Source organism: Pteropus medius, unplaced genomic scaffold, assembly GCF_902729225.1.
Source record: "Pteropus medius unplaced genomic scaffold, Ma_sr-lr_union100, whole genome shotgun sequence".
In the NCBI taxonomy this organism is placed as follows: domain Eukaryota; kingdom Metazoa; phylum Chordata; class Mammalia; order Chiroptera; family Pteropodidae; genus Pteropus; species Pteropus medius.
In genome coordinates, this window is record NW_024351730.1 from 19726370 (window position 1) to 19798458 (window position 72089).

Sequence of the window (72089 nt, forward strand, 5' to 3'; positions counted from 1 at the left end):
AGAAAGAAGCAGGCCACTCAATTCTGGAAATTAGCAGCATTTATTAAGGGAAAGTTACATACAAGACAAGGTGGCCACAAGACAAGGTGGATGTACTCCCTGTCACTTTACAGGTGCCAAAAAATTATATAGGGGAAAAAAAAAAAAAAGGGAATCGCCATAGGTACTAGTATTTAGTACTAGAATGTTACCAGGTATGGGAAATTACATGCTTTACCAGGTCAGAACAAAGGCTGGAGCCAGGGTCCAGGTGCTGATTTATGTCAGAATGAACATCAATTATGATCAGACAGTCTTTAAAGGTGGTTTGTGGGAAGCAACTTCTGTTCAGATCTGGGTCCAGCTCATGGGACAGACAGCAGTCACATCATGCAATAATCTCTCCTCTGCAGCAAGCTAGGCTTTATGTATCTGGAGGTCCAGATAAGCATCTTAATAAAAGATAACATAGTCCTATCTTGTGTTCTCCTCTCACCCACACATACTAGGTCAGGAAATTCTCTTAAGTCTAAATCAAGATCTTTAGAATAAGCAGAAAGAATACCTTATGTGGAGAAGGCCAAGAGACAAAGATTATGGGAGGGTCAATTTCTTTACTGGTTTGACCAACTATTTTAAATACAATTGCATTATACAATAAAGAGTTTTACTTTGAAATTAGACTAATATTTTTCATGTACAACTTTAAAAATAATTTCAAAGACACTGAAGACAGTAAAGTAATCCTCATATACTCCCTAATATTATTACTTTGCCATGTGTTTCAGGTCTTTTTTGTCTTTAAATAAAAACAGCATATCTGATGAAAGTTGAAGTCCTCTTTGTATTCTAAGTCTATTACTTCCTCCCTTCCCAGAAGTAAACACTGTTTCAAAGATAATTTCTCGTCTATAATGTAATTTGTATTTTTAGTACATGATTTCTGTATCTATAAAGTAATACATTTTATGTGTTTTTAGTATTTAAATAATAGCATCATACCATACATAACAGTCTGAAAATCTGAAAGCTCTTTTTTCACTTAACATTATGTATTCTAAACCATGTTGATACAGGTAGCTTTAGTTCATTTTTAATGCTGTAGTACATACTGCTTGTGAATATAACGCAAATTATCTATGCAATTAATGTTATCTTTCATGCCTGAGTATAAATGTGTCACACTCTATTTATTTATTTATTTGTCTTACTTTACTAAGTACAACACTGTCTTGTTTACTATAACTTTATAATAAGTCTTGAAATCAGATAGTGCTAGTACTCCAAAATTATTCTTGTTTTCCAAAATTGTTTTGACTATCCAAGGTCCTTTTCATTTCCCCACAAATTTAAATTCATTTCATCAATTTCTATAATAAAACTCATTGCGATTTTAATTGGAATTGCTTTGAATCTGTAGATCAGTTTAGGGAGAATTGACATTAATATTGAGTCCTCAAAGCACGATGAGTGTCTATTTAGGTCTTCTTTGATTTTTCTCAACATTGTTTTGTAGTTTTCAGTATTCTTAAGTATTTTGTTTTTAATGCTATATTGTAAATGTTTTTAAATGTTGTTGCTATATTTAGAAGTACAATTGGTCTACAGTCATGCTACCCTGAACAAGCCCTATCCTGTCTGGTCTCGGAAGCTAAGCAGGGTTGGGCCTGGTTAGTACTTGGATGGGAGACTACCTATGAAAACCAGGTGCTGTTGGTGTAACAAGGAAAAAAGTAACGGATTGTAAGCTGACAACGTCCTTATAATCTTTGAGGTCAACCAAGGGTTGCCTTGCCTAAAAACAAAACAAAGTACAATTGATTTTTACATATGACATTATATATTTATTATCTATTGCTGTGTAACAAAACACCCCCAAAGTTTAGTGACTCAAAAACAACTTTAAGTATTTATTACCTCTCACAGTTTCTGTGGGTCAGGAATTTCAGAATCACTTAGTGAGGCAGTTCTGGCTCATGAGATTGCAGTCAGATGTTGATTAGGGCTGCAGTCGTATGAAGGCTGATCACCTTGAACTTGTGTAGATTGGACATTTATGCTTTGTAGTGTAGATTTGTGAAAAGCCCAAGTTGTTTCTTAACCTTAACATGCAAGACTTTGGAATTTTGTTTTCCCTGTGGATTTTGCTGGTTTTAGTCTTTGTGTAGGTTGTGATTAGACTTTATTCTTATTCTTACGGTGTGGACTTTTCTGGTGCGTCAGCTGGACATTAGGGGCATTATGAGGTATTGATTAGGTCTCCCCTTAGAAGGGCTAGATTTCCAAAGTTCTCTATCACTGCTCTTTCTCTAGCTTTGTTTGTTCTGATATCAACCTAATAGTAGCTGAAATATGATAATCTTTTCTTTCATGGAACTTCTCTGTACATGGATGCCTCCGGGCACTTTTTATTGACACTTAAATTGTTTATCTCAATTCATAATTCATCACCTTCAGTTTAAAAAGAAATTTCCCCTTCAGAAGCTGTGTTGTATTTTTAAAATATTGTGATGATCCCTGAGGTTTAAAAATAATTTTTGGCTGTACTTTTTTCGTTTCCCCATCTTTACTCAGGACATTATCTGCATCCATAAATAAGCCAAAAATCTATTTAGAGTCATTTAGTACTATACTTTCTGGTTAATTTCACCAACAATAATTAGTAGAACAATCTATCTTTCCTGAACTACAGAAATAATAAAAATGATAGAAACTCCAGCTTATCGAACACTCAGCTAGTTTTTGCTAATTCTTCTAAACATTATAGCAACACTTTGAATTTAATTTCTAAATTTTCATTTATAAAGACACTAAAGATTAAAGGTTAATTTCTCTAAGGTCTCATGCTAGTGAGTGGTAGAGCCAGAATTTATACTGGCTGGCTCATTGTGACTGCAAATCTGTGCTCTTTATCATACTCAATCATTTACTTGAATAAAGCAATGTTCAACAAATCTAGAATTCAGTCCCTTATAACTTCAACTTTCCCTTTTTATTAACATAAAAAAGCACATTTTTAAATAGCTGTGCTCTTTTTTTTACATAACGTTATTTTAATAACAAAGATTAAATATAGGATTATATTTACATTAAAGCTTATTTTTAATTACTTCTTAGTACTGGTAGGATAAATATGGAATAAGAAAAATGTCATTTTGATATCTCCTCAATTTTCTTGGCTAGTTTCTCTCATTCTGCTTTTTTTTTTTTTTAATTTATTTTTATTGTGTTGGCATTGGTTAACGAAATCCAGTAAGTTTCAGGTGTACAATTCAACTAAAATCATTTTAAAAAGTCTTAAATATTTAAAAAAAAGCAGAGAGGAGAGTATGTCTATTTATATGTGTATCACCCAGTTTCAACTCATGGGCAAGGCTTATTTTATGTATAACCCTCACTCATATCCCACTGCCCTCTAATAGTATATATTGAAATCCCAGATTCTGTATCATTTCATCAACAAATATTTTAGTATCATGAAATTATAAACATTCTTTTTTTAAATATAACTAATTACAACTAAAAGAATTCAGAACAATTCTTTTAAAATCACCATTTACTCATTGTTCAAAGCTTGCTGATATTGATATGTGTATGAATATGTCTGTGTGTTTATGTATTCAAATTGGTGTCTAAATAAGAGACATAGTATTAATTTCTTAGGGCTTCTATAGCAAAGTACCAAAAACTGGGTGGCTTAAAATAATAGAAATTTATTATCTCACAGTTCTATCCAATGCAGTTTTACCTTTACAGAAGCTCAAAATATTTCATATTTGGCCAATGGCAGCCACTTTAGTAAGTAACTCTGAGTCATTTTGATAGAACTCTAGCATTCTCTGATCACTGCTTTCTGGTATGTTCTAGAACCATATTGTACATTTATATTCCCCACGATGACATTCTTTAAGACTCTGGACTAAGTTTTGCTTCACACTCTAAATAACCTTCCCAGAGCAACAGAATCCAACTACTTATTTTTTTTTTTTTCCTGAATTCACACACTTGGTATATATACTTCAATCAGTAATGTTGTCTAGGGGTAAGGTAATTGAGAGGGGTGGTGAAGGTCAAATCTCAATGCAAAGGGCATGCCCTGATTAAGGGCATTACACTGCAATAAAAACAAATAAACACTGCTAGTTCAAGGAAAATCTTAGGTCGGCAAGAACTAGTTTGCAAACTGCTATGTGACCTGACACTGGTCTGATTAATATTGAATGTTGTGAAAATATATTTCAGAGACTCTAGCTTTTATTGTCTTCCTCTGAGAAGTGCTGGTCACTTTGAACCTTTGTAGGCTTGGTTTTACATTTTACAGGTGTGGATCTGTGAAAAGCCCAAGATGTTTTCCATTCCCACTTTGTAGTGGGCTCAATCTCGGAATCCTGTCTTTCTGTAGATCTTGTACTGCTTTTGTTTTAGGCTGGGTCCCTCAAACATTATCTCAGGTACTCACCCTCTCACTCATTTTCTGGGCTCCAGCTCATTGATATTCTCCTTAGAACTTTCACCATACCAAGGCCTCTTTCCTTCAGAGCCTTTGTATATGCTATTCTCTGTCAGAATGACTCTTACCTTCACCTTTTAATAGGTATCAGTCTCAACCTCACCTCATCAGAGAGACTTCACTAGTTTTTAGACATAAGAAGCACTCCCAACCCCACAATAAAGAGCCTCCTATTTCTTTCATAGAATTTGTCATGATTTTAATTTGTTTACTTATGACTTATCTCCCTAACTAGAAGGTAAACTCAAACTCCTTGAAGAGCGAAACCGGATTACACACACCCACACCCACACCCACACACACACACACAAAACCTTTTTCAACCCCAGAGACTTTAACAATATTTGGGACTGAATAGAAATTTAATAAATACTGATTGACTGAATTATAAATGAGTAGAACATTATATAATACTTTTACTGATCAGTCTCTTCTTGTCTAACTATTGAGTATCAGCCTGAATTAAACTATGGGCAAATTTGTCACCGCCACACAGGATCTTTCTTATATGAAAACCACCTTGCCCACCACACACACCCTTTCTCCCATTCACCTAAGCTAATAGCCCTTTAGTTCTCAGCTAGACTTTCCCTTCTCCAGAAAGCTTTCCTTGACTCTATTCTGTAGCACTTCCCCAGTCTGAGTGACATGTTCCTAAGGTTTCTAATAACATCCTGAGCTTACTCTACATGAAGCAGTGAGTACTATTAAGTATGTGGGGGCTGGAGCCAAATTGTCTGGATTTGAGCCATGTTACTTACTACTACTTCTGACCTTGCACACTTAATTTCATATCTTGTGTTCCCTTTATGTAAAGTAAAGCTAGTAATATAATTTGGGTTTTTGGAAGATGAAATCAGATTGTATAGGTCAAGTGCTCAGAACAGTATCTGGCACACAGTAAATAACACACCATTTCTAGCTATTATTCTTACATAATTCCTGTTAATTTATCTCTTCCTTATACTATACCAAAAATTTCTTAAAAAAGGCAGAATCAGTGTCCTGTTTATCCTTGATGCCTAAGCAACTGAAACATAGCTGGGTTCTGTACCGAATTGTTGTTCTTTTTCCTGCAAACCCTCCAGTTGGCTCTAAACGAATCTCTATTCCTGCTTTTCAACTGCTTAAAATCTTTCCATGGCCTTCATTTTGGTTTGTTACAATGGCCGTCAAGGACAAAGACACTCTAGACTGTCTTTCTCTGAACACTCCATTTGTTTGTTTTTATGTAACAATGTTATCTTTTTTTCCCTTCAAATCATCTTTCCTTTGTAAACTCAGTTATGGAGCAGTGAAACAAAATTACATTTCCATTCCTTTGGTCAATGAATTTAAAGTTTCTTTGCAGTTTTTACCGTATTATGTGGTTAAGTAATTTTTGGTCACTTCTGTAGTTTCAATTTCTCAATAGTCTGTTTAATAAATGAGAGCCTCAATAAATGTTTAAATCAAATTTATTTTTACATGAAATACGCAGCTACATTAAAACACAATTCCTTTCCTCAATTAAAAACAAAACTAGCAGGCTTTTGTGACAAGTGAGTTCTTTGCATCCTGAGCTGCCTCTGAGTAACCCTGGGACACCAACTAAGAAAGCACTCCTGATACCCATAGCCAAGAAAGTGGTGGCAGCAAAAGGACCAGCCTAGACTTGTCCTAAATAAGTCTCCGATACCCAGAACTCAATCAGGACTCCCGCCACAGGAAGAATCTTTGCCCTGAGGCTGGATGGTCCGCCAACAGACGGTTCAGGGGAACCAAATAAACAGAGTAAGTACCGCGGACTGCGCATAAATAACTCGGACAAACCCCTAACTGGAAAGACTTATTCCAGAGACGTCCGCGCAGCAGGGGCGGGTCGACGTGCTGACGTTACGTCACGTTTCCCTTGCCCGTTTCGCTTCTCCGCCTCTCTCCGCACTGTGACGTTACCAGGGAGGAAAGAAGCGTAAACAGCGCAGGGCATTTCGGGAACGGGATTGTTTCACGCAGGAAGCAGGCTCCATTTTAGCGCCGCCCGCCGTTGCCATCTGTTTCCCTGTCCTGCCTATAGCCCCTCCCGTCCCCAAGTCCCAACGGGAAGGCTGGGCCTAGGCCTCCGGAGGCTGGAGTGCGAGGAGGGAAGGGAAAAAGGGAAGAAGCAGGGAGAAAAGGGCGAGTCGAGAAAGGTGAGTGGTAGAGGCCAAGGTGCGAAGCGCGCAGCCCAGCGGGCGGACGGACGGACGGACGTGCCCGTGCTGGTGCTGCCGCGGCTGGGGCTCCTGCTCGAGTTGCGTCGAAGCGGCGGCAGCGGCGGCGGCAGCAGCATCGGAAACAGGAGAGGAGCAATGGCGGCCGACAGCCGGGAGGAGAAAGGTTAGTGCGGAGAAAGGTGAGGGGCGGAGGCGGGGCTCGGGAGTGGATCGGTGAAACCGCGGTTCTTCGTTGCGGGGTGGGGGTTGGGGAGGTTAGCCAGCCCCGCGCGGAGCTGGTCCCTCCCGCCGAGAGTCATGGAAGAGACCAGGCCTGCCCTTTCGTTCTCGGTCTCCGAATGACCTAACACTTCATCACGCCTACATTTTTTGTTTCTTTTTGTTTTTGATCTTAATTCTCCTCTTCACTTTCCGTTTAGCTGTCCTGGGCGCGACTGAAAGAAGGCCTTCTCAGTTTCAGGTTCTTAGGTTTATTTCCTGGTAGGATTATGCGGATGCAATGCGTATTTCTAGACCCACCCTTTCTGTTAGGCGATATTTTGAAAACTTAATGTGCGATCAAAGCTCATAGTCTATTAAGTGAGCATATTTTAAAAATCGTATAGGTGGATTTTTATTTGCGAGAAATATCTTAAAGTAATTCCAGGCCGTTCCTGTTAAATATGCAGAGTGGCAAGAATTGCCCTTTGGGTTCCTAGAATACTTATTGCAGAAAACATGATGTTTGAAAAGGTAATTATATGATTTAGGCCTGAGAAAAAATATCCTGGCCACTATACAGGGAAGTACAGGAAGAACTGATGGTGTCAGAATGTAATGTAATGTCTTTTGAAATACCGACCTCCCAGGCCCTAGAGATGTTAATGTAGATCCTAGGTCCGTGCAGGTCTGGGGAGTGGTCTCGATTAGATCCTGCCTTAAATTCTTTTACGACCCCCTAAGATTAGCATGATAATTTGGGAAAAGTTATAGTTGATAATAATATGGCACAGCAGCTGCTCTGTATTTCACAGATCTACTCTTCTGTATTTCTAATTTGGGGTGGGAATTTGTTAAATGGGCTCTAGAGTCGTCGCATTAGGCTTGTGCCTGTAAAATTTTTCTTTATTCGAGAAAGAACCATCTTCATGCTTCAGTAAACTGCTCAAGGGTAGGGACAAGCTTGGGAAGGAGAGTGGGTGGAATATCTTTAACGTATTACTCCTATCATAAAGCAGCTCGATGATTAAGTTATAGTAGTTTAATTTTCCTTCCTTAAATGAATCCTAAAAAAATCGCCATCCCCACTTTTTTGAGAAATTCAGAAGGCATGAGAACATAGCATTGTATGGTGTTAGTGAATAAAGAAAATGGCTTTTAATTAGTAGTAAAATCAGTTATTAAACTAGATTATTTTGATAATTCAGTCAACATTTGATTGTGTCGGAGTGTAATTTGTGAGCTGCGTGTATGGGAATGCGTGGTGGTTGTAGTAGGTGAAATGAACCAAATACAAAATGAGTAAAACTCAGTACTCTCAAGAATTCATTGTCTGTTCAGATGAATGTAGTTTTAAGTCAGTGGTAGATACAGTAATGTACGTTGAGGGGGAAAAAAGTGGGTGAAGATTTGAATATTTTGTTTTGGAAATGGATTTATTGATGAAAATGCAGTCTAAATACATAAACTTTATAATTGGCAAGTAGTAATGCCTACTCTTAGCAATAGTTACAGTAAATTGTTTAGCTTTTGACAGGCCTCACCTTTGTGCAATTTTTTAAAACTTAATTTCCATAATAGAACTTTATTTTAAAACTTCTAAGTCCTTATCTTTATAGTTAAGATCAAAGATTATCTTTAGTTGACTGGGAAAGCTAGCAAATGCAAACCTACCGGAATTACTTGTTTAATTTTGGAATGGGAAGATTTCTAGAATGATCCAGGTTGCAAATACAGGGAAACCAATGCTCAGGGTGTCTCACTTGATCATTGTCACACAGCTAGACTAATAGCCAGAATTAGAATCAATACTTGACTCTTCTCATATTTGAACAAGCAAAAGTGGGAAGCTTATTGTCATCAGTTATCTTCTGTGAAACATTAGGAAATTATGATGATAAGTCCTATAGGAATCTTAGACATGTCACAAACCTTAGGTCCCTTCTAAATGATTTCGTAAATGGTGTAAGATTTTGATAAAATAAGTTTAAATGGCAGAAATTTGTTATTAATCACAGAACAGTTAAAACAGTTTTGGTCAAGAGACCTTCGATTATTGGGCTTTGTGCATTAGTTGTGTGATAAACAGTTTAAGTTTTATAAAGTTTCCATAGTACCCATACCTAGGAGCTGAAGCCTATATAACTAGTCAGATTGCCAGCTTCCTCTGATTCCTGTGGGATTAGTTGTCCCAAATGTAGATTTGGAAGATGTTGGAGTGTTGGTGCTGTTAACTAGTATTAAATGCCATTTTTCTATATGAAGAAATATACATTTATATTATAAACATCTTGTATGAATTTAATTTCCTAAGCTCTTATAAAGTTCTCTCCAAGGAATAGTTATAAAAGTCAAATGTGTCCAAAATGTGGATAATGAATAACCATTTTCATAATTAATGTGTTTTTTATATTACCAAACTGGAAGCTCCATGAGGGCCAGAAGTATATGTCTTGTTCACCAGGTTCCTGGTGTGTAGTAATTGTGTCTCAGTGCCTTGCATAAATGATAAGCAAGGTTGTAAATCATTAGCCCATGGTTGGAATTCATTAATAACTGACTAGTTATGTGACATTTGCTATCAATGTTCAGTGGTTTCGGAGTTCAAATTATATATATACGTGCACACGCAGGCAAGTACATATAAATATGTACTCACAGTTATGTATACACATATATATGTACATGTATACACATATATATGTACATACACATATGTATGTACAAACTGTGGTCCTCGCTATAGTTAAGTCTTTAGGATAAGGTTGACTTTCTAGGTCCACTTTAGTTAGGGCTTTATAAAGTATAGATTGTTTGATATTCCAACTTATTTATTTTACCTATAATAGAAATAGCATCAAAAATTAAAAATGCTCTCCTTCGATTTCAGTTATATGCTTTTTGGAATGCATGAGATTTGCATAGGGTGGGAAATCCTAGTCTTTACACTTCATTTTGAATAACAAAAAAGTAACTGAGACCGGTCCAATGTAAAATGTAAGCTGGCAAGGATCCAGGAAATCTTGTTCCATTGCCAAACTAAAACTACATTAAACAAATTAAAAAGTATAATGTATTCTGGTGCCCTGTGTTGGAAAACAAAATGCATAGTGTATTTAACAGCCTAGTTTTCATTATATACTAACTCTGGGACTTAGTCTGATGCTTGACCCTGAAATAAATAGTACTTTGTATCTTCTGACCCAGAAGCTTCTGGGGTTACAAAAAATCGTATCTCAGATAAAGGTTAATTTTCTACACTGAATTCCCTGGAGGTAATGCTTGTGGCCTTCCTGGGCCAGGACCTTCCAGATTAAGATTTAATTCTTGTTTAGTGGAAAGAGCACTACATTTGGATTCAGAGTTGCAAGATTTTAGTCAAGTCACTTTATTCTTTGGCTTTCATTTTGCAATTCTTGTGACATAACCTTCTAAAGGTTAAACTACTTCGAAAGCCAGTTAGGTTTTTAAGTTCCCATATTTATCTGAAACAGAAATCTCCCCAATCAAGCAAGAAAACAGAAGCTTTGTTACTACTTGTCACATCCTGTCAGTTTTTGAACAGGCTCTAAAAATGATTCTTTTCATTTCCTTGTTTTGCCTCTTATTCCCCTGAATCTGTACCTTTATTGCAAAATTCAGTTTGCTAATAGTTTGAGATAAACAGATCGTGCTAGCTTGCACAAGTGATCATAATGAAGTCCATATATATCATATATTGTGAATGCAAAACCTTCACAGATAACTGCACTTAGTGGCCTCAAGCTAGCAGCAGCCTGCTTTGTGGTGTTTTTAATTGAGGCCACATTTAGAAGTCAGATGGTTCCAAATAAAAATCTGAATTTGGGGATCCTTTTGAAAATTTGGAAGATTTGACTTCATGGTGCTTGCATTCTCTTCAGGCACTTAATCCACTGGAGTTGAGTAGGATTGTCTGCTTTAGCATTCCTACTCTCACAAAGTATATATACTAAAACTGGAGTTTTGTGTCCCTGTGCCTTAGTGTTTATTGAACTGAACCTTCAATTTATTTGCATTTCTTTAACATCAGTGTGATTCAGGAGTTGCAGGCTTATATGCATACTAGAGTCAGGTAAAATACTTGTTTAATGCAATAGGTGAATTAGGTTAAAAAAAATAAAAGAGCAAGCATGGTCCACGTTCAGGCAGTATTAGTAAATACACTGATTTGCCAGGCATAAACCCAGATTTTCACATGCAAAACCTTGGCTTGTATTTCCTTCTCTCTTTCTTAACAGAAGACTATTAGGACTGCTTCAGCTGGTAGTTTTCAGGTGAGAATCTGGGTCTCTAATGATTAAATAGTCCTTTAAAAAATTAATGTTTGGATTTTTACATTTAATCTTTAGTTTTCAAAAACAAAGCGTTTAAGAGCTAGATTCGTCTTAAAGGTTATCAGAGTATAACTTTTGGATGGATTTGAATTTTAGCCATAAATAGAAATACTAATGAAGCATTTTGTGTTTTGCTTGAGCTAATTCATTGTACTGACATGTGAAAAAATTCATTTTCATTTCCTTGTGGCATCTTAAACTCAGTTTTTGAGGTTTTTAAAAACGATTTTTTAAAAGATTGTATAGCTCTTTATGTGGAGTTACCAGAAAAATGTAATGCGAAGTGTTTTACCATAGAAATACTGTATTATTTTTATGGTATGTAAGTTGTATTTTCAGAGAACTCTTCTTAACCTGGCATTTGCTAACCTTTGTTCATTTAACCGTGAACATTCTTAGGTTGGGTTGCTGCTGACAAACTACTATGAAAAAATTGAATATATGCATATTTCTATACAGAATAATAATGTTAAATTTCAGGACAGTGACTTGAAACATTTATTAAGGTAATTTAAAGAAAGTTACCTTAGAGAACTGTGGCTGTTACTTTATCTCACAGTTAGTTCTTTCCAGAAAGGATATGCCAGTGATAATGGGTCTCTTAACAGCAGTGGCTTCTGAAAATGTTAAAATAATCTTATCTTTATGACTAATTCATTCTAATATAAAAAAATGAATTAAAATATATACGAAGTGTACTTTTTCTAGCCAATGAAAGAAGGGGTCAGAAGAAGCAGTTTAAGGTAGCTTTATAACCCGATACTATGAACTTTCATCTTTTAAAAACCAGATTTGGGGTTTTAAAAATACACCATATATTTATAATTAAAATCCTTAAGTTTAAACAAAACTAAATAGATGGTAGTTTTGAAATCATTTACCAAGTATTCAGTACTTCTTCCAGCAGTAGATGGAGTCTCTGTTATCCACTTTGGACCTTAGGTAAACATTTGTGATTGCCTCTGAATAAAATGTTGTGGTGATGTTGCTGAGTTTCCCCTGGCCCTTTCCCTCTTGAGATCTGTACATCTTTAGAGCCCTAAACCACCATGTAAGAGGTCTGCCTACTCTGAAGCTGTCATGATGAAGAGTGACCGCAGAAAGAAATGCCCTAGAAGTCACAGCTGTTTTGAGTCTTCCCAGCCTAGCTGCCTAGCAGACAGGTGAATGAGCAAGCCTTCAGATGATTCTGGCCCTAGCCACCATCTAGAAATGCAGCCATTTGAGAGAACCTAGTTGAACTCCAGAATCAAAGCAATAATAAATGATTGTATTATTTTAAAACACCAAGTTTTGGGGTAGCATGTTACATACAACACTTGATAATCAGAACATGTATATATTTGTCTTATTGAAAAAAGATTTTGCTTTGTGTTTTGGACCAGATTTTGTATATTATATACCCTAGTCATTAACAAATAGTTGTGGCAGGCAAGGTTTATTAGAATTTGATAGAGATAGGAGAAGGCTTATAGGTTGAAAACTCATTAGGGGATTCGAATAATTGCCCTTCTGCTCCCTTTCCCAAACACTGATATTTTATTCTAAATGTCTCTTATCAGAGGTGAAGAAACTGGAGCTCAGACTGGGATTTTCTCAAGGATACCTAGCTTTTAAATGATAAGCTGGATTTTTTTAAAATCCAAATCTCTTTTTCTGTGTACCATATTTCAGTAAATAAATGTTTTTGGTGATGGAGAAAAAGTAACTTAAAATGTCATTTATATTAAAGGTTGGTAAACTTTTTATAAAGGGTCAGATAGTAAATAATATCTTCGGCTTTATGTGGGCCATCTAAGGTTTTTGTCATTCTTTTTTTAAACACAACCTTAAAAATGCAGAAACCTTTTTTTTTCTTGTGGGTCAAAAACAGGCTGTGGGTTGAATTTATCCTGAAGGTCTTAGTTTGCCAATATTGTGATAAAACCATAGTTAGATTATTGATGTCATGTATCATGTATTATAATACAGATAAAACCGTGTAGACCATTAAGTGAGGGTGTTATGGTTGATTTTAAATTAAAGATATAGTAATGTTGGCAACACAGAGCCTTCTAGTGCACTTATTTGAAACTAATCTCACATATACTGCCTATTCATAATTTGCATTTTTGTTGTTTCCTTATACTTTGTTTAAAGGTGTTTTTACTGTTCTCCATCTAATTTAACCTCAGATTTAGAAAGCCGGAACTCTAGACTCACATCCATCTGTTTCTAGACAAGTAAATTTGGTCAACTTGTGAGATTCTGTTTATCTGTAAAGTAATGGATGAGAAAACATACCTTATACATGTCATACGATATGTACATATGTGTGAAACTGATAGTGTTAAAAAAAGTAAGCATTGGTTGGTCTTAAAAATTTGTAGATGTTTTCTAAAACTGCAACTAACTCTGAATTTGAATAATAATTATTTGTTAAAAGTTTTTTAAAAACAATAATGCTCTTTTTTAAAAATATAGGGAAACCATGATTTAGGCATGCCTGAAATTTAAATTGATTTAAACTGCACAATTTTTTCATTCTGTTTAGAATTTAGCACATATAAGATGTAATTTCATGTGAATGTTCAAGCTTTTGGGTAGATATTTCTAGTTAAGAACTAATTTCATGAAAAGATGTGTGTAGCACTGTAGTTACTTCCTATGTTGATGTGATAGTTTACAATTTTTCTTTTTCTGCAAATGTATTGTCAAGATCTGTTGAGATCCATTTTTGTACTGACTAGAGAGCTTTTACCTAAGAAGAAATAAGTATCTGCAAAACTTTTACTTTTTTCTATTGAATTATGTTTTTATTTTTTATTTATAATACAGAGTCTGAAATTGTTTGCTACCATTCAGATCTTGAGAGAATTTCCTCCTGAGTTAAAATCTAATCCAGAAGATGAGAGAAACCTTTTTGGTTGGCATACCTTGATTTTAAATAACAATTAAAAGACTAAGTAAACAAAAATAAAAAATCATATAGTATATATTCATTTTAGAAAAATGGTATAAAGTACAGATAAACATTGTTACCATCTAAGGAAATCAATTGCTATGCCATTCTAGATGGTAATTTTTTAGATGTTTTTAAATAGCAACTGTGTCTGACTCCAAATACAAGAAAGGTGTTACTTTTTCTGTATCCTCCCTAATGCCTACATTAACGGTTTTATCTCTTCAGTCATTGATTTCTCACCTTTTGGGGAAATTTGAATCCCATCTAACCTGTTAATAACCCTTGTTATACTTTGAATGGGCTTTGCTTTTTATCTCATCAGTTTGATGACTTTATACTTCTCTTTGCTACACCTTAAATTTGGAAAGACATTTTTGATACTGGAATACTTAGTTTTGAAAATGTTTACCGTTAGCTTTAGCATATTAATAAAAAATCAGTTCAAAGCACTAAACATTTACCTGTATGTTTAAGATTTATTTTGTCCTGTTGGACAGGGTGAAGGTGAGCATGGGATGACAAAACAGTTCTAAGTTTTCATGATCATTGAAGTATGTCAATTATAGTCAATAGTTTCCTTGTATGAACAAGTTACAATTTTATAGTCCATACTAGCAGTCTCAAAAGTTTTGATTGTGTAGCACACCAATAATTTTTTTCTTTTAAATTTATCTTGACATTATTTCAGGCAAACAATAGCTATAAGAATAGTACAAAGAATTTACTTTTCAACTGCATTCCACAGATGTTAACATTTTACTACATTTGTCTTTCACATTCATATTCGCTCTTTCCCTCTCTCATGTGCTCTCAGTAAAGATATGTGGATAGATGCATGTAGACACACTTTTATCCTGAACCATTTGTCATTTGAAGGTGTGATTCTTCTTTGCCCCTAAATACTTAAGTATGTATATCCTAAAAATTAGGATATACATACTTAAGTATGTATATCCTAACTATACATACTTTAGTATGTATATCCTTACTTAACTATATAGTACATACTATCAAAATCAGGAAATTAACACTGATACTATTATATATTGACCAGTTAGATTTCACTAGTTTTCCTAGTTATGTTTCAGATCAAGTGCTTATTCAGTTATTCATGTCACTTTAGCCTCCTTTAATCTGGTGTTCTCCTTAGTGTCCAGATTTCATGACATTTATATTTTTGGATGCCCCTTAATTTGGGTTTGTTTGGTATTTCCCCAGGTATAGATTCAGATTTTGCATTTTTCATAGGAATATCACAGAATAGTTCTATTCTGATGTCGATTTGAACTTCTGTTGATGATGTTAACTTTGATTACTTGATTACACTGGAGTCTGCCACTTTTTGTCTTGATGATCAGTATCTCACAGAGAGTACACAATCCTTGATAAATAGAAGTTCTTACATTTTGTCTCTGTACCCCAGTATATCCTTTTATATCTTATGGGGTATAAGATATATCCTGGCTTTATAGAGCAGAGCTCTATATCATGCCCTTTACATTGTGTGGTTTTATAGGAATTATCGTTATGTCTTGATTCTGAAATAAAAGCTGCTTGAGGGTTATGTTCTTATACTTTTGCAGCCTCAACATAATAAGTACCCAAAAATAAATGCTTAATTACAATGATTTTTCCCTGTTTTTAATTTTCTTTCAGATGGAGAACTTAATGTATTAGATGATATTTTGACAGAAGTACCAGAACAGGATGATGAACTGTATAATCCAGAGAGTGAACAAGATAAAAATGAGAAAAAGGGTATGTAAGATTTCTATTATTTTTGTTAAAATAACAGTATAGAGATTTAATTTCTTAAGAAAGTGACTTTGCCTTTGCGTTTGTTTCTTGAGGCAGTTGATACCAAAAGCACGATCATAAACTTTAGTACCTAATTCCATATGAATAAGAGTAATCTGTTACTTTTCAAATGTGTGAAACAACTCAGATAGATGAATTTATTCCAGGGTTTGAAACCTATGTTTTCTTTATGATTAACTTTGGAGTAAAAATATTTTAGAAGCTATTTTAAATAAACGAGGCTTTTTTCCTCTGATATATAGCGTCTGTTAGTTTTTGATGAAATAAATGCAATACCCAAATACCTTTTTTATATCCATTTTTAAATTATATTTTTCAGGATCAAAAAGGAAAAGTGACCGAATGGAATCTACTGACACCAAGCGACAAAAGCCTTCTGTTCATTCCAGACAGTTGATTTCTAAGCCATTGAGTTCATCAGTTAGCAATAACAAAAGAATAGTTAGTACAAAAGGAAAGTCAGTCACAGAGTATAAAAATGAGGAATATCAAAGATCTGAAAGAAACAAGCGTTTAGAAGCTGATCGGAAGATTCGTTTGTCAAGCAGTACCTCTAGAGAACCTTATAAGAGTCACCCTGACAAAACTTGTCTCCGGAAGAGGGATCCTGAAAGGAGGGCCAAATCCCCTACACCAGAAGGTTCTGAGGTAGTAAATATCATTGCAGATATAAAACAGAAAGCAATTCTTTTTGAGGCTTTAGAACTGTTTATTCACTGTTATATTACTGCTGATTCCCTTTTTCTTTAAACATCAGAGAATTGGGCTTGACGTGGATAGACATGCAAGCAGATCCAGCCAATCTTCTAAGGAAGAAGTGAATTCTGAAGAATATGGCTCTGACCATGAGACTGGCAGCAGTGGTTCTTCTGATGAGCAAGGCAACAATACCGAGAATGAGGAGGAAGGAGTGGAAGATGTGGAGGAAGATGAAGAGGTAGAAGATGATGCAGAGGAAGATGAAGAGGTGGATGAAGATGGAGACGAGGAGGAGGAGGAGGAGGAAGAAGAGGAGGAGGAGGAAGAGGAAGAAGAAGAGGAAGAAGACGAGGAAGAATATGAACAAGATGAGAGAGATCAGAAGGAAGAAGGCAATGATTATGACACTCGAAGTGAGGCTAGCGACTCTGATTCCGAATCCGTTTCCTTCACAGATGGGTCTGTTAGATCTGGTTCAGGCACAGATGGATCAAATTTTTACTTTTATCTCTAAAGACATCTTTAAAAAAAAAAAAAAAATTAGTGGTTTTATTCTTAAACATGTTTAAATTATAAAATTTTTGAGATGGGGCGGATATGATAAGATTGTCTTGTGATTTTTTTTTATAGTTAATTTTATGCTTTTGAGTGTTTTAAGTACATTTGAATAAGATTTACATACTTGTGCAAAGGCATTTAACACCTACAAATTGATTGTATTATAAATGAACACAAGTCCAGTTGTTTATAAGGAAATGTATTTCAGGTCTTAATGTTATAAATTCTTAGATTTTCATATTAGTTAACAACAGTTTAAACACTGATGTAGTTGAAGTGTATATGGAATCCGTCCACTAGATCTTACAATATTTACATGTTAAATGCATCTAGATTTCCATCATGTGGCAGTAGAAATCAAAACAGCTATTTCTTTTTTTTGGTAGCACAAATTGGTTTCAATTCTCTGTGTATTGACTGACTGGGGCAGGGTCTCCAAAGGGCTGGGTTTAAAGGTACAAGATGGAAAATAAGAACATATGAAAATCTTGTGGAAAGATTAGGTAAGAGCCATCTTGGGGCATTCCTTCATTACTATGTGTCCTACCACTTTATCCCTATCTGATCCGGGAGATGTAATTGTAGGAATCATAGGTAGTTGCAGTTCCGAGCCTGAAGGGGGTCCCTTTAGGAAGGCAAATTCAGGGAGTACAACAAAGAGAGGTCACAGTATGTGAAGATCTTTGATCACTGTATGATGATGATTTTCTCATGGCTATCTTATGTAAAGATGGAGCCAGATCTGCTACATAAGCAAATGTACTAAATACTGGAATGCAAGAAAAATCCTATTCTTTTGGCATATAAGATAGTTACATATTCATTATTATAGAATTTTTATCATTTTAGTAGTACATTGTTAGTAAATCATATTCTTGACATAGCACAGATGGTAGAGTAAATGGCCAGCTATTTTTTAGTGATTGGCAACTGAAGTGTTTTCAATCTTTTGTTCATTAGAGTTGTAAATTTGAGAGAGAGTTTAGACAGGTTTTTGAAGGGGGTTGAAAGTTAAAGAGTTAAACTGATTAGGTAAGTAATTGGGTTTAATATAAAAACTTGTGGAATCTTTAATTCTATCCTATCGTACTTTTTGAAAACTGAATTATGTCAATTATAATTTATAATGATAGAGAACAAAAATTGTATTGGTAATATGAATGGATGTTCACTGTATATAACACTCATGGGGTTAGGAACATTTCATGATAGGAATCTCATTTTGGAATCCATGTTAGAAACTGTTTCTTAGACTTGAATATTTGTTTAAGTCAAACAAGGAAGACTTATTTAAATGGGTAGGGCCTAAAATAATTTTCAATTTTAATAAGCTTCTAAATGATACTGATACTGTATTAAGCTATTTAATAATACTTTTATATTTTTGTAGATAAGACATTTCAAATTGAATGCTAGCCAATGGTTTTGTTAAACCTTGATATCAAAACTTGTTAGAAGAGAAAGATACATTGTTTTAAAAGATACCTGGAACTCTTTATTTTCCTCATTAAAGGAAAATTTGAGGATATTCCTTAGAAGATCCCTTATGTGGAACGTGTTTTAGAGACTGTTTAGTATGCAGGAAATTATTTTTATCATAGTGTAGTTTATAATAACGTACAAAAAAAAATGAGGCGGATTTGGGGCTCTGATTAGGAGATGTCAATTTTTAAATACAAGGGATTACAGTTTAGTTTTGTATCATGAATTTTTTTGATTTCAGTTTATTTTACATTACTTTTTCTCAGAATTTTCAGTAACTTCCTTACAAAAGTCACACACCTTGCCGGTTGTTAAAGGTGGTTGTTAGATCACTTCCATTGTTCTTTTGACCTGAGAATATTAGCTGGGAAAGAGGATCAAAAACTTAAGAGCAGTGGAATTATTTATACCAAAAAAAAAAAAATCATGAAAAATCCTTGGAGATATCTCATTGTAATGCTGGATTTAACATTACATAAAAACAGTTGGGCATGATCTTCCTTCTGCTCAGATTATTTTTTCTGTATTAGTGAAAGATCTTTTCAATATTTTGAAACAAAGTTTTTTTTATTATTATTAAATTTATTGGGAGTAATGCCTACTGGGCACGTGTTAATAGATTCTTGAACTTCCAGACATAAACATAGTATTATAATGATGGCATAATGAGGCTGAAATTATGGGCAATACTTTCTGCGCATGTGTTTGTAGCTGGTTTAGCCAGCAGCTTTTATGGCCTTGGTGTTCTAGGATTTGGGGTAATTTATAACCCTAAAAGCGGGGAGATGTTTCTGGGAGGTGCTTTAGGAAGGCCTTCCAGGAAAGTTTCTGTGGTTATAGAGCTGGGTCTTCGCTCCTGTCCCTGATGCCTGATTACCTAACAGTAAGATTGGTTAGTAACATAACATTTTCAGGTGTGCACCTTTATAATACAACATCTGTGTACTCACCATTTTATCACATATATTTGGCTCCATAAAGTATTCTTTTTAAATAGCCAAAAAAGATATATTATCCTTAATGATCAATTTTTAAAGCTTGGACTTCTAAATATTCAGAGGAAAAAGCAAAAGAAACATGTTAGAATTTTTGAAAGAAATAATGGAAAACAATTTTAACAAGGTTTTTTTTTTTAATCTCTTTCATGTAGGTGTCATATTCATTGAGTTAGTGAATCTGGTTCCTACTTGTGTGCCAAGCACTGTAGGAGTGTGTAGTCAGTGAATGAAAAAGACATGCTGAGAGATTTGGAATTTGATAAAACTTCCTGTTTTTCTATTTGGGTGAGGCTCTCAGTCGTACTAAAAGGCTTCATCAGTCTATTCACTTGAGGTCTTAATAGTTTGCCTTGAGGGAAAGGATGTTAAAACTTGAAAGTTATGTATCATTATTCAGAGCAAGCCACCCTGGAAATAAATGTTTTTCTCTAAAGCTGTTTATTTGAAATACTGTTATGCCCCATGGTTGCTGGCTTTAAATGGGCTTGGCATTGTAATTGTGCCATTATAGACTTCTTTGCTCTTCCCTTTCACCCCTAAATTAGGAAAATTAGCATCTTTTACAGGCTTACATCTATTTGGAGAAGCAGTTCTTAGTAAATTACAAAGGGAAAGATGCATAAACTAAAAGAAAAGGAATTTACAATATCCTTGAAGTTTTCTGTCTTTTAAGAATTGTAGTAAAATATCTTTTATCTTTTCTATTTGCTCAATAAGAACAGAGCTCAGAGTTTGTACTTTCAAGTTACAGGACTTGCATTTGAAACTAGGTTCTACCACCCAGAAACCGTGGGGCCTAGGCCCAGTTGTCTTTACCACCCCTCTAAATTGAGATTTCCTTTTCTATAAATCAGAATCATGGCATGTGTACCTCATGAGCTTATTATGAGGATTAAAAATAATTTATTTAAAGCATTTCAAATGGTTAATTCTATAGAGTCATAACGGATTATATGCAAGATCATTAATTATATTTCAGCTTCCTGTTTCTTTTTAATTAAAATATGTATATGAATTTTATCCCTTTATATTTCTCCTTACCTCTTAGCTGAAAAGTAAAGGAGCTTAGAATGGTATAGTTAAAATGCCAATAAAAAGGCAGGAGAGCCTGATTCCATTTTAGGTTCTCATTTACATGCTAATAAATTCCAAATTAACTTTGAAATGGTCTTTATATTACAGGTAATCGCAAACCTTTTCTGTCTACTGAAGATTCTCATCCATTTTATAGAAATAAATGGGCTGTTGTTAAGATTTAGGAATAAAGTTGAAATTGAATTTGAAAATAAGAATTGTAATCCAGGAAGGAGATGGTCAAGAAGAGTGAAATTGAAGACAGAAATGCAAGAATTGGCCACGAGGAGGGAATCATTTAATTTACTTGTGGGGTTCCCCCCCACACAAAAGTTGAAAAGCTTTGGACCTGGAATTCTTTAGACACCTAGGATAATGAGTTGGAATTGTGATGAAGAATGATAGCGTACTTTTAAAAGGATTTAGATGCATGTAGAAGGGAATACAGTAAATTTTATTGAAAGAAAAGTTGTGTTCGCTTTGTAGATTTTATTTCCCCTGTTGGAAAACTTTATTCAAGATCACTTTTATGTATAGGATAGATAGTTGTCAATTATAGCCATGTGGTTTTATTTGATTGAAATTGGTGGGAGAAGTAACAAAGTGTCCTAAGTTTTTGAAGTGTTCTTACCATATTCTGAGGAAATGAATCAGGAGAGAGAATAGCAATGACTAATACTTAGAGAGTGCAAAAAAAATACATATATATTCTTGTTATCTATATCTATATTGTAATGTTTTTAAAAATCTTGTTTGAATTGTTTTTAGATGAGAAAAAGAAGGAAAGGAAGAGAGCTAGAGGCATCTCTCCAATTGTTTTTGATAGAAGTGGAAGCTCTGCATCAGAGTCATATGCAGGTATTCTCATTTTACCTTTATTTGTGATCATATCTGACTGACTGTAATGTGATCTGTAGAAAGTGTGGAGGCTGTAGTTTAGTGTGAACTTGTTAATGTCTATTAATATTGATTTTTGGCATGTTCAGTGTAATAATTGTAGAGGAAATTAAGCTTTTTCTTATTTTAATCCTGTTCTGTTACTGCTTAAGTGGAATTTCACTTTTTTTTTTTTCTTGGAAGATGATGATTCAGTGACTAGTTTTCTGAGTGAGAAACTGTTCAAATATACATATTAAAAAAAATTCAAACAACCCAAAAAGCAAAACACTCGTACACATTGAGAAGTATTTTTTTTGTGTGTGTGGGTGCGCCAGGAAGAATAATTTGTCTTGAATGAAAACTTTATGTGACAAGACTGTAGAAATTTTGTCTTATCTCTATTAAAGCTCAATCTGAACAAATGTACTTTGGCTAAATACAGGTTCAGAAAAGAAGCATGAGAAATTATCATCTTCCGTTCGTGCTGTCCGAAAAGGTATCATTTAAATTTGAAATTGTTTTCATTGCATGCTGCATAAAGTCATTATTTTGCCTTATTGGTTCTCCATTAATAGTTGATTTTAATGTAGTAATGTTCTGATATATTACATTACGGAAAAAATAATGTGATCTTAACAGTAAAGCTCCATGTTCACTTCTTGTTGCATATCTTTTAGAAGAGACATCTCAGGATATGTTACAGTGTTTGGACTCAGTGGGTGGTGTGTGTGTGTGTGTGTGTGTATATATATATATATATATACACACATATATATATTTTATTAGCATAATGGCGAATTATTAACCTTTAGAAAAATAATCTGATGAAAGCTATAAAATTTGTAGCCATTTTCATACTTAAGTATAGATCTGATATATCGGAACATCACTGGATTAGATTTACCTTCTTGCATAATGCTGGTTCCTTTCTTAGCTTTGCTTTATTATGTGTTGTGGCTTAGCTTTCCAGGTTGAATGGATGATTATGAATTTTAAGAGTTTAGCTGGGTTGCGGAGGGCTAATTTCAGTTAGTACAAGTTACAGTCCTTTGAATGATAATGGCCTCTCATTCATCAATTTGGATTTCTTTTTTTCAGATCAAACGAGTAAACTCAAATATGTCCTACAGGATGCAAGATTTTTTCTCATAAAGAGTAACAACCATGAGAATGTGTCCCTTGCCAAAGCTAAGGTATTATCTATCATCAGTTCCATTAAAACTATCCTAATCTTGACAGTTTTAATGCTATCTTCAATAGCATTAAGATTCTGTGATTTTTCATAAAAGCTTTAAAGATCTAGAGCTCTGTTGCCACTTAGGGTCTGCTTTGTGGTTGGTTAGGCAACCTAATAATAAGTTTTCTTTTAAATCTTTTAAAGACAATTTTAGAAGTCAGATTTTTGATATTAAAGAATATATATATATAAATTTGTACTGTAAAAGATGTTTCTCTTGATTTTTGTTTCTTTTTCAATTGCTAATTTATTATACTAATACTTTTTAAAAGTTTCTTTAGCCAGTTTTTGCTTTATATTGATGCTTGTTTTACACCTTGAGATCTTGAAATTATTCCTATGTGGAGAGTTTCTTTTATTAGAAATAAGATTACTGGGATTTAGAAGAAAAGAAAGAATTAGCTTAAAGGTGCACCCCAGGCTTTATAAAAACAATAGGCTCAGTTGCTATAGGATGTTGTAAGATACTAATTTTCTTAGGTTTTTGCTACAAAAATACATCTGTTCATTATACCAACTATTATATTTTTCTGTTCTTATTTTAAAATGAGTAATTACAGTTTCTCTTGATTTTCAGAAAGTTAAAAATTAAAGTTAAACATTTTTCTAACCATATTTCTGTCAATTTGGATATTTTATATTTGTAACTTAAGTTGAGGATTACCCTTTAAACTTTACACAGATGGAAAGAATCAAACACCAAATAGCTATCTAGTGGAAGTTTCTGTTCTTCAGCTGGTATGGAGTTAGGCATAAGTACTAAAGTACTTAGTATGAATGAGATCTAATTTGTATGAGCAGAGTAAACTGAATTAGAGCTTCTGCCTTACTTTACTATTCTCATAATCTTTCATAAACAAAAAATTGCTTAAAATCCTTCAGAACTTAATGAGCATGTTCTGGCTCTGTGTGAAGAACACAGACCTCTTCAGACAAACTGTTGGTACATAAAAATTTGAACTTAAGTAGAAAAAGTGAGAAATGCTAGAAACTTGGCAGAAATTCTTCACTTGTATATTTGCTAATAAAATAATTTTAAAATATTTTGTTAGGCACAGTTTTTCAAGAAGAAAAATGTACATGTTACAATTCACCTTTAAACAACATGTTTTTAGCACTGTAATTGTCTACGATGTTAAAGTAATTGTAGCTGATTGTTTTTATTATGTGGTATTCTAACGCATAAGGTTTGAGCCCCCGTGTATTTACTCTAGTTGTTTTAATGATTTTTTGTTAAGGTTGATAATGTCTCCATATTTTTCCTGAGATTTTAATAAATTATTATGTTATTTTGATAGCTGATAAATAAGACCTCTCTTCATTATAGCTTACTTGAATATAAAGTAGAACAGTATCTGTAGCATTGGTCTTTTGTAAATAAAATTGGAAACATGAAAAATTTGCACTAATTTCCATCTCTGATCTTTACATCATTTGTATAGGGTGTATGGTCCACACTACCAGTAAATGAGAAGAAATTAAATTTTGCATTCAGATCTGCAAGGAGTGTTATCTTAATATTTTCTGTCAGAGAGAGTGGAAAATTTCAAGGTAAGAATAAAAATAATTGGGATATAGAAAAATATTGATTATACTGTTTTAGCATCTGTATATAATGTTGTGATTTTATTCCCTTAGGATTTGCAAGACTTTCTTCAGAGTCACATCATGGAGGATCCCCGATACATTGGGTACTTCCAGCAGGAATGAGTGCTAAAATGCTGGGAGGTGTCTTTAAAATTGACTGGATTTGCAGGTAAATTATAAGTGTAGATAATTAAAGTTCCTTTTGTTTTCAATTGATGGGCTACCAGTTGGGAATAATGTTAAAATTCCACAGCAGTTTAGTTTTAATTTATTATTCTCTCTTTTTAAGAGTCTCATTCCTAAGATGATTTGGATCCATAAAATTTAACAATGTAAAAGTAACATCAGTGTGCTTGGCTTGTCTTGTTCACTACCTTTATACAGGATGCAAAAGGCAAAAGTTTATTCAGGAATTTTATGTATTTTTTTCTCTGTATTAGTAATATAGCAATAAATTTGTCATGGATTGTTTGGAATGTTTATCTGCATATACCTGTAATTTTAGTGATTTAACATATCAGTTATTAGTGACTTAGTGGAATGGGAAATTATTCACTCTTCGACTTTGCTAACATTTTGGAGATGGGTAACTTAGTTGTGAACAAGTAGTGTTTTTTAAGGAAGTTAGCAAACCATGTTTAGTTGGCAGTATGTTCTTTTGAAACGAGTAATTAAGATTTAAATATGTTTATTAGAAAAATAGACATTTTGAACACGGAGTTATCACCGTTATTATGTTCTTACTGAATGATTGTACATGATTGAAAAATGGTTAAAGAAGTCAATTTAGGTTATACAAACAAAATTTTCGACACTACATAAAATAGTCTCTTGTGGAGAACCGTAAAATGAAGCAGAAGGCAGAAATCTTTTATGGGATAAAGAATAAGGAAGAAACAGATCGGAAATACCTGGTTGGCTGTGTCTATACTGTCAACCTCGTTTGGGGTGAGAAAGCCTAGACTTGGTTTAGGGTTTGGGGATTGTCTGGACATAGGGTGTTAACTGTCTTCCCGGTCCAGCAGAGCATACACAGGGACACAAAAGTTATGAGTTTCAGTTTGCTGATTGGCACTGGGCAGGAGCCACTCCATCTTGAGTCTAGAATGTTAAAAAGCTGATTATTTAAGTGAACTTTATATGGCATGTACAAATCTATTACCTATAAAATTAATTTTAAATGTTTCCTGAAAGGGATCCTACTAATATTTTGTAAATTACAAGTGGACTTAGGTGTTGAACTTTGATGGAGATGGTGGGATTGGGTAAGAATAAGAAGGACAAATGCTATTCATATTCAGGAAGGCAGACTAGCACAAGGAAGGACATGGAAACAAATTGTGGGGAGGATATGTGGGTGAGATAGGGAGCCACCTTTTTTATGAAGCAGGTAATAAAGAGAAGTCCAGAAGGCAAAGATAAGTAGTAATGTAGGCCAACCTAAGAGGTTAAACCTTTACCATGCTACACTGAGGAAAAAGATATATAGACAATGATATAGTGGAACTAGTGTATTGGGTTGATTGTTAATAAGTAGCAAAAGGCTCTATGCATAAAAATGTATCATTACTCATTACTGTCTGTAGGGAAAAATTAGAAGCAGTCCATTCTCCCATGTAAGAAATTGGTTAAGTAAATTATGGTGTGTTACTTAAATATAATATGCAAAAGTAATTGTCCATGCTGGAATGTGATGTTAGGCTACTCCACTATACCCAGAGTTTTTAAATATAAATTCATAATTCTTTAGAAATCAAAATTGTAATTAAGTTATAACCTAATTATAATCAATAAAATTTACATTCTGGCAGTTTATAGGGAAAACAAGATACCAGTTCTTTGTTAGCAATAATAGACATCATCATCATCATCATCATTACTATTTAGATGGGTAACTGTAAAGGCCAAAGGACAGGTATGTTAGTCTGTGGTTTTATGACTAGAAACATTGATGTCACTGGAAAATATTTGGAGATGGTGCTTTCTTAGGAATAGGAGAAAAAATAATTATCCAGTTTTATATTGGTTACAGCAAATTTTGTTTTGAATGTTACTTGCTCTCTTGACCTTCATTTTCAAATTATTGATAAGGAAATTTCTTAATTTTAGAAAATGGGCTTAATTTATTTATAGGTTATTGTTTTCATATTTTTTCGTTATTTTATTGGCTATTTTATGAACTTATTTGAAATATATTTAGCAAAAGAAATACAAACCCATATAGTTCATCATACTAATATTTTGTGCCATTCATGAAGTGTGAAGTCAGATCAATACTAACTAAACCAAGAATCTCAGCCTTTTAGTAATACCTAGTGGGCACTTCCATCACTCACTGCCTTTTTCCCCTATGCATTCATGTCCCACCCACCACAGAGTGTATTGCCTTGTTACTTTAACGTTAGATATACTTTTTTCTCTGTAAATGTCATCATTTTTTTCTGAGGTTTAAAAAAGTTACATAAAATTTGAGCATTCAATATTCATGTTTAAGAAAATCCATATACAGTAAAATAAATGGTTATGTAGCTTGTCCACTGGACCACCTTGCTTACTTGTGCTTTTCCTTTTCCATTTTGCTTTTGTTCCAAGCCTGTCTCAGTGCTTCAAATGTAACACTGTTATACCTCTCTACATATGGCTTTTCCCAAGTCACTTATCTTTCAGGCTTATTCCATATGCCACTTCTTCCAGGAAGCATTTTCCGACTTTCTTCTCCAAAAGTGATAATGACTATCCACATTAAAAGCAAAATAAAACTTCTGTATTCTATTTATGGTACCCACTCTTTTACAAAATAATTGTGTATGTTTATTCTTTATGGATAGCTGTGGAAAAGAGGAGGAATGCAAGCAGCTCTTATTCATCCGCATGCCTTTTGGCTGAGCAGTTTCATTTGTATTGTAGATAAAATAGTTTTTTAATTAAAGCATTTAATTTGTCATAACTCATTTTATGCACAGATAAAACCTTATTGAATGTTGTTAATTTTTTATTACTCTTTGATAACTAACAAGTATTTATTACATGTCATGTTCACGTTTATTACTGTGCTAGATTGATAAAGAACTGCAAAAATACAGGATATCTATTTTAAGTTGATGGGACCATTTTGCCCTGTGGCTCAGAGAGAAGTTAGGGTTTATTTAAAATACATAGAATACAGCACTGTAGTGTAAGTAGAGGGCATAATTAATACATACAAATATATGGATTTATAAACAAACATTTGTATTGTTAAGCCATTTCATGGATGGTGGGTAATAACGTCTTATTGAAAGGAGGACATTTGAATCCAGGAAAGCAGCCCTGATCCAAGGATAGGGAAGAGACATTTGTTTTCATTTGGTGTTAAATGGTTAAGGTTCAGCTTTTTGTTGATCAGTTAATAAAAAAATAGTTGTTGTTGTTTTTTTTAACACAATCATGAAATCTAAATATTTTATATGTCATTTCATTTGCAAACCATTTAAAACTAATACGAAGTTGATGGTGATATCTTTGTTTATAAGATGAAGAAACTCAGGTTCAGAGAAGTTAAGAGAGAGCTGGAATTCAAACTCCAAATTGTTCTAGTGTCCAAGCTCATGTTCTTAAGCACTATATTATTTAGTTTATTTTTATTTATTTTTTATTATACAGTATATTGTGGAGGTTGTAAAAGAAGCATATCTCTGAAGGGGTTCCCTTTTTGGGGAATCAGCTCTCTCAATCTAACTGATTCGTTCAATTTTATTCACATTTAAATCATTAACTTAGGAATTCACTACTGAAGGTAGTATAATAAAACATCTTTAAAGGATCTTGCAAAAGAATATAATTGATACTGCTTTGTATTTAGGCGTGAATTACCCTTTACTAAGTCGGCTCATCTCACCAATCCTTGGAATGAACATAAACCAGTAAAGATTGGACGTGATGGACAGGTTTGTTGTTTTGATTGATTCTTTAAAAACATTTAATCAACCCTTTTTGAGATCTGTATTGAAGGACATTTTAAACCATTTCTGAAAGAATTTGTGTGCAGGATTCAGGGAGAGTGTTCTTATTTGAAGTTCGCGATTACTGCGATTATGACTGATTAATAAGACCTTTGTTAGTGTTGAAAGTTTTATATGGTACTTTCATTAATACAATCAAAGTTTTTGAAGAGAATTGACCTGACTTTAACTGACTTTTCATTATATTATTACTAATTAACAGATTCCAAACTTTGTATACATTTTAAAGGTACTGTTTAGCATCTTTGCTTATATTTTCTGAGTATAAGTAAGTTTTATGAGATCAGTATTTGTACTGAGATTTTCAAGTCTCTAAATGAAATTAGAAGTGTGCAGTGATTTAAAATAAACCCAAACCTTTGACTCTCAGATTCTTTGCATAATTTTGGACGAGAAATAATACTTTCATTGCTCATAAGTGAAAATTGGAAAATAAAACTTAATTTAAAAAACCCATAGGTTAGTATGCCTTTGTTATTAATCTAATGTATTTCAGTGCATTTAGCAGTTTATAATTATTAAAGTTGTTGGCACACACTAACACGTTTTTCCTCCACTGTGTTGAGATGGATGGATTACTTTGTCCTGATACTTTTGTATTTTGCACAAAGAAAGTTTTGCAGAGGGTGATTGTCACAGAGTTTTAGGCGACTGAATTTGTATATTTAACTTCGGAGATTGTACACTTTTAGTTTTACCCTTACTAAATACATGAAACACTATCGAAAGGTTTATACTTTTCAAGGAAGTTTATTGGAATTTCGTATGATCATCAACTTTGGGAAGGAAGCCTCCAAGACAGTCTGGTTTTGTTCTTCTACATCAGGAAAATACAACAAGTCTATTTAAAGTTTCTTCTGTTTTCATCTTGTAAATTACTACTTTCCTATTCTAGGAAATTGAACTTGAATGTGGAACCCAGCTTTGTCTTCTATTTCCCCCTGATGAAAGTATTGACTTGTATCAGGTCATTCATAAAATGCGTCACAAGAGAAGAATGCATTCTCAGCCCCGATCAAGAGGACGTCCATCCCGTCGAGAACCAGTCCGGGATGTGGGAAGGTTAGAAACGTTCTTTGGACTGATAATAGGCACATGTATCAGAATAACATGATGGAGGAATGTGATTCGTCAAAAGTTTTTCCTGCGGTAAAGAAGAAAGAGAAAATCCTCAAATCAAGCTGCATGGACTGGTTTGTGGCTTCATTGAGGATTTCACATGGTCACCTTGGTCTCAGTCATTTTTCAAGAGGAAAATGGGGATCTTTCCTTACGCAGAAAAAATTATTTGCTAAAGAGTAATAACCAGTTTAGATTAGTTAATATTCCGATAATACAATGTATAAAATTGAAATGAGGTAGGAGGCCTTTGTGCTAAGAACCAGGCTAGAAAAGAGGAAGAGGAGGAAGTCTTTATTCGCAAAAAAATGTTAATATTTTGTAAAAAGCCTTTTCTTTCAGGTATGTCTCTGGATAAGCCTTATCAGATATGGGACTTTTATAAAGGATCACTAATATTTTTTCAGAAGATGACGCCTCATTTAGAGGATAAAATGTTTTAAGTTATTTTGATATTCAAGAGGAGCATTACTGGGACTGTTTCAAATTTTATCACCGTGATGTGTTAACCCCATTGCCAAATATTCTCTAACATGTACCCAGTGAATTCACACATCTTGCTGAGCTTCTGAAAACATAGGTCCTTTCCAAAGGGGATCAAGTGGCCCTGGGAGACCCGGCAACAAACCAAAAAGAAGGGCTGTTGCTGTGTCTGTTTACAACTTTTCCAGATGCTGGCAGTACCTGTGGACTTAAAGTGTGTTTTAGAGGATCGCCATGGTTATTGATCACTACTTTATGAACTAAACAGCATTTTCCAGGAAAAGGGGGTTTAACTTGTTACAGAATTGGAGAAGTCTTTGCAAAGGACTGATTTAAGCCCTTCTACCCAACACCTTTCCCTGTATAGATTTGCATACAGCTAAATCTAAAATATTCTGCTAAAGACTGTTGGATATATGGTTGATGGGATGAAACCTTTGGTTAAGTTTCCTTTTGGTGGAAACATCTGTGGTAGGTACAGATAATCCAACAAGAGTCCCCATTTCTTTGAGCTTAAAAAGGACACTGTCGAGTAGGTAGGAGGAAACCTGGCAGAGCCCCCTTATTTTTGGCTTAAAAGGACTGAGCACCAAGATGTCTTTTGGAGTTTTAAGCTAAGAGGTTTCCAGTGCAATACAGTACATACAAGTGAAGTTTTACCTCAGTTTTGCAATGGACTGCAAACTATACTTATTACACCACTACACCTTCTCTCAAGCCTGCCAGGGCCTCCATATATGTATGTGGCTTACAGCTTAAAGTCAGTAGTTGGACTACTGTATGAACTGTTACTATCATGTTTTATACCGGTCGTAAATGCACTCCCCAAACTACAAGAAAGCGGTATGTTTATTTTTTTAAACCAGCTTTTAATTTTCTTAGTCTTATTTATTGTAGATGCAACTGTTTTTGTTCTGTTGTGGGTGGGGCATGGGGTTATTGCATTTAACAGTTTGAGTGAGTTTGTGTTGCAAAAGTTAATGAAAGCAGTTGGTATTCAGAGAAATAGCTGGAAAACTAGTGTTGCCAGGTTATTTGACAGAGTTTTTTGATAGAGTTTTTATTTGACATTAAGGGTAAAAGATATATTTTACCCTTGGATTAAAAAAAAAAACAAAACACCTTGGATTTAAAAAAAAAAATTGTGTAGCTCTTTATTAAATGCTAAGTGAAATGAAGTGTGCTTAATGATGTATTTATTACTTAACCATCAAGGTTAAGATTTATGGAAGACAGTAGTAAAGAACAACACTGCAGAGGAAAATTTCACCTTCTAAGGAATATACATTGAACTCATTTTATAAACTCTGTTAAAACTCTGCCCAATTGCTAGTTTTATTTTAAGGCATTGTCTCTGGAAGAAATTCTTTAATTCTTAAATGTCATTAACTACAGAAATTCATTTTTCATAATATTGAGATTTTCAAAAGCTTCTTGTAAAGTCACTTTTAATAAGTATCAAATTTTCTGTATGATGTGAAAAGTATAATTTTGTGCAAAGCAGAAGAAAAATATTTAAGAAATTTTTAATTTTGTTTAGATTTATCCTAAAAAGACATTAATAAGTTGAAATATGTAGATTTTAGAATTACCTATTCTGTAATGATGATAGAGCTTTTTTTTCTTTTTCACCTGAATGGAGACTTTATTCGGGAAAGTATACTTATTAATTGTTAAACTGGATATCTATATTAGTTTCTGGATGGCTAATTCACTTTTGTTTAGAGTACTAAAATGTGATTTACATATTTTGAGCAGATTACTCTTTCCAAGTGTCTCATCATAGCATTAGAATTGCAGATTTTACTTCGAGCAGCAATACATTTAAAGATTGATTTATAGTAATTTGAGGAATTAAAATTTAGAAATTTTAAGATTTTCTCACCGCAAATTTGGATGTTACTTTAAATAATGGGCTGTTCTTTGTACTCATTTGTCAGAAACTCTTACTTTGATGTTTGTTCTCCCAGCAGTTTTTGGTTTAATTTCTAATGTGTCTAATTTGTGTAGGCGTCGACCAGAAGATTATGATATTCATAACAGCAGAAAGAAACCAAGGATTGACTATGCCCCTGAGTTTCACCAGAGACCAGGTTAATATTTTATAATCCTGCAGATATTTGACTTAAAATTATTAAAACAACAACAACAACAACACAAAAACGTCTCTTGTAACATACAGTTTTAAAAGTGAGAAAACTTTAGGACACGGATAATAAACTTTAGGAAATTATTAATAGAACTCATCTAGTAATTTTTCCTCTTTTATTAAAATCATCTATTCTAATGTGACTCATCATAAATCTCTTAATTACCTGAAATTGCTAATTTATAATTATAAATTATTAGTAAATAAAATAATTTATAATTATAAATATTATAAATTGTTGCACAAATAGTGCACATGTTTTAAGGTTAGATGTAGTTAGGGAAAGCGATTTTATATGCCTTATGCTTTTTATTCCCTGTGATACTTAGTATTTCATGTGGAATATACCTTTAATTGGAAAACTGAAATTACGGTATATTTTTCTAAATAAAATTTTGACTTTGTATTTAAAGATGAATGAGAAATATTTGTTTATAATCTAAAGTAGCTTTTCAGTTAATTTTTCCCTTAACAGAATTAAAAAAAGCAAACTGTATTTAAGAGAATATATTTTTTTACACTAGTCAATGATACACTTATAAAAATTAGGCAGTTTGGAAATTGGTGTTAGTGTTACAGCACTGTTATGTAAGAAGTGGTTTGATAAGCCTCATTCTTCTTCAAAATGGGATATTCCAGAGTTTTACCCCAGTAACATGGCTATTCAAATGTTTTTAATTTTTAATTTGCTAAGTCCTTACTAAGAGAAAGTGGGAAATAATATTTTTATCACCATGATTTTCATTTAAAATGTATACATATTTAGTTTTGCAACTTTGTTTTTCTTCCTAAGTTTGCATTTTTTTAAAACTATTTTTGGTTGACCTAGCAAGACTATGTATACCCAAGGTGGAAGGTAAACATTTGTTTTAAGGAAGTCCTGTCTCAGTGTCCTCAACTTCCTTAACTTCCTTTTGGTGCAGAATGAAGACATTTACTGTGTAGTGAAAATTGGGGTGTGGATTTAGAAGATCCATATGAAAACTTCTCTAGCAGTTTATAATTCTGTGATATCAGTAAATTATTTAATTACTTTCTAGATTATATAATCTGAGAAGAAAATCTGAAAATGGAATAATACAATAATAGCATCACTTAATAGCATCACTGTATTTCATGGGAAGAATTGAAATGAGTGGTAAGGAAGGTTTAATTTTAATGCCATAATAAAAAAAAATAAATTTGATTTATTAAAATCCTTGATGTTTGAACAGGGTATTTAAAGGACCCACGATACCAGGAAGTAGACAGGTAAGTTGGGTTCGCTCTTGCTTAGTTTTGAATTACATTCTTGGAACTGGTTTATGAATTACCTGAATTTAGTTTCACAAATCTTATTCCCAACAGACGATTTTCAGGAGTTCGCCGAGATGTGTTTTTAAATGGGGTAAGCATTTCATTTTATATATTTAATGTACATAAAATTAGGATCTGATTAATTTTGTAATTCTTGGTTTCATTTCTATTATTGACATTATCATCTTTTATTTTAGTCCTACAATGATTATGTGAGGGAATTTCATAACATGGGACCACCACCACCTTGGCAAGGAATGGTTTGTATTCTGTTTTTGCAAGTTATTTAACTTCATTACCAATTCCATATATTTTGAGTGCTTACTTGGAATATGGATTGTTATGCTTGCCCAGTAAGAGACTTAAAAAATATATCTTTGGTGATAAATGATTGTATGCTGTTTTTAAAACTAAAGACTAATGAGAAATTTGATTTGTGTTAATAATACAGCTTTAATTGATAAATGTGTTGCTTTAATTGATAAATGTGTTATGGTTTATTATCACAATGGTTAGTGATACAAACTCTGTCTTGGTTCATATGCCTTACCTTCTCAGGTCTGACCTTTGGCAAGTTTCATAATACATTTTTTTTCTTAATTTTCCTTATCTATAAAACTCAGTGGGCATTCGTTCATTCTTTGGCTCATCAATTGATATTTAGTACTTACTTTCTACAAGGCACTTGCTGTGGGTATACATTGATAACAAAATGGTCATTATGCTTGTTTTAAGTTGGCTTAATGACAATAGTGTCAGTCTCATAGTATTGTCGGGAAGCCTAATTTCCAAAATAACGTGTTTAAAGTTTAGCATAGTGTCTGATCCTAATACTCAGCAAATTTCTATATAAAATAAGGCTAATTAAATACTGTTCCTAATTTTTTATTTTTTTCTCTAGGAAAACTGGATATTTTCAGAGTATATTTTAAGATATTGAGGATAGCTGAAGCATTAATTCCCAAGAAATAAAAAATTTGGAAGTTTAAGTTGTTATTATTTTTTTAAATTTTAAATACTGCCTGTAATGTACCCTATTCATCTGGCTTTTGTTTTACTTAAGATACTGTATACAGGTAGATGGATTATAAGATTTTTTCCTTGAGGTTATGTGAAATTAAAAAGATAAAAATATTTAATATCTTGGCACTAACAAAGCAAGTAACCTTTGATTTTCCCTTAATCATTTTATGTCATTTATAAGTTCATTAGCTCCTGGAGGTTGTTTTTTTTTTTTTTTTTAAGAATATATTTTTACATAGTTGTTAAAATGACTTGATTCCAGAGCCAGAATGTGTAATGTTGTGTTCCATCTCTGCCCCTTTATAGCAATGTGATCTTAAGCAAGTTACTTAACCAGTTAGTGCCTCAGTTTCCCCTTTTGTAAAGTAGGAATAATAGTTCTTATTTCATAGGGTTGCTGTGAGAATTAAATGAGATATGTAAGGTGCTTAGGACAATGCTGGCTAATAGTATGTAAGTGTTTGCTACTTTTGTTAGTATTTAAATGATATGATAAAGTATAGACATGTTAAATCTTAAAAGATGTGTAATTAAAGAGGTTATTAACGGACATTTTCAACAAGGAAATAGAGTATTATGAAGAACTTTTATGCCATCAAAAAAATAGATGGCTAGAGTATAGAGTAAATTATTTGTTTGGGATGGGTGATTTGGGTAGGGGAATTTTAAGAATGATTTGTTTATAAAGATTTTTGGGAGATGCTTATGGAAGTTGTTTTCTTTTTTTAGGCTCCTTATCCTGGAATGGAACAACCTCCACACCATCCTTATTATCAGCACCATGCTCCACCTCCTCAAGCTCATCCCCCTTACTCGGGACATCATCCCGTACCACATGAAGCAAGATACAGAGATAAACGAGTAGTAAGTTCAGGAGAAGGCAAAAAAAAAAGTGTGAGGGAACTACTTAGAATTTCTGTAGGTAATTTTAGCATGGGGGCTACCAGATTATGTTGAGTGGTAAACTGTTTTGTATTCTTACTGCAGGCAGTTTTGGAATAATTCACAATTTGTTTTTATTAAAAATGGCTAATCTTTTTGGATTATTTAAATAAACTATATCTCTTTCACTGATCAAACGCAAGCTGCTTACGTATAGGCAACTCCTATGTATAACTCTTAGGTAATGTCCAAGGGGTATAGTAAACTAGGATACTTTCTTTCCATACTATAGATTTTAATTATAGCGGTGTAATTAATAATGTGATTAGGTATTTCTAAGCTTTTTTAAATTAGACTTTGATAACTTTTATTTTTCAATTACAATTGACATACATTGTTAGTTTCAGGTATACGACATAGTGATTAGACATCCATATTCTGAGCTTTTTGTATAGTCTGACTTCTTTTCATAGAATAGATGATACATATTTAGTCATTTGTTTTTACTAAACTTTGTGAAGACTAGTAACCAAGTGAAGTGTTTACCTCCACTAGCTCTGATTCTTACGATAGTGCTAGCAAATGACAAGTGTTAAGAAATGCAGCAGAAGAGTTATTGTACTTTACTCTTGATTCTAATAATTTGTATTAATTTGATTCTAATAATTTGATATGATCGATATGAAAGCTTTTTTGATCCGTTCCAAACAGGTTGAATGAAAGACCATCTCTATTTTGTGGTCTGGGTTTTCATTATACTAGTCAGGCTGAGTTTGTTTATTAAATGGTATTAATTTTTTCCCCTTATTTTTAAAAGTGAAATTGTCTCCTGGCACTTGTTTGCATAATTCTTTTGTATATAAATTTGATAGCCTTAGAATGGTAGTTTGATTGTTAAAGTAGAGCATGCATATTTGAGAGGGTCAGTCTGCCCAGTAGTTTCCTAGCCTATATTTGAGATATTTTTATCTGTTATTCATTTCCTTATCATCATAAAGATTAATCTTTCAAAATCAAATGATACTAAGACCTTTAATATTCAGTAAAACAGTTTGAGAATCCTATCTGACTAACGCTTATGTAATAATTCACATATCACTATATATGAGAGGTAGTATGAAATTATGTTTTTGAATATTATATTCTGTGTATTTACACTGACTTTGGGAAAGAGACCAAGTTCAGTAAGTAAAGATGAGTTGAGAACTAAGAGTCAAGATTAGAATTAGTCACAGCGATAACTTGTACCTCACTTAGACAGTTGTTTATCTTATCCTTCCTTGTCTTCCTCAGTCTTTTGTGTATTATTAGCTCTGTGTGGAATAGATGTCACAGTCTTAACCTGAAGTACATATTTTCTTAAAATTCTATCAAAATCCATAAATTGTCATTAACAGTGCTTTTGTTTGAAAGGAAAGCTTAATTTCACCTTAAGAGGGCAGAGTTGGTTCAGGTTAATTTGTAAAATCAGAGGAGAAAATCAATAGGGTTTACCTGTTGCATGAAAACATTGATGATATTTAGCAGAATCGGCAGCATGTATGTATTATGTGGTTGATGGTCATTACTAGGTGATTACTCTGGCTTAAATCTTACTAAAGGGATTGGATGGAAGTCATTAAAGTTAGGAAAGTGCATGAAGTGACTTTTAATATGAACAGATATGAACAATCCTGTTATGGGTATCTTAAAATATCAAAATCCTATTTTTTAAATAATGTTAAATACATTCTGTGAATGCATTAGTGCATTACTCTAGATTCTTCCTGCCAAACAATAATTACAATATAAGAACTCATAAATTCCATTCAATTTTTGACATACCTAACCAATATCTTACCTTTTCTAGCACGATTATGATATGAGGGTGGATGATTTCCTTCGTCGCACACAAGCTGTTGTCAGTGGTCGGAGAAGTAGACCTCGTGAAAGAGATCGGGAACGAGAGCGAGACCGCCCTAGGGATAACAGAAGAGACAGAGAGCGGGATAGAGGACGTGATAGAGAAAGAGAAAGAGAGCGATTATGTGATCGGGACAGAGACCGAGGGGAGAGAGGTCGATATAGAAGATAATGGCGCTTTGGAAGCACTGATTGTTTAAAGATAAAAAAAATCTTGTATTTTTTTTTGTGTGTGTGTTTACAAGTAGTAAATTTATTTTCAGCTGTCTACTTAAAGTTCATTGTGTAGAAGGATTTATTATGACCCTCTTTGTTCCAAGCATGCTATATAATAAGACTGGAAAAAACTCAAATCCTCCAAAAATGCACAGTTGACAGTTTGAGTTGACACTTTTATTGGGGCAGAATGGAACAGTTCAAGAATGTAGATATTGATTCATTCTCCGTCAATGTTCATCTACTTATAGTGTGTTTATCCTAGAGTTACTTTTTTTTTTGTTTGCTTTCTTTTGGATCTTGATTGATGACTGCCATGGTATTTTGCTTTGCTGTGTTTCTAAATGTAGTTGCACACGGTTCAGTAAAAATAATGCTGCTATCAAGTATGCAAATATTGAAGTATGATGGTTTGACTGTATGGCAGTGTTGTAGCAGCCTCTTGGTTTCTCCTTTTCCCTCTTTTTTTTTTTTAATCTTTTAAAGTGACTTTTTTTCTTCATTCTTCAATGATGAGAGCAATATTAAGAAGGCATTGCTATCTAATTTTTAATCTTTTTCAATAAAAAATTCCTATGTTCAGTAGCATGGTTTTGATGCTATTGTTAGCCTTCCCTTCCAAACTATACATTGGCTTACGTGTGTAGCAGCGGAAAATAATTCCCATATTCTACATTGCTACTGTTTTGTATAAAATAAATTGGTAAAGATTGACACTTATCTGTTGTATTTTTTTGTCCAGATGCAAGTTTTTCTTAATCATTAGTAGACATAAAAGAATGCTTTGTGTTTAGGAATTATAAGAACCCCATTTGCCTGCTTTTGCATATTTTAGCAGAAATGATTGACCTAGGCCAATTATATTAAAAGTTTACTTCTATTTCTGATGTAAGAACTAATGGTACATGACAGAATTTTGTTGATATTTTGGTTAAACATTTATCTGATAACATTTTTAGATCTACTTTTGTCGCAGGATTGTTTAAAGGTTTTCTGTCATTTTCATCTTGATAAGTGAACTAATTTATGGATGTTTTTTCTATTTTACTTTTAAAATGTCATCCTCTTACATTTACATATTAAGTTAATCATCAATATGCCGTAATAGTAACAAGGTACATAAAATAGAAAGAGAGCCACCCAAGAAAACAGTTTATGATTTTTTTTTTTTTTTTTTTTTTTGCATTTGTCTCTTGAGTTATACCTGAAATTTTGGCCCTTCTTACGCTGAATATTTAAACATTTGGGATATTTGAATATTTGATGATTTTTTTTGTTTGTTTTCATAGTGTCGTATTTATAATTGCACTCTATACCAAATCACAATCACAGTTTTATATTTAATATTTGTTCGTCTAAACAGGGGAGTGCAGGAACTTCACTCTTAAAGGATATTTAAAACTATAAGTTTTCTGCTTTTATATTCTCAGCTGGCATTTAGAATATTTCCCTTTGCATTTATAATTGTTAGTTTTATATACCTATTTCAAAGAATAGCCTAAGAATTTATTCTAAATCTTGTAGTGATATAGAAAGGAAAGGACATTTAACTCGGTGTTAGGAAACTTGGTTCTCTTTTCAGCATTGCCTTTAATTAAACCTGTTGATAACATAAGTTGTCATATCGCTGACATTTTGTTTGTATTCATCAGTAAGTTATACCAGTTAATGTTTAATTTTTTTAAGTCCTTAAACTCTGAAGAATTTCTAAGATGTAGGGGAATCACCAAAAATGTTACGTGAGATAATCAATTATACAAAACTGGTAAGTAATATTAAAGTCATTTTCCTGAAATAATAGTAATAAGAAATTATAAATTGTTTTGAGCACTTAGTATATAAAGGCACTTTGTGCTTCCAGGTACTGACTTATTTCATCCTCACATAACATCTCCCTATTTTTTATAGATGGGAGATAGGCCCAGTGAAGCTAATAACGTGCCTAAGATTACAAGGTAGTAATTGATGGAGCCAAGATTCTACCCATATTTTTGTACAGTTTGGTATTTCTGAAGAAGCCACCTCATCTCTTGGGAAAAAAATAGAATAGAAATTAATGTTTAAAATGATGGTGCTAGGTTCTACTAACAATATTAAACATTTCCTTCAAGCTTCTTTACTAGGAAGAATTTTCCTAAAGTGTCCAATCACTTAGGTATTAACCTATGCTTTGTATTTTGGGTAAGAAGCTTAGTATTCAGTTAATCTAGAAAGCTTTAGTTCTAAGATCAGACGTTCTGTATACTTACATTAGCTCATTTTATCACAATAACTGTTTTCTCCCCTCCCGATTTGTTTTTGGGTGATAAATCTGAAGAAGCATTATGTAAAAGATCGCATGATAATTTTTTTTTCATGCAGAGTAATCAATAGATACATAACATGGAAATTTTTGATAAGCTATTTGAAAGACATTTATGACAGCCTTCCTTTCTGAGAGGCATAACTTCTTCCATGTATTCTACAGTTAATTCTAAAAATATGTACATCAACATGTTGAAGTCAAAAACAAATTCAGTTATTCAGAGTTTAGAAATTCAATCAGGGATTTTATTAGAGTGAAAAGTTCAAGAGTGAAATTGAATTCAGGTATGTCACTAATGGTTTGGCATTGGTTATGGCTTTATTTTCAGGCATAGTCTAAGTGTTATAAAAATGGCTAACTTCCTTCTCCAGGCTTCTGTTAATCCATATAATTCTCAGTTTCAGAAGGAGAGAAATCATTTTTCCACCAGGTTTCCATATCAGTTCCACAAAAGGGCTCTGACTAGCCATGCTAGTTGCATGGATCCATCTCTGATCTCATCTGTCCAGGGAAATAGGGTTCTCACCAGCTTTGGAGAACGAGGCATAGTATCTTAGGATCAGCTCATCAAGATTTCACCAAGGGGGACATTTCCCAAATGAGAATGACAAAGTAACATTTCTGTTAAGTTTTAAATGCATGATCTGATGAAGAGCTGAATGTTTGCCTTTTCACTCAATGTTTTGTCATCATAGACGTAGCTTCCTTCTGCTCTGGTATATCTTTTCTCATTCTGCTATAAAATGCCTTGGTCACTCTTCTGAAGAACATAGATCATGCTTTGTCATACCAGTTAAGATCCTAAAGCATGTTGGATGTATAGAATGATAAGAAGAAAATGGGAATTTTTGCCAGCATTTCACTGACTATAATAGAGTTTCCTGACCTCAGGGTTAGGGTCACTGACAGATCATCTTATCCTGATTTTTAAAAATTTGATTCTGATTGAAAACATTCCTAATGCAGTTTGATCCGCATATTAAAGGAACATGTGATGCTATTTGCCCAAACTTTTAGACATTAAGTTCCTCATAGTAGGAATAGAAATCTCAAGAGTTTAAACAATTCATAGCATTTCTCTCCTATGTAATATGGGTCGTCTAATTTTTACCTTGTTTCTAAATCTTAGACTTTGTGTTTCCCTCTTAATTTCTCTGTCTTAAACTTGTCTGGCATCTGAAGGATTATTTAATCATGCTAATAATATTCAGGGTGTAATAGGTCTTGGCTTCCACTGAAGTCACTCAAAGAAACTTTTAAATAATGTGGCCAGAAGAAAAGAGAGGTTACCATTAGCCTCACAATTTCCAAAGGACATGATTTCTGGGATGTGAGCTCAGATTTCGGCTATTAACTATTGAGTCAATGGCAAATAACTGGCTTATAAAATGCAAAACTGCCAACTTTTCATTTATAGTGGTATTCAGTAGTAGATGAGAATATTGGTACAAAATTGACAAGTGAGTTTTATGGGAACATCTTAGATTTCTTTTACTATGGAAATAATTCGCTCCCACCCCCCCCCCAACTGCTGAGAGTTTTTAACTGAAATTTATGGAGATGGAATATTATTGGGATTAATTTTAAGCTCAACACTTTTGAGTGTGTTTTCAAAACTAAATGCACATAGAGTATTTTGGGTATACAAACTCCCTTTTTTGGATTTTGGATAAAAATAAATCCCTCGGTGTCATTTCTTATTTCAAAATTACAAACCCATGTTCTGTTTTGTAGAAAGACATGCAAGAATTGGGGTTCTCATACTTTATAAGCAGACAACTTAAACACATCTGTACTATACTGTAGCATCTGTTTGTCATCACTGCCATGAGGTCACACAATTTGAGATAATTTGAGAACAGACTCTTGTCTCCTCATTGTAGCCTTAAAATAGTGTTAGATATTTCCTGTGTAGCCTTCATTTACTCATTTATCCATCCTAAGAATTCTTTAGTTTTTGCTCAATTTTCCCACCCAGCCTGAACCTATGTGATACAGGAATTTTGGCCCCATGCTTAGAGAGTAGACTTGATTGACCTGGGTTATCCCATTGCCTTAGGAATTCCTAAATCAGCATGGCATTCCTTTTGCCAGGACTTACTACTAGGCAGTTTACCATACCTAGGCCAATGAGATGCCATGGGAGTTTTTCTGAGGATTTCTGGCCAAGAGGTATATTCTTAGGGCGAAGGTCAACGGAAGAGAGAATTTTTCACTTTGGGGGACAATTATGTGAATGGGAAGCCCAGAGCTGTTATTACTATTTTGCCAACTTCAGGGCACTCGTTTAAAGATAAATCCAATCAACAAGAAAAGAAAGCCAGATATTGCGTAAGAGAATAGGATAGAGCTTTTTATATTGGAACTTTTACTGACACAAAGACCCTGTAAGTACAGTTGAAGATTTACAGAAAGGGGAAAATCATTGGGAAGAGATGATCTGAATAAAAGGATGAGGGTGCAGGGTCAGTAGGGACAAATTGATCTTAATTAAACAGTATACTTCTGCTTACCAAGAAGTCACACAGACAGCTGAACTCAGACCGAAGTGCTGATGTGGAAAAGTGCTTAGAGCCTGGTGAAGTTGCATAGTAATTTGATTAAGGAGGAAAGAGAAATGGGGAGAACTTTTATGATGTCACATTTAATCTTCACATCATCTCTCCCTGGTAAGTGCTTCGGACTTTATTTATTGCTAGCATGCAGTAAAGTCAGCCTTTGAGGCAAATTATTTAAACTTTAACCCACGGTCTTCTGAGAGGAGGAAGGAAAAGCTTATTTCTCCTCTGCTTGAGAATGTTTTCTGGTGCAATATGGCAAAATAGTAGTTCAGATGGGATGTTGATTAAGAACAAAGGAAAAAATATCAAATTTTTATTGAGGCATAATTGACATAATTAGTTTCAGGTGTACTACATAATTCAATATTTTATATATTGTGAAATCACTAAGTAGTTAATATTCATCACTATACATAATTACAATTTTTTTTCTTATGGAATGATGTAGGATTTCCTCAGCAACTTTCATATATGCAGTACAGTATTAACTATAGTCATCATGCTGTACATTACATCTCTGACACTTTATAACTGGAAGTTTTGTACCTTTTGACCCCCTTAACCCATTATGCCAACCCTCCAACTCTACCCCTGGTAACCACCAATCTGTTCTCTGTATTTATGAGCGTTTTTAGTTTTTAGGTATGAGTGAGATCATGTAGTATTTGACTTACATCACTTAGCATATTGCCCTCAAGTTCCATTCATGTTGTTGGAAATGGCAAGATTTCATTTTGTTTTAGGGCCTAATAATACTCCATCATGGATAAATACACCACATTTTCTTTATCTAGTCACTTAGGGTGTTTCCATATCTTGGCTATTATAAATAAAGCTTCAGTGAATACAGGGGTGCATACATATCTTTTTGAACCAGTGTTTTCATTTTCTTAAGATAAATACCCAGAAGTAGAATTGCTGGATCATATGGTAGTTTTATTTTTAATTTTTTGAGGAAACTCCATCCTGTTTTCCATAGTGGCAACACCAATATACATTCCCATTGACAGTGCATAAGTGTTCCCTTTTTTCACATCCTCGCCACTTGTTATTTCTTGTCTTTTTGATAATAGCCATTCTAAAAGGTGTTAGGTTATATCACGTGGTTTTGATATTTCCCTGATGAATAGTGATGTTGAGCACTTTTTCATGAACCTGTTGGCTTCTTTGAAAAAATGTCTATTGAGAAGCAACTGTCATTGGTTTTCATAGCCAGATGTTTTGGGGACTTATCTCTTACATGCAGATGTTAAAAGGTGGGGTACCTGATTTGGGGAATGAATCCTTTACTCCTCGGGGAGAAGCTCTAGGTTTGTGAATTTACTCCCGATTTGGGAGAAATTGGGTCTCAGCCTATCCTACCTGCTTTGATGTGGCCTCTTTCTCATTTGCCCAGTGTGAAGGAGTTGCTCAACTAGTTTTTAGGTTTTTTTCTCAGAAGAAATAGTTTCTTAGGTAGCTATAGATTCCATGTGTCTATGGAAGGAGGTGAGTTCAGAATCTTCCTGTGTCACCATCTTGAACCACCTTCTTTAAAAACATTTAATCCACTTTTTTTGGAGCTTCCATTAAAAGTAGAGAGAAAATATAAACTAATACAGATTTTGAAAGTATGTTCCATATAGCATGTTAATAATTTTGCATTAGTAAAATTCAATAAAAATGTATTAAAACATTTCCAATGGTGCACTTTGAGAGTTATATAGATATAAAAGGTAACCTTTACCTTCAAAGAGATTAAATCTTATGTGGAGATAAAAAGCATTAAAGGAGAATGTGAGTATGAATTCAGATGATGGAGCAGGATTGGGGAAACGGATGAGATTTAGAGATGTTAAGAGATAAAAGGAGTGTTGGAACATGAGAGAGGAGTATAACTGAAAGTGAAGTCAAAAACTATGTTAGAGTCAGATTGGAATTATTTGCTGAGGTTTCTTTATGTAAAGTGATACTTTGGAAAATTATAAAAGTACTATATCTATTGAAGTTATTACAGTAATAAGTGCCCTGTTGAAAAAATATTAAAGCAAAAAGTACATAAATGTGATAGTCACACTTTCCAGTCTAATTTCCATGGGTAGCATAATAGTTTGATGTTTATTCCAGGATTTTTCTGTTTACATAATTATACATCGTTTTAAAATTATTTTAGAAAATAATATGTACATATTTATGCAGATAGCTTTCTTCTACTTAATGTATCATGAACATACCTCTGAGTTAATGCATATTGACTTCCTTTTTTCTTTTTAATGGCTTCATCTTTTCTAATGTGTGTATGGATTTACCAAAATGTCTTCATTCACTTATTCTTGGACAATTAGCAAACTCCTAAATGTTACTATTGCAACTGTACTATAATGAATATTCTCATACATATATTTTAACACATACTATTTTTTGTAAGAGAGGGAGGAATTGAAATGATACAGTTTGGTCATTTTACATTTTGGTAATATCAAATCATTCTCCACATATTTCTACAATTTACTTAAAACAGTCTATGAGACTTGCTTGTTTACTATATATTCTTATCAGCACTGAAAACTAAAGGGCCCATAAATTCCTGTCAGTCTGACAGGAGAAAAACAGTATTTCATTTTTGTATTAATTTGCATTTTCTTAATTATAAAATTGAGCATCTTTTCATAAATTAACTATTTCTTTTCCTGGCAATTGCCTTTTCCTATTCTCCACTCATCTATGAGTTTACCTTTTTATTATACTTTATACATATGAAAATTAATGGTCTGTGATGTGTTGCCAATGTTTTTTACTAAAAGTTTGTCTTTTTACTTTTATTATGTATCTTCCTTTATGTAAAAGTTTAAATCTTTTATACAGGTAAACATGTAAATAATTTTTATAGATTCTTGATTTTATGCCATTGTCATTCCAACTTTATGAAAAGTATTTTTTGATACATTTTTTAAAATTTTCATTTTTCTTACATTTAACTCTGTAATCAGATCTGAAATTTGTTTTTGTGAGAATATGGTATGGGAACGTCATTGTATAGTTGTCCCAACACCATTCATAATTGAGTAATCATGTCTGAATGATTTCAAAGCCTCTCTTAATCACACACTGAATTTCTATACACTTGGGTCTGTTTTGGACTTGACTCTGTTCATTGATCTATATAGCTATGTCTGCACAAGGGCCACACTGTTTTAATAAATCTGGTCCACTCTAGTGTATATTCTTCACTTTCAGTCTCTTATTTTTGTGCATTTAATTTTCCACAATAACAGTATGTATAACTTTTTGTACCTTTTAAAGACATTCAGGATTTTGAGATAAATGCATTGGGCTCAGAATTATTTGGAGAGAATAATTTAAATGTTGAGGTTACTAATCTCAATACATAGTAGTTCTTTTCATTTTTCATGTTTATGTTCTTAAATAAACCTTCATATTTTTTGTCCAATATGTATTACACATTTCTGGTTAGGATTATTTTTATTTTATGGTTTCTGTTGCTATTATGATACATTCTACAATATATTTATGATTCCCTGATACTTAGGAAATCTATTGATTTTTAATATTGATCTTATATTTAGCGATCTAACAGAACTTATAATAACCTATGATAGATAATGTTTCAGTTGTGTTCGATTTTTCTCAGCAGACACTGTATTATCCACAAATGATGACAAATTCTCCTCCCATGGTCCAGATTTTATTATTTTTACATATTTTTCTTATTGAGTTGGTCAGGACTTCCAGTATAATACAAAATAGTTAAGATTCACAACTAAACATTTTTGTTCAGTTCTTGACTTTTGTGATAATACTTGATTGGAGAAAGAAAGCAAAAATCTAAGAATTCATACATGTGGTTGAACAGATCAAATAGTATATATGGTCTTATATTGAAAAAATTATCTTCTTACCATGAGTCTTATTTAACCGTTTCAGTTTTTGTTTCTTTTGATAGTTACATCATCTCTAAATAATATGCTTGTGTAGCTGTTTCTAGATATATCAAGTTTAGATTATGTATATTTAATTCTTTTACCTGACCCTCATAAAACTTTTTGCTTTCTTCTAAGTCAGCCACATTTTTAATCTCAGTCCTCCACTGAGGAACCGCAACTACTATCTTTTTCTTTAGAAAAAGCTTCACTCGTGTCTTAGTTCTGTCCTCTCCACCTCTCCACCTCCACTAACCTCTTGCCCTCACCTAACAACTCTAAAATATGCTGCTTTTACATGATCAAGGTTGATCACATTTATATTGTTTTGTAACTATAGTGAAAGCTTCTGTAATTTTAGATTGATTCTTAGCAGTCAATAAATATCATTTTCTTTACTTTGCATGAAGAAAAATAAATACAGTTGACCCTTGAACAAAGTGGGTAGGGGTTCTGATCCTATGCAGTCGAAAATCTAAGTATAACTTTTGATTCCCCAAAAGCTTAATTACTAAACTACTGTTGACCAGAAGCCTTCTTGATAAACAGTTGATTAACACAATTTGTACATTATATTATGTACTATATTCTTGCAGTAGAATAAGTTAGGAAAAAACATTAAGAAAATCATAAAGAAGAAAAAACATATTTACAGTATTTATTGAAAATAAAACATAGATAAGTGGACCTGCTCAGTTAAAATCTGTGTTGAGTGATTTGTAATACTATTTAATTCTTTATGTGTTTCATATCCTGATACCCATGATCCTGAATTGATAATGTTCCTAGGGGTAAATTTTAATTGGATTTCCTTCTCCTCCTACCCCTCTTTCCTGTCTTTTTTCTTCTTTGTCTTCTTCCCCTCATCTTCCTCTTCCTGCTCATCTAGTAATTTTTTTCGTTTCCTCGCTTTTTTCTAGTTTCTCAATCATCTTATCTTTCATTCATTTTAACTAACGTCTCCTCCAACCTTGACCACTTTAGCTTAGCACAACAAATCCATTGTGAATCTACTGTTTAAAGTGATTCCAATTTTTTTGATTTTTGGTTTAGAGTTTTATTAGAGTAAATTTTTCATGTAACTTCCTAAGAAAGTTTAGTAGTCATTAGTGCTGTTCACCATGTATTTTTCTCCCCTATACACACCACCTATACCTACTTTTCAGGCACGTGGGAAAATTGTATGTTTCTGTTGTCTTGAAGTTAACTTGCTTTCTTCAGTAAGAGTGCCTCTTTTCCTATGTAAGTCACCAAATTTTTTCAGACAGTGGCTGTTCTGTCAATTTGGTTTCTGAGATGAGGATGATTTAACACAGAACTTTTAATATACCTACAAAGGACATTTAACGAGGGAGAAATAAACCTTTATCGTTTAAAGTTAGGCAGAATTTTGAGTTATATAACCTAGTATATCCTACCTGATATAGGAAGGGTATGTGAGTTTGATTCCTAGAATATTTGAAATTATCTTATTTTCTGACACTTGGTAGTTAATTTAGAGAAAGAAGAAATTCTAGATTAAAAATAAATTTCCTTCAGAACTATAAGGACTGCTCCAATATCCTCCATCTTTCCTTGTTACTGATGAGAAGACTGATGGACAGTGCAATTCCTTTTTCTTTTCAGGTAATTTTTTTCTCCCTCCTCGAATCTTTTAGTATCTTGTATATAGCCTCATTTGAAATTTCACAATAATGAATATTTTCTTCATCTAGCTTGTCTCTCCATTGGCCATTTCTTTTTTTGAAGATCATATACATGTCTGTACCCTGGAAAACTTCATTGCATTGTTTTGCTGAAAATTTTCTTTTCTACCTTCTCAGTTTTCTTTTTCTTTGGTTTGCATTTGTTGGACCCCTAACTTATACTCTGTTTCATTTCTTCGCCTTTTGTTTTCACATTTTAAGAGATTTCCTTTATGTTATGTTCCACCATGTCTTTTGATTTCATATACTTTAATTTTAGCAACTGTATTATTTTTTAAAATTGTCTCTTTTAGCCAGTACCAGGGTGCATTATCAAACTGGTCATTGCTGTGGATAATTGGTCTCTGTCCTGCTGGGACCACCTGAAATGGTTCACAGAACACTCCTCAGATTAGTCCACCTGAAAAATGATAGAGGAGAGAATGTACTTACTGGCTTTTATCTCCCATTAGTCAAGAGTTGTATGTGGCACTTCCTCTCTGCACTACTTGGATGTATATGTAGTGAGACTCATCACAGCTTCTCACAGATGTCCCACACAGTAACATCAGAGAAACTCAGGGGCAGAAAGCAGATTATGCAGTGCAGCTGAAAAGTGATGGTGTCTGGTTATCTCTTCAAGGAAACTGGTTGACAATGCAATGGCTGAAGTAAATTAGAAAACTGAGCAGGGAAGAGGAGTGAAAATGTTAGAGGGGACAAAATAAATGATCAGTGTAGTCCACCTTCTGAAATGCTCTTATTCTTTGGTGCCTTCTATTCAGTCCAGTCAGTCAGAGTTTTCAATATAGTGGCCAAACTCAGTCCTTACAAAGGAGAGTTAGTAAGAACAGGCTTTTGTCCCTACTACTACAACTGGTCCTGAGGGAGTAATTAGTATTTGTCATCTTTTTGCTTCCCTGCTACAAATTACATATTTCCCTCTCTCTAGACTGACAATTTGTATGTTCTAAATTGCCAGTCTTATGGGATGACATGAGCCTTCATCACCAAAGTACATTACCCTTCTTGGGTCATGGTTGCTCCAAGTACACCCAGAGTTATCATTAGGCATAGAGTTACCACCCCTCTGAATTTTAGGCACCCTCTGCATCTCCTGGGTCTTGATCAAGTCCCTTCCTTCCTTATCGTGTAACTGTGATCCTAGTTCCTTAATGCAGTCAGAGTCAATTGTCTCCGTTGATAATAACTATTTTCTTTGCCTACTATCCCACTGATATGAGGAGTCCCAAATGACCATGTGATATTCAAAGCTTTAAGTTTAGTAGAAACATTACTGTGATCCGTGATAGAAATGTCTCCATTACCCTACTCCAGAAACAACCCAGAAGAATCTGGGGATTCAATATTTTCAGGCTTGTTCCCCCACCCCAGGTCTCAGGGTCCCATTTTTTTTTTCCTCTGTAGGCCCTGACTTTGCCATATGAGGTCTGTTGAGGTTGTGAGTTGAGTCTCCTTTGTAGCTCTGCTATCTTTGCAATTAAATTCTAAACCTGGTTTTCTGCTGCTGCTGTAGAAGTCTCTTTAAACACTGCCCAAGAAAATTTTTGACTTTCACAGCATATTTTGATTTGATAATTCTTTACACTGAGTCTGTGCTTTTCAAGGCTTCTAACACTGTTAATAAAAGCCATTTCACTCTATAAACTATATAAATTACCATTGTTCCCCATACTGTCTATAAGTCAATACTCTACCTTCACCCTGTACCTCACCCCAATTCGTCACTCCCCTATATGAATCTTATAAATTGTGATTTTATTGAGTGCTAGAATTTATCACCCTGACACATCATCAGCAGTGAGATTGTTATTACCAGTTATCAGTAAATTATTTAATTCCCAAGTCTCATCTTGTGGGTTTGATTTTAGAGTCAGTTCTGGTACAAACTGTCATAGTTTGTGTTCCCCTCAGAAAGCAGTCTGGGATAAAGATCAGAATGCAATAGTTTGTTTTGAAAAATCCTAGGTTGTAAGAGTATAGGGATCAGGAATGGGTGAAACAAGAAGGGAGGAAAATCAGTACAAGTATGTTAACCAAGCTAATCATCATTGTGAGCACCTAGAATTAAGGCCGCTGGGACCCAGTAAGAAGCTGTGTGGTACATATCTACAAATGACCACCTGCAATGGGAGAAGCTTCTTTCTATTGAACATTCTGCTGGACCACGCATGTGTGAGTATGACATGAGTTCCTTCAGCAGTTCCATGCAGTGATGTCAAAGAAGCCTTAGTGCAGAAAGTGAGAGGTCTGTCCTGTCAGATTATAACTTATTAAGAAGCTCCTTGCCACAGCAAAAACTGGAGGAAAAAATGGGTGGAAATATATGAGATGCAACATAAAAGGTGTGAAATATATAAGAGCTCTCCCCTTTTTTTTTTATCCTGCATCATTTTGCAGTATATTATTCTTTATATGGATGAAATATTTTTTAATATCTCTGAGGTTACTAATAAAGTTAAACTTTTTATTTTTAAAAATTCACTTGTTCACTATGTCTGTTTATTCTGATGTGTGTGTTTATTTATTTTGGCCTTACTCTGCCTTTTTATTAGCTTTTCCCAAATGTTTGCCGACCTTCGGATCTTCATATTTAAGAATGAGGCAATAGAATGGCTCAAAGAGATCTCTTTGTACATGTGAAGGACTTGTTAACTAGCTGTTTTTGACTTTTAAGCTGAGTAATTATTAATAAACATGACTTTTAAGCTGAGTAATTATTACTAAACATGTACCATAAATGTCACAATGAGAAAAGCTTTACTTGGATGTTATATCAATTTCCAGTTACTTTGTTCCACTATGGACAATTTATTTAAATTTCTTTAGAAAAAGATTCAATTTTTTTTTGATGGAGATGGTGGCTTGGGGTCTAGATATGGTATAAGGACCATAATATAAGGGTCTAGCTCAGGCTTTTCTATTCTCTCACTAGTTTCTTTTCTTGTACCAGGATCTAAGCCAGGATCATATGTTGCATTTTGTTGTCGTATCTCCTCAGTCTCTTTTAATCTGGGATAATCCCTTGGTCTTTTTTTTCTTTTGGTCTTTCTTAATTTTGATACTGCTGATGAATTATTGGCCAGTTATTTTGTATATTGACTCTTAATTGAGATTTTCTTGATGTTTCCTAATGATTAAATTCAAATTATGCATTTTTGGCAAGAAAATAGGGGTGAAGTGCTCTTCTCAGTACATCATTTTCAGAGACATGTTATTAATGTGTCTTATTAGCGGTGGTATTGACTGATCACTTGGTTAAGATGATGTCTGCAGGTTTCTGCACTGTATAAAGTTATAATTTTTCCTTTTGAAATTAAATATCTTGTGAGGAAATGCTTTGAGACTGTATAAATATACTGTTTGCCACCATGACTTTGTTCTCTAATTTTAGTATTTATTGATAGATAATTCTTGCCTGAAACAAATATTACTGTGGTGTTTGCCTAATGGTGATTTCTATATCCATAATTTCTTTTATAATAGTTTATTGGAATTCTACCGTGAGGAAAAACATCCTCTTTCCTTAATTTACTTATTTTTGTTTTTATTACTATAGATTTATGGATTTTATTTATTTTATGGATTATAATCTATAACTATCATTAATAATTTTATAGCTCAAATCATTCCAAATTTGACTCGTTGGGACTCATTCAGTTATCCGCCCCCCCCCACATTCTTTTGACTTTTTAAAAATCATTTTGTGTACTACTTTATCTTCTGTTGCCACAAGATGTATCATGCTCATCTTGTACTTTTCTTATCCCAGGGTTAAAGTCATTCATTTGTCCAAGAATCCATAGTTCCTTTTATTGAAGAATACTATGTAGAAACTAAGATCTGGGTGCTAGGTATGCTCATTGCTACTAGGATGTCATTGATTCTAGGCCCGCTTAGCAGAGATAGTTGGGAAATATATGTATGTGTGATTTTTATTGGCAGTTTAAGAGAATAAAAACATTTTGATTATTCTAACAAAGAGCAAGACAGAAAAAGAAGAATGTGAAATGTAATTAATTATATGAAATAAAATGGAACCGAATGTGTGAGTAGAAGAATGAACAAGATTGCTATAGGAAGAATTAGTAAATTTTTTGTTTTCTTGACTTAACTTTGATTGAAGCCTTTTAGACCTAAAGGCTCTAGGAATTTCCAGTAAACTGATGGAAATATGAGTGTTATTTGCTAACACCTTGCATTAAAGCCCTCCTAATTACCTGTATTTACCTCCTAATTTACCTACTGTATTTCTAAAGCTCTCTTGTTTCTAATCATTTTCCTGAACTTCACTGCAGTATTTGTGATCTGAATCAATGTGTTTGCCTGAATTTTTATTTCATTCCATATTGACTCTTGCAACCTGCATGCTCTCATTATGATTGATCAACCCAGCTCCAAAGTTCGTCTTCTCTGACACAGGGTTCCTGATTATTTTTTTACTAGTTTATCTGACTTTCATTGATCTTATTTCTTTGCCAGTTATACTCTAAGACACTGTTATCTACGTCCCCAGGATTCTAGATTTTTCACAAATAACAAAATTACCCTTTGTAACTTCTCTACACCAAAGAAGAGTCAATAGAAAAACACTACAACCAAAAATGAGTGCAGTACATGCAAAACAAACAAAAAACCCTGAATGGACAAACACAGAAAAAGATGGCCAATTAGATTAATAATTAAGGATGTGCCAATTAAATCAAAGGTTACAATGGAATAAACCCCCTCTAACCAAGACTGAGATAGCTATTACTGAAACCAAGAATCTAGCTTACTAGTGTGTCTTTTTTAATTATATATTTGGAGATATCAGAGAAGTAACCACCAGTGTGGCTACGAACAAAATAGGCCTACTCTAGGTTCATCTTTGTCAGGACCTCTCTATAGCCCCACTTTAACAAACTTTATTTAGAAAGCCATGCCTCTTATCACCTAAATTTTACCATGATGCAGTCTCCAAAGGTACAAAAACCTTGGGGCTGCTAATAAATGAGAAATTTGGAATATTGTTGCCTGCCGTACCAGTTTTCAATTTGTTGTTTCTCAGCTCCAAATTCAGCTTTGTGATATTAAATCTGGACCCCATAAATATTTCTCCTTTGCCAGCTGGCTGAGTGTTAATCTTCATCAATAGAGAACACTGGAGTGATTCTGTGATGGGGAGACACAGCCCTTTAAAAGCCCCATTCTTCTTTATTATTATTCATTAATTTTTGTGATTATTTTTGGGTTTAATACATATACTAAATAATACTAAAATATATTTTAAAATAGAAGAAAACAGCATATTTGTATTATTCTTTAATAAACATTGCATTCTACTTAAATTAATTCAGAATTAATCAGCATCCTTTTACTTCAGCTTTAAGAACTCCCTTTAACATTTCCTTTGAGGTTGGTTGGTGTTTTAATGAATTCCTTTAGCTTTTGCTTTTCTGAAAAATTCTTTATTTTTCCTTCAATTCTGAAGGACAAGTTTGCCATGTAGAATATTCTTGTTTGACAGTTTTTATTTTCCTTTCAACACTTTGAATATATCTTACAGCTTCCTTCTGGCCTGCAAAGTTTCTGCTGAAAAATCTGATAGTCTTATGGGGGTTTCCTTGTACACAACAAATTGTTTTTCTCTCACTGTTTTTAATTCTTTCCTTGTCTTCAAGCTTTGAAATTTTAATTATAAAGTATCTCATTGGGAGTCTCATTGGATTTCTCTCATTATAACTCTATGACCTTCCTGGATCTGGATGTCTGTTTCTTTCCCCATGTTAGGGAAGTTTTCAGCCATTTTTTCTTTGAATAAGCTTTCTTTTCCCCTCACTTCTCCTTCTGGGACTCCTATAATGTGAATACTGTTCAGTGTGATGATGTCCCATAAATTCCATAAGCTATCTTCATTCTTTTTATTTTTTTATTTTTGCTCCTTTGATTGGATGAGTTCCACTGTCCTCTCTTTGAGTTAACTGATCTCGTTTTCTGATTTCGTCTGCTCTTGAACCCCTGTGTTGAATTTTTTAGTTTCATTACTGTATTCTTCTTTTTACTGCTTTCTTATATTTTCTATCTCTGTTGAAATTTGCATTTTGTTCATATGTTGTATATTTGACCTTGGTTAACATCTTTATGGCCGTTATTTAGAATTCTTTATCCAGTTAATCACTTATCTCTGTTTTATAAGGGATGTTTCTGGAGTTTTATTCTTTTGTTTGAAACATGTTCTTTTGTTTCTTCATTGTTCTTGACTCTCTGAGTTGTTTTCTGTGCATTAGATAATGTAGCCACCTCTTCCACTATTGATGGATTAATCCTGTATAGCAGATAGGACCTTATTAATCAGCCTGACTATAACTCTTTGTTGTCTCTCAAATCTCTATGATTGTCCAAGCTGCATTCTTTGTTTGAGTGGTTCCCAGTAGTTGAGAGTGTACCTAGACCTGTCATTGTCTCAAAGGGTAGAATCTCAGTCAACACCTAGATGCAGGCTGATTTGTTTAATCGGGCTAATCAGTTTACTCGTACTCTAGATGAGCCACATAGAAGTAAGATTGCCAAGATTTTTAATTTTCAGCCTTGGCAAATGAGAGACTCCAAACTTTTGCCATTATTGCAAAAAGCCGGAACATTGGAAATGGGAACTACCATAAGTTTAAGCACTTCAGATGCTCTCAGCCATTTAAGCAGCCTTCCCAAGGTCTTCTTAATTCCCAATAATGGGGCTTTGGAGAACAGCAAGGACTTTTCTCAATCCTTCCTTTTAATTGGCTTGAAAAAACTTCTCTTTAAATTAGTAAACAAACAAACAAACAAACAAACAAACAAACAATTTCTATCCTGATTGACACTGGTGCTACATTCTTGGTGTTTAATTCTTCTGTTATAAAACAGACCCTGCCCTGGAGTAATAGAACAATTCAGATAATGGGATTTTCAAATAAACCTCAACAGGTTCATGTCTCTGAACCTATTACTTTTTGCTTAGGCCCTTTAAGAGATACACATTGTTTTCTCCTTAGTTCTTCTGCCCTTGTTTGTTTATTAGGCTGAGACTTCCTAGAGAAGTATCATGCTAGAACTTCCTTCTCCTGAAAGGGGGAAATAATCTTAGAATTTGACAGTAACTGTCAGAATGGCCAATCAGGAGACTTAAATGTCTTTTGACATCTTTTATTTGTTCTGTTTTTGATAGTACAGTAGCTAAATCTGGCACTGATCAATTGTTCTTATTGGATCAACTGCCATCTCTCTCTCTCTCTCTCTCTCTCTCTCTCTCTCTTTTTTTGAGAACTTTTGTAAGAGCTTATTTGAACATATGACATATGCCAGGGAGCAAGATCTTAAATGCTCCAGAGAATGAAAGTTTTTTAGCTTCTTTTACGCATTTTAAATGCGAGAACATAAGAAAGATTACATAGAGAAAGAAAAAGCAAACCAGGACTTGGATTACAGGATAGTTAACAGGATAATGTGTTTTCTTGAGGGTGGTTACCTATTTCAAAAGTTTGTTAACCTAGAGGCCCAATAACAATAGACAGGGCTGGCTCAAAACCTTTCACTGAAGAATTTATATGCTTGGGATATGACTACCCACCATGACCTGCCCAGTTAAGGATTTAACTGATCAGATCAGATCACCCTGTGAGGTTACTTTCCATAGAACCCCTTTTTCACCCACAGTTTCCTCTTTTGGTCATAAATCAATCCAAAAGATATATCGATGACCAATCTTTTGGTCAGATAGTATAGTCTCACAGTACTAGGAAGGCTCACTCCTAGGAAGTCTCAGTATTGACATCATCTTGTTGACCATGGGGGATGGGGTAATAACATAACCATGGGATCTGAGTTGAGGCTGAATTTTCCCAAAACAGAAAGAGTAGGTAAATGGAAGGCTTGCATGTCTTATGGCTTTTATAGCAGAAAATAATACTCTGGATCATTTCTATCCTGTGAACTATTAAAACTATGAAAATAATTTTAATAGTTATTTTATACATGTTCAGTAATTATAGATAGTTTGACTAAATAGAAAAACTTAAAGAACACGTATAACTATTATTATGACTAATATCATTAGCAGACAGGTAAAGATAAATAGTCAAATAGATTCTGAGTTCAATATCAATCCATAAATACATAGGCCTTATTGATGACTTGGGATAGCCATCCTCCTCTAGTGTCGGCATCTTCTCATCCTTGAGAAGTCTGCTGTTTGTAGGCAGGAGTAGATGTCTGTTTGTGGTAAGGTGCCCGATAAGGCCTCTTCCAATGAGGCTGGAGAGTATCTTTTATTTGATGTCCTTTCCAACCAACAATGTCTCAAGTCTGTCCCCTGAGAGCTTTCTGTGAAAGGAAGTGGCTACCAACTTGGCATTTTCTCAAAGTGACTATCAAACCTTGGCAATAGTGTAAGACATCTTTCGAAAATGTCAGCTCATAAATTCCTTCATCTAAGTCCAACTTAAATGCTGTGACACATGAAGGAATACAAAAACCCAAAAATCCAGGGGACCCAAGGAGCAGGGAAGAACAAAGTGGTTGTCTTGGATTTTCCTTAGCCCCAAGTATTCATTTAATTTACAACCATTATTTACTCATTTTACAATGTTTTCCATGCAATTTCAAATTCTCTGAGGTGTTTCACGAGCACTTCTGAAACCACAAAGTTATTCCTACTTGTATTGAGATTTTAACCCTAAAAACCTCAATGTCTAATGAAAACTAAGAAGTAATCAATTAGTTTTTTTAGCTTGGATATTTTATAACCTCTAGAAATATTTTTCATAAACATAAAAGTCAGTTATTAACATGGACTTATTTTTGTAAAAGCCAGGCAAAATAAAGACATGTTTATTTTACTTAAACCAACAAATTTTAGCTTTTATTTATTAAAGATTAATCTTAGATCATGTGAACTTGAAAAGCATATGAATTAGTTTCTATATTCTGAGATGTTTAGAATATCCAATTCTTACAAGTGCTCACCTTTAAATTAATTTTAATAATGCCATCTGAAGGTAGGAAATTATCTCACATTTACATATATAGACAGACACAAACATACACAAACAGAGAACAGTTGGTTCCAAATTTTGTTTTGGAGCCCTTTTACAATTTACATGTGTCCTTCACAAGTCAAGTTCCAAATGGCTTACCCCTTTTAAAATAAGGACAGTCATTTTTGATAGCTCAAAGAACTGGGTTGATAGCTAAATAACATCACAGGTTGATCTATTTATCTAAATATTTTCTCTCTTTTTCTTTCTTCGTAAATACTTTTACACAGTATCATTGTAGCTTAGGGGAGAAGGCCTTAAAGTTCTGAGACAGTCTCTAATAGTTTTTTATTTCCCCATTGATTTTTGCCTAATTTTATAGCCTGCTTTTTCTAATTGTGCTTGTAAAAATTAATTTAGAAGCATTGGAGGATCCTCATCTTGGCCATGTTAGTCATTAATGGGAGGCTGACTGTTGCGGGGTTTGTTGGTCTCGGAGGCACAATTTCCATTGCTGATTGTGATATCTGTAGAGTCTGAACATACTCTAGAGAAAACCAGCCCTTACATGCATGTCTCCAGACCAGCAAATGTGGTGGATATCTCTGTTGGAGGATTGCTTTATGCCCTAGAGGAAATTTTTCCTTAAGCAACCCCACAAAGATTCGTAGTCACTTAAGAATATCCAAGCAAAGACCAGCAAGAGCTTACCAGATGCAACCAGAATTGTGACCCAGAGAAAAGCACGGGCCCCTTTCTTTGGGTGCACCCATTCGAGGGCACCCTGCCGTTCTCCCCCAGGCTCCCATCAGCTTCTTTGAGATCTGCTACACTACGGCACTGGACAACTCCCGGCATCCATCCACACCACTCTAAGTTTAGGGATCTGAACAGCTATCATCACCCCATTGGCTATTCAGGTTGGGGAAGTAAATGTCCTTTCTCTTTGATAGCTAAAGAAAGAGTTCAGTGCCTCATTTAACCAGCAAAGATTTTGTTCAGATTCTCAGTGAACAATAAAATTAAAATGCTAAAATTAAAAGCAGCAACACATTTTTTCCCCCTCTGGATTATCTCAACCCTATCCACATCAAGGGTTTTCTAAGAACAGCTCAAATAAAGTCATGGCCTGCTACTTAAAGCATGGAGGCCTGAAATTCCAAGAGAAGCTCACCCAAGCTCACTCGATGTAAAGAAGCCGATGGGACACAATGGACCCTTGCTGGTACCTAGCACAGCTACAGGTCTGCAGAGTGGTCCTGGGTGGGCTGCTTTGGAATCCTGTTGTACAACACCAAGTAAATGTTGATGTAAGAAACGTCCAAACCTATAGAGAATTTTTATGAGTTTATTTGAGTCAAATATACTAGGGAGCAAGTTCTTAAATGCTCCTCAACTTCCATCTTCTTTATGGGCAAAATCTTCAACTAGTATTGGCAGAATCCACAGTGCATCTCCTAGAAAATGTAAATCGATTCTTCAAAACTTCTTCCTAGAATTAATCACTGTCTTGTAAGAGGTCCTTCACAGTATAAAACCCATAATAGAAAATTACATAACTCAGGGCTTTATTAATCTTTGCACTGGTACTGGTAACCATCCTAGTTTATCTGTGAGGAAGCTGGAAAGATGAGAGTAGAGGTTTGTCTGGAACCTTCAAACAATAAGCAACATTGTTATCCCTCGACATCTTGTTGTTCCTAACAGTATACACTACTAGCATCTCTCCAAACTGGAAATAAATTCTTTAATCGATTTAGGCAGTGCATTATTTAGTATTTTAGTTGATGAAGCTAGCCAATACCTTTTTGACTTCACTTGGGAAGGAAAACAATTTACCTGGACAGTAATGCCTTAGCGTTTTACTGAAACCCCCTCTAATTTTGCAGAAGACTGATTTGGATGATATAATGTTTTTTAAAGGTTCTACCTTGTCGCAACGAGCAGATGATTTCCTTCTTTGCTCTTACCAGATCTCCTCATTGGAAGAAACATCTACCTCTTACAACTTTTGGCTTTAAAGAAACATAAGTTCTCTAAAGAAAAATTACAATTTGTCCAAACTCAAGTTTGTTATTTAAAACATCTAATATCACAACAAGGACTACACTTGAATCCAGAGTCTTCATGCTGGCGTAAGTTTCCCAAGGTCCAAAACTAAGTATCAGTTGGAAGGTTTTCTTGGACTAGTTGGCTATTGCCAAATCTCTCTCTCACGGCCAAACCTCTGTGTGTTTTGCTAAAAAATGACACTCCTGAATTTTATGGGAAGAATAGTATGACAGCCTTTAAAGCTTTAAAGGAGACTTAACTAAACCCACCAGTTCTTGGGCATCTCAATGATCAGATTGTCTTTTACCTTTCAGTAAATGAAAAGGTTGGATTTTATTTATTTATTTTTTTTAAACACCTACAGCACCTGGTATTCCTAAAAGGAAGGGAATGCCGTTGGAGTGTCCAGCCCCAAACAAACCCTGATGATATTATGGTCAGCAGCTGGACACTGTGGCTTGGGAATACCCTCCTTGCCTTAGAGCCATTGATGCTACTGTCCTCTTGGTTAAGGCCACAAAGGAAAAACTATATTAAGTAACTCTTGTGAAGATTAAAATTATTGTAGAAAATTTTCTATTCATTTAAATGATAATGAAAATTACATTTTTTATATATAGCAACTATTTTTACTGCTTTACAATGTTGACACCTACATCCTTTCAGCAACCCCATGAGGTAGTTAATATCATTTAGTTTATCTGCATTTCTCTGGTAGGGAAGCTGAGGCCTAGGGTATTTCCTCATTATATTTCCTCAAAATTAGTTTTATTGGATTATTTGGCAAGTTACTTATAGGAAAACAACTTAATGACTTACTTTTCATTTCCCAAAGCACCAGTGACCTTTGTCATTTTTTATGTTATTGACCTTTTTACTTCTGGGAATTTCCAGTTTATATTCTTCATCTATTTTCATAGATGGAGTTTGGACTGTTTGACTTTTTCTTGGGGATTTGTAGCAGTTTTCATTATAAAATGAATACCAATACTTTTTCTGTTACCTGTGTTGCAGGATAGATTTGAAGTAAATTATTTAAACCTAAATATGTGATTTAATAATATTATATACTATAACATTATATTAGTTCTATTTTTTCTTTTTAAATGTGGCAATATCTAGAGAAGTTGCATGAAAAATTCTGTGGTAAATTTTTTTCTGTAATTCCCCAAGCACCAAAGTTTTAATTTGTTTTTAAAATAGATTTCATGCCTTAGTCTGGACAATATTGGTTGCAAGGCTTTGATAGTGATCTTCTTGACCAATAAAGGCCAGTAAATACTTTTCCTATTCTAGACCATTTTGATCATAAAATGCTGTGCTGGTGTGCAGTTTTTAGGAGGGCCTTTAGTTTTTTTGATTTAATTTACCCATTTTCCATAATATTTTTGTCATTTTCACATTCTCATTGTTTCTGATTATGTCAGTCATAGTATGCCTAGGTTTAACGAACATGATGATTATATTATTCTTTGTAATAACAAAAAAATTAGTGTTTATATAGAAGAGTTCTGAGAGAAATGGGACAATAGTTTCCTGAAGAAAGAGACAAAAGAATGAGACATGCTGATCTAGTATGGTTATATAGAATTATTTTAAATTGTGTTTAACAAACACATTGAATTTTGCACCATATCTGTAAGTAGCTAAGTGATGCTGTGTCTTGCTTTGAAAGAATATATATATTTCTTTATATATATTCAAATATGTTTGGAAAGAATGAAAATTCAATAAGTCCCTTTAGAATACAGTTTTTTTTTATTATTGTCATAATATACAATTGAGAATTTGCATCCATTATCAAAGGCTGAATATGAGACTGAAAGTAACCAGACGAATATTTTTAAAGATCATGAGAAAAAGAGAATTAGTTTGTGAAATCGAAGACTCACAAATAGCTCAATTTTATAATAGGAAGCAAGTAACAATTGTTATATTTATAATTCAACAAACACTCCACTGAGAAATGAGTTAAACTGGATGAAGGCAAATGGCTTGCTGTGTCTTTAGGTAACAAGTGATACTGAGGCTGGATGCACAGTAAAAACCAAGGGGCATTACTGGTCTCCCAAAATGAAATGGAAGGATGAATCTATCTGCAGAATTCTAATGATCGAATAGTTTCCTTTGCAACAGTTAAGCTACAAAATTCTGCACCAAAATGAAATTAAAATATTCTGAATATCCACAAAATAATATGGATGCTGTGAGTAGACTTCTTAATGTTTTTGTGTCCATCTGTGCACAATATGTGAAACATTTTACACTCAATAACTTTTTTTTTTGGTATTGCTTTAAATCAGAATGGTAAATTTCAATCTAAACCTATATAGTTTGTAATTTTTAATTTCCCCCCATTTTTTCTCTTTGGAATGAAATATTTCTAACTCAAACAGGTAGTAAATCACTTGAAAACAAATTTTGATCTGAGAAGCTAAATTGTGAAAAATTGTTGTGTCACAGGAGGAAGAGAGCCTTACATCACAATTTCTTCTTGCTGGAATAAACTAGAGGGGTCCCATCTATGAGGCATACCAGCTTCAGGACTCATATACAACTACGCCCTTTTTTCCTTCTTTCCTGTTTTAGCAAACTTACGACAACAAAACAGGCAAAATTTTGTGATGACAAATACAGCAGTTGTCACACAGGCCAGCAGGAACCCAATCACATCCAAGGAGTGGTACTGGAACCAGTTTAGGTCATAGGAGGCTGGCCGCAGGTGTTTGGCTCCTTTGTGGCGCATGACAAACTCGATCCAGAAGACTGCTCGATCCAGAGGTTTCATTGGCTGATCATGGTGAATTCTTGATAATTTCATAGCATTCTCTTTATAGCTAATTGAGAAACATAAAGATATCAACAATGAAAGGAAGATAATTTTCCTAAGCAATTTAAACCCATGAAAGTTTTTTTTTTAATAATTTAAAATACATGCCTTAGAATTACAGAAGTAGTAGTATATTTTTATTTGAGTCTCAAGAAAGTTTGACTTCTAAATTGGAATTTGCCGATTGACGAATATTTAAAAAGTGAAGATGGAAGATAAGATGGGAAAGTTAAAATCTTTTTAAGCAGAGGAAATGATAGGAGTCACTCAATATGCTATATGTCGGAAGGTGGAGATGAATATTTAGTATAATGCTCTTAAAGTTTTAAAGAGGAATTGTGTCATGGCAGGAGACATGCTTCCTCACTGTCTCTATGCTTCTACTCTTCTCTTCATAACTCCACTGTTTATTTTTGGTCCTCTAGTCAGAATAATTAAAAAAAAACACATCAAATTATGACACTCACCTGCTCAAAATTTCTATCTGGATTTTCATCATATTTAGAATAAGACCCAAATCTATTCCTTGCCCTGTAGGACCTTACATGGACAGATCCCCTGGCAATCTCTTCTATCTTATATATATATATGTATATTTACCATTTGATTCCTAGAATTTCTAAATAAAATATATTTGGTAAAATATACCTTCAATTCATGTATGAAATACATAAGAAAAATGCATATATACTAAGTGGTCAGCTCAAAATTTCAAAATTAGCAAGAAAATTATCATGATACGAAAATACCAGTATACCCACTATCCAGATATTGATAAAAGATTCCACAAACTACATAGAAGCATCCCATTCCTGGACCCTTTCACTACTCTGTTCCCCAAATTAACTACTATCCTGACCTTTAATACCATAAATTAATTTTTCTTATTTATATATTGGAGTAATATCATATATGCTCATTTGTTTTTGTCTTTTCTGTAGCAATTGTTGGTTAATTCCTTTACTATATAGTATTTCATCATATGACAATACCACAAATTATCTCTTAATATAATAATTAATGGACATTTAGATTGTTAATAATTTTTGGTTATTACTATTAATACTGTTATAAACATTCTTTTATACATATGCTTTTTGGATTACATATTTATGCATTTCTATTGCATTTATACCTAGAAGTGGATTTGATGAGAAGGTGCATGTATGATTATGATTTCTTGGTTGATGCTGAATTATTTAGAAATGTATTGCTTAATTTTCAAAATTTGGAGATTTTTTTAGTTATTTTTTTTTAATGATTTCTAACTTAATTCTAATCTGTCCAGACAATTTACTCTTTATGATATGAAAATTTTCAAATATTGCATCTTGGTTTATGCTATAGCATATATGGTCAATTTCATTAATAAATTTACATGCACTTGAAAAATATTTTCCCATCATTTTATATGTGGGAAAGGGAATAGTGAAAGAGTCTAGGAATGGGGTGCTTCTAGGTAGCTTGTGGACTATATTTATTTATACATAGATAGATACATAGATAAAAAGTTACATTTTAAACAGATTTAAAAGTTACATATATATTCTACAAATATTTTTTGTACCTATTATTTTTCATCTTTTCCTATATTATTGAGAAATGTCTTTTAAAATGTTCTATTTATATACTTGTCCAACCTTCTTTTTCTTTCTTTCTTTATTCTTTCTTGCTTCCTTTAAAAGTATTTTTTAATTCAATTGTTCTATTGTTTTCTTCCTGATAATAAATTTTTAAAGTATTCCTTAGGTGTTTCCTTTTTAATATAAGAATAATGCTGAGAGTAGTAATAAATGCTTAATTGATAGTCACTGTGCTAGGTAGGCACTACAAATTTCATAATGTTATTTTCCTTTGCAGTATGGAAAAATTTAATTATTAAAGATTTATTTTATCAAAATTAAAACATTTTCTGCTTAAAATGACACCAATAAGAGTGAAAGTCAGCCAACTAGAATGGAGGAAATATTTGCAAATCAAATATCTGATAAAGTATTTGTATCTGTAGTATATAAAGAATTCTTACAATCCAATAATGAGAAGACAACCCAATTAAAAATTGGCAAAGCATTGAAGTAGACATTTCTCCAAGTAAGATAGATGAATGACCAATAAACACAAGAATAGATGCTCGACATCTTTGGCTATAAGAGAAATGTTAATCAACACTACAAGGAGAGACTACTTCACACCTGCTAAGATACCTGTAATAAAAAAGACAATGATAACAAGTATTCACAATGATGTGCAAAGTGGAGCCCTCATATACAGCTGATAGGAGTATGAAATGGTTCAATCCCTTTAGACATCAGTTTGGAAGTTCATCATAAAGTTACTATATGACCCAGAATTCATTCGTAGATATCTACCTAAAATGAATGAAAACATATGTTTATACAAAAACAAAATGCATTATTCATAGTAGCCAAATGTAGAAACAATTAAACTGCCTCTGAACTGATAGATGAATAAATAAAACATGCTACATTCATATCATAAAATATTATTTAGCAATACAAATCTACAACAGGGAAGAAACTCAAAACATTATGCTACATGAATTAAGCCAGTTGCAAAAGACCATATATTGTATGATTTAATTTATATGCAATGCCCAGAAAGGTTAATCCATAGAGACAGAAAGTTGATTAATAGTTGTGTGTGTGTGTGTAGTGTGTGTGTGTGTGTGGGGGGGGTGTAATGAGAAGTGAATTCTAAGACATATGACATTTCCATTTCGGGGTGATAAAAATGTCCTAAATTTATATTATGATAATGGTTTCATAGCTCTGTAAACATACTATATATTTAAATTTTATACTTTTAAACAGGTTAATTTTATGGTATATAAATTATATTTTATTACAAAATTGTTAAAATAATGATAAAGTCAATTTTGTGCAAAAAGATAATTTCAGAAATTTTGGGTCACGAATTGATTTAATTTATGATATTTCTTCTAGTTCTTTTTCCTATGATTCTATTGTATTTTTTGAATGTGTTTTTCTTTTTTACAATTACCTACATAACTTTACATTTTTTGTGTATGTGTAGAAAATCATTGCACTAATTGGTTACCTATTAAATCAATGATGTTAAAACGAAACTTTGAAATAAATGTTTGATTAAAAATAAAAATGGGGTTAAGATGGGTTAAATCATATTAATTTCAAAATTAGCTTCTAAAAATAGGATGAAAGTCACACTTACTGTTAACAAGAGAACCTATGAAAAAATTGTAATACTCACGAGGGGTCATAAATGACTGTCTTCAATGCCTTGAGCAAATTGGTAGTAGATATTGTGTTAAAGTCCACTATGACAGCTGTTCCTTTGGCCTGCATGTGACTGACATTATCAGCTTGATCCGCAAACAAAGGAATGCCAATCATGGGGATTCCATGGTAGATCGCCTCATAGATGCCATTGGCTCCACCATGAGTTATAAAGGCTTTGGTTTTTGGATGACCTAGGATTGGGTGAATTTCAGCAAATTATTAATTATAAATCTTAGAATGAAATGAGTGTAGGGCAATATAAGGTACTGAAATAGACAGTGTATTTAGATAACAGATGAGTATACACGTCAGACTGCATTAAAATGTCTTTCAGAACTCAAAGAAAGAGGCAATAAGTCTGTTGGAGAGATAGTGAAGGCTTCATAGAAGATTGGTGTGTTTCTTGTGACTTGAAAAATGAATACAAGTTGCCAATGGACAAATGAAAGAGAAAATTTGGATTAAAAAAAAATGTATGCAAAAAAACTGGTGGGCATGTTAGAATATATTTTCTTAGTGAAATACTGAAGTCTCTGAGTCTGATAAGTAGTCTGTTAAGGCAGCAGGAAGTATGACGTTGGTGACAAGGAATCAGAGAAAGGATAGGCTATACTCTATCATAAAATGTATTATCACTTAATGAAAAAGATCAGGGATTTTTTTTCTCTAGAAAATAGAGGGCACTAGTAATAAAAGAGGAGATGTTATTTTTCAGTGACCCCTGATACACTCCCAGGCTGAGTGAAAGGACTGAAATAAGGAGAGAATTAAGAGACAGAGTGACAATCCAGAAAGTGTTAGAATAGTCTCTGTGAGAGGTAATTACATATGAAATAAAGATATTTTGTTTCTGGCTATAAGGAATGGGATTGTACAAAAATGCCATCCATTTTATCTTATTCTTTTCCTCTAGGCCTGGAAAATATATATAAGGAAGTTAATTTTTATCTTTGAGGTTTTTAATAAGAAATGTTCAATAATTTTTTTTCCTCGTGAACTGTTTATCACTCTTGTCAGATTAACTTTCATTTCAGTGTTTTCCAGAGTCTCACCAAGAAGATCATTCTGGGGAATCCATTTATAGAGACGAGTATTTGGCCCTAAGGTGTCTGGTTTTTTGCCATCAAATCTCCATATAACCTGTTAGGGTAAGAAAATAACTTATTAGTCATATTACAAAATTATAGCATGTTAGATTCTAATAGATTAAGAGGCATCTAATTAAACCCCTTACATATTATAAATAAGGAAATGAGGACAAGAGCTGTTAGATGATAAGAATCAATAAAACACTGATATAAGAAGTATACTCGTATTACGTGTACTTATTTTTATATTCAATCTGGTATGAATGCAATCATGATGTTTCACACTTAAGGGTTAGACAAATTAGATTATCAATGACCAATTCAAACATGGAAAATATTTAGATAGTCATATAATTTTAGTGCGTAAAACAGTAGCAAATTAGTAATAATCTGCACATTTATTTTGTTTTAACTATTTATTACACTAGCTCCCATCTTCCAGATTTCATGTTATTCTGTTGTGTACTTATATCCACTAATTCCATAATTTATTTTATTAGAGTTTTACATTTTTGACTTGCAAAATCAATGCAATCAGCTATTTGTGAGAATTAAATTATTCTGATATTTAATAGTTTATTCATAATAATAATTTCTGCTTTATAAGTATGTTTAACTTCTTTTAGTTTTTACGTGATTCATTTTTACATGAATCCGGTATTATCACTATAGCTAGGTTTGAAAATTCTTAAAATGTAGAAGAGAAGAGCCCATTGGCACTTCATAAATAAAAGTATAGCTATTGAAAAAGTTCAAATATTATGATGATGCTAAATTTTATTCAACTGATAGTTGACAATGCATTGACAGCATTGATTAATATAGTTAATTAATCATCAATGGCCAAAGCTTTTCCAAGCCCAGAACCATAATTAGATCTAGATTTTGGAATTCCTAAACAATTTTCACAAGCTGGATCTAGTTTATTAATGGTTAACATCTATTTGCTATGTCAATGGTAAAGTGATTTCAGGGTTTCAGCAAACTGGCATAGCTGATAGGAGAAAGCTCCGTCAGTTAAGAAATTAACAAGTGGTTCAAAAATACCCAAACTGCAAGTGTATTTTATATATTAGAAATAATTTACTATCATAATTTATGGAGAATGAGATATCTGAAACTGTCCCATGCTAGGCTTGTTTCTGATTGACTCTTTTTTATATTCCCTTCTCCTGCTTCAGTCAAGGACACTTATTATTCTGATGGGTCAGAGGACAGTTATTGAGGGGCCATATTTTATAAAACTGAACCCACCTTCACCCTTTCTTTTGTGCTTTCTTGCTTCAGACTTTGGCAGAACCCAGCCCTCCAGAGTTTTTCTCTTTCTCTAAATCATCATGGCTAGCTTGGGTACCTGGATGCGGCTTGAAAAGCTCTGGACATCCTTTCTCTGAATAACACATGGTATAGGCCTATTTCAAAATTCAGGGGGAAGTAAGAGGCCTGGATTACCTATTAAGTCTAAACTGCATGAGAACTTCTAGTGTCTACAATTCCCTCAGGAGTCCTGCAAGGAAAGGGAGCAAATGACTGGACAGAATTTGGTAATATCTATACCTGCCTACAATAACATTGTAATATCAAACTTCACACTGTATCTCTTAAATGCACTTCTCTGTGCTCGCAATTTTGATACCAAAGTTACTGTCGATCGAAAACACCCTCTGCATTACTTTAGCACCCGACATGTATATTTTGGTTTTTAAATTGATATTTGAGATAAATTGGAACTATCATAATAGTTAAGCTTTCATGCAGGAAATTTCTGTAACAAATCCTTTACATAGTTTAATACGCTCATTAAATAGTATTGTACTCTAAAGCACCTTCTCTAACCTTTTGTGGAATCTGGGCAAGGGCTGATGCAATCATATTAGCTCTTTCTTCTGTTATGTTATCGACCATTGACCCCAGAGTAAACACTACAATACCATTTTCTTCAGAGCTCTGTGCGAATTCTTCCATTTCCTGTGAAAAAAAGAATTTGTTCCATCACAAAAAAAGTAACAACAGCACAGTAAATACTATTAAAAGGATTGCTACAAACTAGAGAGAAAACCAAGTATTATCAGGGATGATTGGTGTAGTGTCTATTTTTTTTAAATTGTGGTAAAATACACATGACATAAAGTTCACCATCATAACCATTCTTAAGTTTACATTTCAGTAGTATATATATTTTCATTATTATGCAATCTGTATCCAGAACTTTTCCACCTTGCAAATTGGAGCAGTATTTATTATACTGTAACTTTCCATTTCCCCCATTTACTAGTCCCTTACAACTATCATTTTACTTTCTGTTTCTATGAATTTAACTAGTCTCCATACCTTACATAAGGGGAATCATACAGTATTTGTCTTTTTGTGAGTGACCTATTTCACTTAACAAAGTGTCCTTAAGATTCAGCTATGATATAGCATGTGTTAGAATTTCTTTCAGTTTTAAGGCTGAGTAATAGTCCTCTACAAATATCCTGAATTGCCAGAAAGACAAACAAGTACTTCCTAGAGCAAATGAAGCCTGAAATACTGCTGGAGGCAAAAATGACAAAATTGGTGCTCTCATTCTTCAGGCACATCATGAGGAAGCAGGGGGCTTTGGAAAAGACATTAATGCTGAGAAAAAAAGAAGGCGGCAGGAAAGAGAAAGATCAAATATGACATGGGTTGACTGCATAAAAGAAACCACAGGCTTGAGTCGAAAGGAGCTGAGTAGGGCTGCTGCGGCTAGGACTTTGTGAACATCATTCATAAGGTTGTCAGGAGTTGGAGGTGACTCACAAGTACATAACACACAATATTGCATGGTGTGTAAACATCATATTTTGTTTATTGATTCATCCAGTCATGTGCCCTTGAGTTGCTTCCATCTTTTGGCTCTTGTAAATAGTATTACTACGAAGATAGATGTGAAAATATTTCCCCAGGATCCTAATGTCATTGTTGTGGATATATACCCAGAAGTGGAATGGCTGAACCAAATGGTAATTCTGTTTTTAATTTTTTGAGGAAACTCTATTTTGTTTTTATCGGTGACTATTTTTAACAGACCGAATCTCTCAGTTCCTTTGGAGTATATGATTCATATGAGCTTGAATTTCTCTATTATGTATATTCATGCAAATGTGTGTGTATATGTGTGTGTTTGTGTATAAGCAAGAAAGGAGTAGAGCCAGTTCACAGTGTTGAACAGGAAATGCTCTTAGACAATATTATATCCAGACTCTTCATTTATAATGTTATTAATGGCCAATATTCTTGGAATGAGGCTGCATGTCAGGATCTTAACTCATCATAAATTTTTTATTGTTATAGTTCTACTAAATGTATTTATTTCCAGCAGGTTTTCTGGAGAATTATTTTAGTTTAGTCATTAGTATTTTATTTCTTTGACTATGAGTAATAAGAAAAAGTTTATTATGATTAGGATGACTTTATATCTTTCTTTTCTCAGCTCTATAATAACTTATACCTTACCTTAACCTTTGTCAGAGTTTCCCAAGCTCTCCCCTAAATCACTTAAAAAATTTATTAAAGTATAGTTGGTATACTACATTATATTAATTTCAGGTGTTCAATGTACAACATAGTGATTTGACATTTATTTATCACATTATCATGTGATAACCATGATGAATCATGTCACTAAACAAAGGTGGGTTTTTAACTATATTCTGTATGCTGTATATTACATTCACATGACTTATTTATGACTAGAAGTTTGTTCCTCTTATTTCTCTTCACTTTTTTCCTCCATTTCCCCTCCCTCTCTTCTCTGGCAACCATTATTTTGCTTTTTGTATTTATGAGTCTGTTCAGCTTTGTTGTTATTGTTGTCGTTTTAGATTATACAAATAAATGAAATCATATGATATTTTTCTTTTTCTGTTTGATTTATTTAACATAGCATAATACCCCCTAGGTTCATTTATATTATTGCATTTGGCAAGATATCATTTTTTTTTGTAATCCATTGTATATGTATATATATATGTGTGTGTATGTGTGTGCGTGTGTGTGTATATATATATGTATATACACACACATATGTATATCACATCTATTTTATTCATTTTTCTATCAATGGAAACCTAAGTTGCTTCCATCTCTTAGCTATTGTAAACAATGTTGCAGTGGACATTAGGGTGCATATATCTTTCTGAATGAGTGGTTCTGTTTTTTTTCTAGTAAGTACCTAGAAGTAAAATTGCTAGGTAGTTCTGTTCTTAATTTTTCGAGGAGCCTCCATTCTGTTTTCCATGGTGGCTGCACCAATTTACAATTCTGCCACAGTACACAAGAGTTCCCTTTACTCCACGTTCCTTTTTTTAAAAAAATATTATTATTATTATTTTTTTAACACCTACAGCACCCAGTCTTCCTAGGTGGTCTTCCATTCAAGCATTAACCAGGCCCGACACTTAGCTTCTGAGATCAGATGCCTTTTACTCCACATTCTTGCCAACACTTTTTATTTGCTAACTTTTTGATAATAGCCATTCTGACAGGAGTGAGGTGCTATCTCATTGTGGTTTTAAGTTGCATTTCCCTGATACTTAGTGATGCTGAGCATCTTTTCATATGTCTGTTGGCCATCTGTATGTCTTTGGAGAAATGTCTCTTTAGATCCTTTGCCCACTTTTTAATCAGATTGTCTTTTTCTTTATGTTGGGTTGTATGAGTTCCATATATATTTTGCATATTAACCCTTTATGGGAAATATCATTTGCATACAACTTCTCCCATTCAGTAGATTGTTTTTCATTTTGTTGATTTTTTTCTTCACTGAGCAGGAGCTTTTTACTTTAATGTAGTTCATTTACTTATTTTTGATTTTGTTGCCTTTGCCCAAGGAGACATATCCAAAATAAAATCACTAAGAGCAGTGTCAAAAGTTTATTGCCTGTGTTTTCTTCTGGGAGTTTTATGATTTCTGGTCTTACATTTAAGTCTCACAAATAAATGGAAAGATATACTGTGTCCATGGATTTGAAGGATTAACTTTGTTAAAATGTCTACACTGCCCAAAACAATCCACAGATTCAATGTAATCCCTATCGAACTTCTAATGCTAATTTTTTGTTGAGAATATTTGAATCTATGTTCAGCAGGGATATTGACTTGTAATTTTCTGTTTTTATAGTGTCTTTGATTTTTCTGTCAGGGTAATGCTGGCTGGCTTCATAAAACGAGTGTTATTTCCTCTTCAATTTTTAAAAAAATATTTTGAGAAGGATAGGTATTAATTGTTTGGTAGAATTAAGTATTAATAAAATAAACCCATAAAATCATCTGGTCTTGGACTTTTGTTTGTTGGGAGTTCATTACTGCTTCATTTTTTTTTTTTGCTAGGAATTGACCTGTTTAGATTTTTGTTTCTTCCTGGTTTAGTCTTGGAAGGTTGTATGTTTCTCGAAATTTATTTCTTTTAGGTTATCTGCTTTGTTGGCATAAAATTGTTTATAATATTCTTTTATGATCCTTTGTGTTCCTATAATGTTGGTTATAACTTCTGTTCTGTTATTTATAATTTTATTTATTTGGGTTTTCTTTTTTTTTTTCTCAATGAGTCTGGCTAAAGGTTTATTAATTTTGTTTATCTTTTCAAAAGCAACTCTTATTTTCATTGGTCTTTTTGTTTTGTTTTGTTTTAGTCTCTATTTTCACTCTGATCTTTATTATTTCTTTTTTCCCACTTATTGGGGCTTTTATTTATTTTTCTTTTCTTTTTAGGTGTAAAGTTAGATTATTTATTTGGGATTAATTAAT

The 72089-nt window shown here is 33.4% G+C and overlaps 2 protein-coding genes and 1 pseudogene across 5 annotated transcripts in view; 2 read left to right on the forward strand and 1 right to left on the reverse strand.

Annotated features, from left to right (window-relative positions):
* The first annotated feature begins 1579 nt into the window (after positions 1-1579).
* LOC120588567 (uncharacterized) lies at positions 1580-1698 on the forward strand (annotated as a pseudogene).
* A 4749-nt stretch (positions 1699-6447) lies between these two features.
* On the forward strand, positions 6448-38304 carry YTHDC1 (YTH N6-methyladenosine RNA binding protein C1). Of its 4 annotated transcripts, none has more exons than XM_039845353.1 (17): positions 6448-6847; positions 15838-15939; positions 16319-16647; positions 16757-17190; positions 21577-21668; positions 22132-22185; positions 22788-22882; positions 24369-24477; positions 24565-24682; positions 28355-28439; positions 29410-29576; positions 32127-32209; positions 33480-33516; positions 33589-33652; positions 33759-33821; positions 35314-35448; positions 37316-38304. In XM_039845353.1, the coding sequence occupies exons 1-17, from the start codon at positions 6820-6822 to the stop codon at positions 37538-37540; spliced, it is 2220 nt and encodes a 739-aa protein (XP_039701287.1). In that variant the 5' UTR covers positions 6448-6819; the 3' UTR covers positions 37541-38304. The 4 variants fall into 4 exon arrangements, with proteins under 4 accessions (XP_039701287.1, XP_039701288.1, XP_039701290.1 ...); XM_039845354.1 differs by having other exon boundaries at positions 33613-33652; XM_039845356.1 differs by lacking the exon at positions 22132-22185.
* Positions 38305-61302: 22998 nt separating this feature from the next.
* The window catches only part of LOC120588158 (UDP-glucuronosyltransferase 2B31-like), a 19227-nt gene continuing 8440 nt past the window's right edge, over positions 61303-72089 (reverse strand). The window contains exons 3-6 of the mRNA XM_039845361.1: positions 68154-68285; positions 66282-66369; positions 65201-65420; positions 61303-61958 (exon numbers count right to left, since the gene is read on the reverse strand). Of these exons, the coding sequence (XP_039701295.1) occupies positions 61679-61958; positions 65201-65420; positions 66282-66369; positions 68154-68285 (720 nt within the window). The 3' untranslated portion in view covers positions 61303-61678. The remainder of the gene's footprint in view (positions 61959-65200; positions 65421-66281; positions 66370-68153; positions 68286-72089) is intronic.

What these genes read in the sequence shown, in the direction of transcription:
- YTHDC1 (XM_039845353.1), top strand. Translation starts at nt 6,820, where the DNA reads ATGGCGGCCGACAGCCGGGAGGAGAAAG. An exon ending in CTACACCAGAAGGTTCTGAG is followed by an intron (nt 16,648 to 16,756) that starts GTAGTAAATATC and finishes TTTAAACATCAG; the next exon opens with AGAATTGGGCTTGACGTGGA. An exon ending in GATACAGAGATAAACGAGTA is followed by an intron (nt 35,449 to 37,315) that starts GTAAGTTCAGGA and finishes TACCTTTTCTAG; the next exon opens with CACGATTATGATATGAGGGT.